This window comes from Lactuca serriola, chromosome 9 (assembly GCF_051521515.1).
Source record: "Lactuca serriola cultivar US96UC23 chromosome 9, Lser_US96UC23_V15, whole genome shotgun sequence".
In the NCBI taxonomy this organism is placed as follows: Eukaryota; Viridiplantae; Streptophyta; class Magnoliopsida; order Asterales; family Asteraceae; genus Lactuca; species Lactuca serriola.
Window position 1 is genome coordinate 44,176,795 of NC_136416.1, and position 60,948 is coordinate 44,237,742.

At 34.8% G+C, this 60,948-nt stretch overlaps 4 protein-coding genes across 6 annotated transcripts in view; 2 read left to right on the forward strand and 2 right to left on the reverse strand.

Annotated features, from left to right (window-relative positions):
• Positions 1-2,832, forward strand: part of LOC145075640 (uncharacterized) — a 3,950-nt gene extending 1,118 nt beyond the window's left edge. Inside the window, exons 3-7 of the mRNA XM_079021805.1 lie at positions 85-418; positions 493-754; positions 1,546-1,747; positions 1,858-1,913; positions 2,218-2,832. Of these exons, the coding sequence (XP_078877931.1) occupies positions 85-418; positions 493-754; positions 1,546-1,747; positions 1,858-1,913; positions 2,218-2,832 (1,469 nt within the window). The remainder of the gene's footprint in view (positions 1-84; positions 419-492; positions 755-1,545; positions 1,748-1,857; positions 1,914-2,217) is intronic.
• A 38,281-nt stretch (positions 2,833-41,113) lies between these two features.
• On the forward strand, positions 41,114-44,648 carry ATSIK (Protein kinase superfamily protein). Its single transcript, XM_079018925.1, has 5 exons — positions 41,114-41,437; positions 41,938-42,665; positions 42,743-43,000; positions 43,100-43,219; positions 43,815-44,648. Exons 2-5 carry the CDS (start codon positions 41,973-41,975, stop codon positions 44,421-44,423), a joined length of 1,680 nt encoding a protein of 559 aa, XP_078875051.1. The 5' UTR covers positions 41,114-41,437; positions 41,938-41,972; the 3' UTR covers positions 44,424-44,648.
• Positions 44,649-45,822: 1,174 nt separating this feature from the next.
• On the reverse strand, positions 45,823-50,454 carry LOC145072515 (HSI2-like 1). 2 transcript variants are annotated; one of them, XM_079018956.1, is made up of 13 exons: positions 50,192-50,454; positions 49,868-49,975; positions 49,244-49,325; positions 49,039-49,140; positions 48,377-48,939; positions 48,182-48,278; positions 47,932-48,106; positions 47,755-47,831; positions 47,245-47,658; positions 47,118-47,167; positions 46,923-47,036; positions 46,756-46,823; positions 45,823-46,677 (listed from the first exon to the last, which is right to left on the reverse strand). In XM_079018956.1, the coding sequence occupies exons 2-13, from the start codon at positions 49,966-49,968 to the stop codon at positions 46,067-46,069; spliced, it is 2,454 nt and encodes an 817-aa protein (XP_078875082.1). In that variant the 5' UTR covers positions 49,969-49,975; positions 50,192-50,454; the 3' UTR covers positions 45,823-46,066. The 2 variants fall into 2 exon arrangements, with proteins under 2 accessions (XP_078875082.1, XP_078875080.1); XM_079018954.1 differs by having other exon boundaries at positions 49,868-50,017.
• Positions 50,455-53,738: 3,284 nt separating this feature from the next.
• LOC145073434 (putative disease resistance protein At4g27220) lies at positions 53,739-58,122 on the reverse strand. Of its 2 annotated transcripts, XM_079019985.1 has the most exons (4): positions 58,027-58,122; positions 55,095-57,921; positions 54,245-55,021; positions 53,739-53,996 (listed from the first exon to the last, which is right to left on the reverse strand). In XM_079019985.1, the coding sequence occupies exons 2-4, from the start codon at positions 57,873-57,875 to the stop codon at positions 53,943-53,945; spliced, it is 3,612 nt and encodes a 1,203-aa protein (XP_078876111.1). In that variant the 5' UTR covers positions 57,876-57,921; positions 58,027-58,122; the 3' UTR covers positions 53,739-53,942. The 2 variants fall into 2 exon arrangements, with proteins under 2 accessions (XP_078876111.1, XP_078876110.1); XM_079019984.1 differs by having other exon boundaries at positions 55,095-58,112.
• Positions 58,123-60,948: the final 2,826 nt, after the last annotated feature.

A 60,948-nucleotide genomic window follows, 5' to 3' on the forward strand; every position in this document is an offset into this window, starting at 1 on the left:
TTGAAATGCACAACCACCCACTTGAAAGTATTGAGGAAAGACCTTATACAAAAAAGGAAAGAAAGATGTAATATTCTGAAAAAGAGTTTGTAGTACGTGCATCAAAAGCTAAAATTGGTCCCACAATGGCTCACAAAATACGAGCAGTTTTGAAAAGAGGATATGAATATGTAAGGGCAAAGGTAACAGACTACAAAAACTTGAGGAGAGGAGTAAATAGAATCTTATGTTACAAGGATGCTCAAATAATGAAAAACAAAATGAATGATCGTAGAGATCATTACCCAAATTATTCATTTGAGTTCCTACGTGATGGAGATCTATTGGTTGCTATGTTTTGGGAAGATGAAAGAGAAAAGGCTTTTTATGCAGAGTTTGGAGAAGTTATATCTTTTGATGCAACTTTTAGAACACACAAGTAAGTTAATGTATATAAATTCAAACATACTATTAATAAAATATGATTGTACTAAACACATTTTCTTTATATAGGTATAAAATGGTATCTGTTCCATTGACAGCAGTTGACCACCACAAGAAATCAATTACTGTTGGTGCTGGGTTGCTGAGTAGAGAGACAATTGAGTCGTATAAATGGATGCTTATAGATTTTCTTAGAGCTCATGAACGGAAAGCACCAAAAAATGTTCTAACTGATCAAGATGCAGAAATAAAACAAGCAATGGAATCTGTCTTACCAAATTCAAGACACAGACTATGCATGTGGCACATAATGAAAAAACTGCAAGCAAAGGTATAATAAAAATACATTATATAATCATATATGATTATATAGTATTATGACAGATGATTCATATATGACTTATCAGATATCATACTATATAACCATATATCATTAATCATATATGATTAACTATTCTAATAATATGAATATCAGATACCATACTTACTGTATAAACATATATGATTACATAGTATGTAATATGATAATACAGTATATGTATATAATCATATATGATTATATAGTCATATTATTAAAATACTTAATCATATATGATTGATATAATGATATATAGTTAAGTATTTTAGTAATATGATTATATATGATTAATCACATATGATTATAATAATATAAGTTATAGTAATCATATATGATTATTCATATATCATATATGATTAATCATATATGATTACAGTACATATATGATATATGATTAATCATACATGATATATTCTACATTACAGTAATCATATATGATTAATCATATATGGTTATAATAATATAAGTTATCATATATCATACTATGATTATGATGATACAGTATATATGATTATATAATCATATATGTATGATTATAATCATACATATATGATATATGATTAATCATATATGATTACATTACATATATGATATATGATTAATCATATATGATTACAGTACATATATGATATATGATTAATCATACATGATATGTCCTACATTACAGTAATCATATATGATCAATCATATATGATTACTCATATATGATATATCCAAATAGGTATATAATTTATACTTATATAAGCAAAGTTGTTCATTCATAGGTTACTGGCGATTTATTTAAAAACAAAGACTTCAAGAAAAGATTTAACAAGCTAGTTTGGAACATGCATATAAAACCTGATGAATTTGAAAAGAAGTGGGATTTGATTATTAATGAATTCAATCTGGAAGACAAAGATGGTTCAACGATATGTTTGAATTACGTGACAAATGGATACCTGCATACTTCAGTGACACAAGAATGTCTGGATTGATGAAAACCACTTCAAGATCAGAAAGCATGAATTCCTTCTTCAACACTTACTCTTAATCTAGAAATTTACTTTTACATTTCATGATGAACTATGACACAGCGATTCAAAAACAAAGAAATACACAACATGAGCTTGATCATCAAACAAAGAAGGCGGTATATAAATTTATTTCACCACGACCAATAAAAAACATGCTGCAAAAGTTTATACAAGTACATTGTTTTATGAAGTACAGAAAGAAATCTTTAAAGGTTCCTGGTATTGCCAATACGAACATCTTGGAACAAAAAATGGATGAGAGTTATACAAAGTGGAATAACTAAACAAAAACAGTGATCTAAAAGCAGAATTTGAGGTAATATATTCTTATTATAAATTTTGTTGAATCAACACATAATATAAAAAAAAATATTCAGTTATGATTATAAAACACTTAATGCTTTAACCGCTTTTGAACAGGTAGAAATAAAACTTCCAACCAATGATGTAAAATGTACTTGTGAACACTTCAACCACTTTCGGACTTTGTGCAGACATGCATTCAACATACTCATGAAACATGGAATTAAGGAGATACATGAACAGTACATTAAGAATCGTTGGAGAAAGGATGTGATATCAAGGCATTATAATTTTGGTAGACATGTATATGATATAGGAGACAATGAAATTAACAAATATGTCAATCAAGCATACTACAACTTTGAAGCATGTTTGGAATACGTAAGAAAAAATAAAGAAAAAATGGATTTGTTTGTTAAGAAAATAGAAAGCATGCTGAAGGAATATGAAAATGATCCAACAAATGAATTGCAGAAGAATAGGACAGATGTTGAAGAGGTAGGAAAGCTTATGGGCATATCTATTCCAAAAGACATTGATATCAATGTTCCAAATGTTCAAAGCAATAAAGGATGCGGAAAGAAAAGTAGAATTCAAAGTGCAGCAGAAATAGCGTATGAAAATTCAAACAAGCAAACAAGAAGATGCTCAGGATGTGGAGAAACGGCTCCTCATAACTTGCGGAGATGCCCAATCAAACTTGCAGCAAAACAATCATCAAAAGCTACATAGATATTTACTGCTTTAATCAGTAATAAATAAGTCATAATTTTTTTTTTCAAAATAATATACTTTTTGTTTAGTACACTTTACTCTTTTTATAAAACAGAATTTACTATGATTTTGTCTACTAGATTTAATCAACTTTGATAATTCTTTCTTTGATTTGATAATATATTCATTCATGATTAAACTTTTATTAAATGTTACTACAAGCATTTAAGATTACATATAACTATTATTCAATACATGTAATCATTACACATAACCATATGCAATATTCATATGTATAATCATAAAATATTATGTTATACTACTTCATATATTTTGTTTAATCATAAGTGATTAAAAATATGATTACACATAAAAAAACATCTAACCATTACATATAACCATATTTAACAACATCGTTCCTAACAAATATACAACACTGCTCATAAAAAATCTAAAGATAACAATATTCATCATCATAGAATAACATCAAACATGATAAAATCTTCAATAACAAACAATTTCACAACTCTCAAATATCACGTTCCCCATTTTCCAAGATTCTTGTTCTTCGTATTCCTAGCTAGATTTTCATACAGATTGTAATTGACTCCAAGAACTCTTCAACCATTACTTAGAAAGATTATCTCCATTGAACATAACAAATCTTTACTACATATCTGATGTAGAGAAATGGTGTTCATTAAAAATAAATATTCTTTAAATAAAAAACATTCCTCTACTTCAAAGACATCTAGTAAAGATCTGATATGTTCAATGAATATAAACTTTTTAAGTAATGGTGGAAAAGGCGTTCTTGGAGTCAGCTACAATCTGTATGAAAATCTAGCTACAAATAAAAGAACAACAATCTTGAAAAAAATGGGGAACATGTTATTAGATACAGCAAAATTAGTTCTTTTAGACTTATAGACTCCATATTTTACCTGAAACAAAATGGAAGTTGTTTAGATCATAAATAAATAATGGTGATATATAAAAAATGAAGAAATTAATAAACAAAACTAACCATTTGGAAGTATAAAGACTCATATTTGAAGAAATATAAGTGGTAGCACGAGGCTACCCCCTTTATACAAACATAGTCACTTATCAAAAATACAATATATGGTTATACAAATCACTTTTCATTTATAAAGAAAAGATTCTTCAATACAAACACTAAAAAACAACTCTAAAATCTTACAAAGATAAGATTCTGCATGGTGATGTATTCCATGCAGTAAAGATAAGCTCAGTTATCAAGAAAAAAATATAAAATATTATAATGTGTTGTACAACAAATATAATCATTTATGATTACAAAAACATAAAAAAATAATCTATACAATCACTAATGATTACATATAAGCAACATATAATCAATACTAAAAACATAAATTACATATAAAAATATAACATAATCACTTATGAGTAACATTCAATAACATAATTCACACAAACAAACTTACATAATAAAATCCACCAAAATACATATTGACTTGTTTTCCATCACCATGTTTTCCATCATCATAAAAACGAACATTCTTCACAATATCTATAACATACACAACATAAACAAACTTGTTCTTATTACATCATCAATAAGAAAATATTCAATCAAAAAAAATTGACAGCCTTTTTTCTATACTCCATTGAGCATCATATGAATGCTTACCACGAATCTTTTGATCAACTTTTTGATACGCATATGCTGCTTTCAACACATCATCACGCTTTGTATTAATCTCAGAAGTTAAAATTGTTGTTGTATATTTCATTCTCAACCTTTCCAAATTTTTTTCTTGAGAACCACCTTTTTTTGGAAGACTACATTTCCATTTAGAACCTTTTTCTCCAAAATAACTCTCTATATGTCTCATAGCAAAATCTCCGCAATCCACTTTGTTATAAACTGTCCTCCATGGCATTGTCAATCTTACTGGAGTAAGATTTTTATCAGCCATTTCATTTGCTTTAATATGATCGATCTCTTTTAGATACTTCAAAAAAGACTTTTTCTGAAAATCATATATGATTTCAAGTCAAAAAAAATATAAGTATAATAATTATAAAACATATCATATATGATTTCAATTCTAAAGAATAAATATAATTTGAAACTTGCAAGAGGTTTAAAACTGCACCATACTTATCATCGAAATCAACATCATCTGCACCATTATCGATAACCTCAAAAGCACGTTTCTTCAAATTCATAACAATAAGATATATGTGCTTATGCCTCAAAACCGGGAAAAATACCTAACATCAACATGTATAATATTATAAATATTATATATATATATATATATATATATATATATATATATATATATATGTATAAAAAAAATATACCATATCAACATCCTTCAAAACCTTCAAGTCTCTATCACCAGAAACACTGCGAGAGAAGCTGTCCTTGAAAACTTTATATTTTGCAGTTTCATTCAAATGAGTATATTCAAATGACAAAGTTTGTAATATAAAAAAATCATAAATGATTATATAATAACATGTAAATATTTCATAAAAAATTATTAATGATTATCAACATATGAAAAGCAAAGAATAAAATAAAAACTTACAGTGTCAAAATTCATGAACAATCTGAGTGGAGAATTAACAACATCTCTGAAGTTCTCTTGATGATTTAGTATACGAGACCATGAATCAAGAACACTAACATGCAAATGGGTTTTTTTTAAAAGACTTTCATAATTATCTCTAAAACCAATAACATCTGTTTCCATAAGCAATACAATATCCTTGTATATATTTAATTAAATGTTATTTAAAATAAAAAATTATAATTATAAAAATAAAAAATTATATTAAAAAAATTACCCTGGATTTCCTTGAAGACTGAAAAGTCATTCACAACCAACATTTTCTACTTGTGTCAAACTAGGTTTAAAATCAATTAACCTTTCCTTGAATGGTGACTTATAATCATAAGAAAACTTCATTTGTCTCTTTCCTTTGATATCCACTACTGATGTTGCTTCTTCATTTATATCTTTAGGTTTGCTAGAAACAGGTTTTGATGGTCCTTCTAATGTACCTAAAGGGGGTGCAAAAGAAACTGGACTAGCATCAACAACATCAACATTTGGTATAACACACTCTGGACCAGCACTTGGTTTTCCTAAAATAACTATATCCTTAATCTTTTTCTTTGTCATCCGTTCAGAAGAAATTTGACTTTGAGATGACTTCTTGGAACCTTCATAATCTTGACTAAATCCAAGACTAAAACTTAGAACAATATCATTTTTCAATAATCGAGTCTCATTTGAATCCTTGTTTTTATTTGAACAATCTTCAACATCTTCTGCCCAATAAAATTATAAAAATCATATATGAATAAACAATAATTATAAACACAATTATATATGAATAAACAATAATTATAAACAATTACCCCCATCTTTATTTTTATGATCATCCTCACCCAAATTTACAGTCCCTAAATTATTAAAATCATAAATGAATCACCTATATAACATATTTATGTATATTTTATGTATTAAAAATATATAAATAAATACTTACCATCATCAATATCAGTCAAATTCAAATTCACATCATCTTCAACGAGTTTCTGATTTAAACAACCATCAGTACTTATAAAATTCAAATATAAAAAATTAAAATCATATATGATTGAATTATATATAATAATAAAATATACCTACCTTGATCCAAAGTTTTAAGAAAACTTTCAACAACTGGATCGCAAATAAATTGACTAAAAGATACACCTTCCTGACTATCAATTAGACCCACACTCTTAGTAATATTTTCGACAACAGAATTTAAATTCATGGCCTCTTCCTTATTACATCCACTTCCATTTCCTTGTTCATCATCTTTACCTTCACCATGATTTTTACTAATATTTCCCTCATGTGGACCAGTTCCATCCCCCTGACCACCAGAACATTTCCCTTGATCATAATCTTCAACGTTTTCATCATCATTAAGAAAATCATTCCCATAATCTTTATCATTAACTTGAACAAAACCACGTGTTAATATCGGTTCTTTATATTTTTGTGAAACATAATGGAAATCAAAACTTTCTGTGCTTAAATCTTCAACAGGAAATAATAATTTCCAATTTTTCAAATTTTGACTTTGAGGAAACTTCAACACTCCCTCATCTATCTTTACAACACGATCCTTTTTCAAATCCTCCATCTTCTAATACATACATGAAATTTTACTTTCATACACCTACATAAGAAAAAAGATACTTACAACTAAAATACTTAAACATAAAAAGTCATAAATGAATAAACTAATTAAATCATAAATGAATAAAACTATAGAATTACCTCCACATCACTAACTTTATTAACATCAAAATCTTCTCCATCCTCATCACATAAATCCTCTTCACCATCAGATTCAACCTCATCACCACCAGATTCCTCCTCATTATACTCAGATTCTTGAAATTCTTCTTCAACATATGCTTCATTAACATGTCCACATCCAAATCCTCCACTCTCTTGTAAAATATCCTCAAGAAACCTTATATTCTCTGACATCCAATAAAAAATAGTTGGACGTTTACGTGTGACTTTCAAATGATCAAACTTGAAAGTATCCACATACAACAACTACAAAAAAAACATATATAACATCATAACATATATAACATCATATATGATTTTGATGTGTAATATATAATTAAACAAAAATTACACTACATAATCATATATGATTATATGTAATAAAATCATATATGATTTATTATAAAAACAAACATATTTTTACAACTAAAAAGAATAATAAATATCAAAAAATAACTCACGTACCATAAGGTATGCTGCTGGTTCATAAAAGAAAGAAGATTCTTTCTCTGGGTTGTAAACCTTCTTCGTCCTTACCAAACAATCCACAATGTAATCGCACCAGTCAATGCTACTTAAATAAGTATCTCTTTTGATTAAATACAATGGATTCAGATTACATTTACCTATGCTTGTAGACTCACAGAAAGTATTAATAAAAAGAACCAAAAAATTGATTCTGAAGTTGTCATCCGCAGCACTAGTTTGAACAAGTTCATTCTTTAGTTGTTTCAATCTCAATTTATAAAAAATTTCATACTGTTTCTTCCACTCAAACATACAGCTCTCTTCATTATTCTCCAAAATGTAATCCATGTTTGAAAGTAATGAGCCATCAGATGGTAATCCTAACATCTTTTGAACAAACTTACTATCAACACTAACTTCATAATTATCAAACTCCACCTTCAAAGATTCAAAACTAAAATGATCAAGAACATAATAAACAATCTTCAACGGTACGTCAATCATCTTCATCCATAACAAACTCCCAAATACCATAGCCCTAATACAATCCTTATGTTCTCTACTTAAAACTTGAATAACACCCAACAATGACCCGAGTGAACATCTATTCTTCAATGAAAGAAATTCTTTTATAACAGCAGCTTTTTTATCTTTCTTCAGAACTTTAGTTTCTCTCTTTGTTTTCTTTGAAGATCGAGGACGACTCTGAAAATCTGAATCATCTTCATCAGATAGTTCACGTTTCTTACTTACAGTTTTGACCTTAACCCTCAGCTTCACTTTTGGTTGTTCGATAACTGTTTTTTTTTTGGATGTCTTTGAACGTGTTTGCGACACATCATTTTCCTTTTCTCTTTTGGAAGATGACTGTGTCTTCCTTGAGCTATCTGCATTCCCTTTTTTAACTACAATTTTCATTACAAACATAGCGTTAGTAAAAAAATAAAAATACATTTATCATTACTATTCACTAATGATTATAAACAGACGTATAAAATCATTTATGATTAGCACAATAAATAAAAATACAACTAATTAAATGTTATACACCATCCACTTAAAAGAACCACAAAATCAGTTATGATTACAAAAATAACTTTATATTCATGTTTGATACATAAAAATACATTTATCATTACTATTTACAAATGATTATAAACAAACGTATAAAATCATCTATGATTAGAAGTATAAATAAACATATAACTAAATGTTATGTTCAATACACTGGAAAAATCAAAAAATCAGTTATGATTACAACAAATAACTTCAAACATTAAGTTATATGTTTATTTATACTTCTAATCATAGATGATTTTTTTAACTATACCTTCGGAAATAACAGCACTTCTACCGCATTCGACATTTTTTTGATTTTTGTATTTTTTTCAAACATAGTTTCTTTTGAAATCCTTATCTCCTGAAGACATTTACTGACTTCTCAATAACAGGTAAGAAACGAAAACAGGGGAAAATACGATAAAGAAAGAAAAAGAGGGTTTCCTGAGAGTTCGAAGTGAGACTTTGATCGAGAAAGAAAAGAAAAAAAATAGGCGGTTACAGTATCGTAGCCTGCAAAATTCATATCAATCTTTGTAAAATTACAACATTAGCCCCACAATCATAAATTAACAGCGTTAGTTTAATAATTTACCAATATAATTACAAATATGCGACCGTATAGTTTCAGAAACAAACATAAGCACATCAAACGGTTATACACATATCTCACAATCTCTTTTTTTTTATCTCAAAGGAACCAACATCTATATATATATATATATATATATATATATATATATATATATATATATCATACATACTTATAAAGCTAGCATTTTTCCTTGAACCTCATGCATTTGAAACCCCCATAAAAATTTGCAAACACCTCATGCATTTGAAACCTCCTATTTTAATGAATACCACTCAAAAGTCTCTTAATAAAGATTAACAATTCAAAGGTTTTATAACTTATATAATATATTTAATAAACAATTCAATCTTCTTGAGTAGACACACAAATACAAATCACATACAAAATTCACAAAGAAAACAAGTTTAAAGTTTTTTGTGTTGGTTTGATGGCTTTAAACAATTATTCGAGCCATGTTATTATGTTGAAGTTTTTAATTTGTAAGTTTGTTATATACTAATTCTTTTTTGTATTTTCTTGATTTAAGTATTCTTTTAAGAATATCATTGTATGTTGTGGTTGAAATTTTAATGTAAATTATATTAGATTCATGTTATCGATCATATGTTATGGAAGGTGATATATATAATATTTAATTAACTATTGTATACATGTTTGTATGTTCATGTTGCTTCAAAACAATAATTAATTAAAAATCACGGATATGTCATATTATCCATGTAAGCCTTTTTTAAAATGCAAATTGTCTATCTTATCACTTTATATTTTAGTATATGTTTAAAATTTTAATTATAATAATAAGTGTTTTTTAAAAGTTTCTTTCACTTATTAATAATAACAAGGGTTTTAAAATTAATAAGAAACAATTATAAATAATAAAATCAAAATACATGGATATGTCATATTATCCATGCAAGTCTCTTTTGAAATGAAAATTGTCTATCTTATCACTTTATTATTTAGTGTATGTTTCACATTTTAATAATAATATTAAATGTTTCTTAAAAGTCTTTTTTAACTTATTATTAATAATAAGTGGTTTAAAATTAATGAATAACAATTTTAAATGATAATAACATCAAATTATAAATTACATTTAGCTATAAATAAATTGTATTTTAAATGAACATCATTATTGAAATTAGAAAATGATCGCATAAGTAAAAATATAATTAATCAATAATAATTATTATTAAAAATAATACTAAATAAATAATTATATTTAGTTCTATTAATGATGAATGTGGGTTGATATCAATGAATATTATTGTTCAAAATAATTGAGAATATATATATATATATATATATATATATATATATATATTAGTGTAAAAATATTATCTCAAAGTTAATGTCAATAACATAACAATTTTAAACATATATTTTTCAATATTTTAAAAATATATTTTTAATCTTCGCTGCGCAACGCGCGGGAATTCGTCTAGTATATATATATATATATATATATATATATATAGAGAGAGAGAGAGAGAGAGAGAGAGAGAGAGAGTTAGGTTCAAATGTTTTTACTATATATTGTGTGCATGTTGGATTGATTCTAGACCAATCATTTTAGTTATTTTAAGAAAGTAATTAATTCATATTAAATGCTGAAGATTTTAATTAATACTCATTATATCTTCAACATGTAACATGCATTAATTACTTTCTTAAAATAACAGAATGATTGGTCCAGAATCAATCATACATGCACACAGTAGATAGTTAGAACAAAATAACCTAACCCTATATATATATATATATATATATATATATATATATATATATATATATATATATATATATATATATAAATGTAGCATTTTTTCTTGAATCTCATGCATTTGAAACCCTTTTTTTTTTAACTTCCTTTCACCATATTCATTTGAAACTCCCATGACTTTTCAATTTCTTTACAATAATATTATAAATAAGTTAAATAATGTTCTATAAACAAGAAAGGGTGTTTTATTACAATGTCTTCATCCCACATCGATGGTGAGAGTAAAAAATATAATGTTTCCTCTTCTATAAGTAGGAAATTTTGTGAAATGTTTCAAAGGGACCAAACCATGAGAACTTCCTCATGCCTAACTTTGTAGGATTTTGAAGGTATTATTTGGTGAGATTGTCTATGTTGGCAATTGTCCAGTTAACTTGTAGAATTCCATGACTTTTCAATTTCTTTACAATAATATTATAAGTAAGTTAAATAATGTTCTATAAACAAGAAAGGGTGTTTTATTACAATGTCTTCATCCCACATCGATGGTGAGAGTAAACAAGAGAATGTTTCCTCTTCTATAAATACAAAATGTTGTGAAATGTTTCAAAGGGACCAAACCATGAGAACTTCCTCATGCCTACCTTTGTAGGATTTTGAAGGTATTATTTGGTGAGATTGTCTATATTGGCAAGTATCCAGTTAACTTTTAGAATTCCAAAAATGGTTTTGAACCGAATTTTTTCAGGTTTAAACAGTGTTTCAGTTAGAAAAAAATTATGTAGTTAGGTATATTGAGTTGAACCGGAGTTGGATCAATTTGGACCGATAAACGAATCATTTTCCTTTCACAACAAACATTTGAAACTCCCATGATTTTTCAAATTATTTCTAATAATATTATAAATAAGTTACATAATTTTATATAAATACAAAAAAGCATCTACCTAAACCTAAAATTATAACTGCTTGAAAATTACTTTGATTTAAAAGCACGAAATATATACAAATCGGGTTTCACTAGAAAAAAAAATATGTAGTTTGGTATATTTAGTTGAATCGGTCCGATTTTGATCTATTTGGACCATAAAAGAAGCATTTTTCTTTCACTACATACATTTGAAACTCCCATGATTTTTCAAATTGTTTCCAATGATATTTTAAAAAAGTTACGTAATGTTTTATAAATATAAAAAAAATCTACCTAAACATAAAATTATAATTGTTTGAAAATTCGATTTGATCAAAAGCATGAAATATATACGCATATTATATTTTATAAATGAATTATTTTTATAATGAAGTTTTGAATCTTGAAAATACATATAAACAAACTTTTTATATTAAGTACCTAATTGAATTTATGATTTTAGAGTTGAACAAAAATTATTCAATAAAAACTTACTTTTTTGGATAGCAACTTACGAGATTATAGAAAAATGGAACTATTGAACAATAAAAAAAAGGGTAAACAAGAGAAAGGATGTTTTACTAAATAAGTTGAATAATGTTTTATAAACAAAAAAGCGTGTTTTATTACAACATCTTCATCCCACATCGATGGTGAGAGTAAACAAGAGAACGTTTCCTCTTCTACAAATAGGAAAGGTTGTGAAATGTTTCAAAGGGACCAAACCATGAGAACTTCCTTATGCCTACCTTTTTAGGATGTTGAGGGTATTCTTTGGTGAGAATGTCTTTATTGACAACTGTCCATTTAAGTTTTAGAATCCCGAAAATGGTTTTGAACAAGATTTTTTTAGGTTCAAACAGAGTTTCAGTTGAAAAACTGATATGTAGTTTGGTATATTGAGTTGAATCGGTGTAAGTTGATCAATTTGGACCGATAAAGGAAACATTTTCCTTTCAGCACATACATTTGAAACTCCCATGAATTTTCAAATTGTTTCTAATAATATTATAAATAAGTTACCTAAATATAAAATTATAATTGTTTGAAAAATAAATTTGATTCAAAAACACAAAATATATACAAACCGGATTTCAATAGAAAAAGTGTTATGTAGTTTGTTATATTAAGTTGAATAGGTCCGAGTTTGATCAATTTGGACCGATAAATGAAGCATTTTCCTTTAACTACATACATTTGAAACTCCCATGATTATTCAAATTGTTTATAATAATATTATAAGTTACATAATGTTATATAAATATAAAAAAATCTACCTAAACATAAAATTATAATTGTTTGAAAAATCACTTTGATTCAAAAACACGAAATATATACTCGATTATATTTTATAAATGAATTCATTTTATAATGACATTTTGAGTCATGAAAATACATATAAACAAACTTTCTATATTAAGTACCTAACTGAATTTATGATTTTAGGATTTAACAAAAAGTTATTCAATAAGAACTTAATTTTTATACCAACTTACGAGATTACTGAAAAATAGAACTATTGAACAATAAATTTTTTAGATAACGTTTTATTTTTATTATTTAATATTTTATTTAACAAAATGAAATTATTGGCAAATAAAGAAATGAGTTCAATTAAAATGTCTTCATCCCACATTGATCGTGAAAGTAAACAAGACAATGTATTATCCTCTATAAATAGGAAAGGTTGTGAAATATTTCAAAGAGACTAAGCCATGAGATCTTCCTTGCATCTAACTTTGTCGGACGTTGAGTGTATTCTTTGGTGAGCTTGTCTTTCTTGATAAGTGACCAATTAAATTTCAGAATTTCGAAAATGATTTTGGACTGTATTTTTTAGATTTGGATCCAGTTTAATCAGGATCCAATTGTCTTCTGGCTGAGTTAGGCAAACTCGCTTCCATTGGAGGCCGAGTTTAAGTAACATGCCGAGTATTTGGTTGTGTTAGCCAAGTTTTACAACCCTGTATGTAATATAATTTAAAGTTTTAACCTTACAAAAGACGTCACTATTATTATATGTTCTACATAATTATGATAATATTTATGATACAAGAGATTTTTTTTACTATTTAAGATAAAAAGTTGTCTCTATTATCATATGTTGTACAAAATGATAAAATTTAAGATATATAAAAAGATGTCACTAGTATCGTATTTTCTACATAATGATAATATTTAATATAAACGTTTTAATTTAATATGAAATTATTATTTAATAGATAACAATAGCGATTTATTTATATTTAAAAATTAATTTTTTTTTCTATTTTAATCATATAACTTTGTATATGCAAAACAACTTCAAATTCCAACCGTATCTCTTATAATATAGTTCAACATAATAACAATAATAAAATTCATTTTATATATTTTTTATGAAATTATTATTTAATTGTTAATAACAATGATTTGGTTATTTTTAATATAAAATATTTTTTTATATCCCATGCAAAGCACGAACATTCGCCTAGTTATATTATATATGAAGCATTTTTCCTTTCACCACATTCATTTGAAACCCCCATGACTTTTCAATCTTTTTAATAATAATTATAAGTTGGTTAATAAGGTTAAATAAATATCAAACCTAAAGTGTAATCATATATAAACTAAATCTCAATATTAAAATAATATTTTTACTTCTACTTATAAAGTTAAGTTTTTTAACTTTTAACATATTATACTTAATTTATTAGTTTTAATATATTGTTGGACGTAAACCATTATCATTTTAAAGAGATAACTTTGGAACAATTTGTATAAAATACTTAAATTATTAATTTAAGTGTCACATTATAGGGTTAACTTAAATATACATTTTAGTTTAACTTAAACACCCAAAAAATATTTTGTAAATAGTTAAAAGTGATAAATTGTAGTGTTTTTCTAATAATGATTGTAAGTTGGTTAATAAGGTTAAATAAATATCAAACCTAAAGTGTAATCATAAATAAACTAAATTTTAATTTTAAAATAATATTTTTACTTCTACTTATAAATTTATGTATTTAACTTTTAACATATTATACTTAATTTATCAGGTTTAAAATGTTGTTGTATGTAAACCATTATCAATCTAAATCTATAACTTTTGAACAGTTTTGAAAATATACTTAAATTTTTAATTTAAGTATAACATTACAGTGTCAACTTAAATATAAATTTCAGTTCCACTTAAAAAACCAAAGAATATATTGTAAATAGTTAAAAGTGATAAATTGTAGTAATAATGCAAAAATTAAATTGTAATCTCAATTTAACGAAAATATTTCCTAAAGATATTTTTATAATTGTTAAAAGTTTACAAATAAGTAGCTTAAAATAACTTACAATAACAATAGTTAAAAATAACTCTATATAAATTATTACAATGTTACCTTTAAAATAATAAAAAAAACAATGTTTGATGTTTTAAATATTTATAATGATATAAATTAAAAAATTAAGCAAATAATTTTAAAAATATTAATTAACAATGAAAACTATAAATAACATTAAACCATATATTATATTTAATTTTATTCATATGTAACTCGTGGGTAGAACTCATTCAAACGATTGAGATTAAGCAGTTATAATAGATGTATATATTATCATATAATTCAAAATAATCAATATATAATATCAATTTAGTATACAAATTATTATATCAAATTTAACAACAACGTTATTGTTATATTTTAAAAAAACATTTGTTTGTAAAGACTTCAACTATATAGGTGTTTCTGCGCAACCCACGGCCATTCGCCTAGTGTGTGTGTGTATGTGTGTGTGTGTGTGTGTGTGTGTGTGTATATATATATATATATATATATATATATATATGATGTATGGTCCATTAACATGACCTGGACTGCTCTAGTGTGCCAGCCTTGCCTAGTACGCTCCCGCCGGCCTGGCCTGGCGCTCCCTTACAACCTTGTCAGTGACTCCCTTGCCAGCCTCGCTGGGGACTCTCCTGTTGGTTTATATGACTTAGTTCAGTTCAATGTCATTGGCCGCATACCAATAACATCGGACTGGGGGGACTTGTTGATATATGGTCCATTAGCATGGCCTAGACAGCTCTGGCATGCTAGCCTCGCCTGACGCTCCCTTGCCAGACCTACTGGGGACTCTCCCGCCAACCTGGCTTGGCGCTCCATGGCCAGCCTTTCCTGGTGTGTGCCCGCCAGCCTTGCCTGGTGCGCGCTCGCTAGTCCCGCCCGACGACTCCGGGCGGCCTCGCTCAGCTCCTTGCTAGCTGGGCCTGAATTGGGCTAGCCCAAGGCCTGACCTAATTCCCCTTGACCTAATTTCTCCCTATATAATGAATAGTATCTCCTCCATGGAGAGGGATCTTCACCTTGGCTCAGCCGCCACACTATATTCCGGCCGGGTGGATCAGCCGCCACCTGCCGCCGTCAGCCATCATACACCACCACCAGCACCAAGATGGTTCTCTCTAGCTAAAGAGAACCATCTCAGATCTACCAGATGATCTAACTTGACATTTGGAGCCCGCTCCCGGGGCACAGTCCCTGGGACGGCTCTAACGGGCTTGTGTGACATCCCCAAAATCTCGGCCAGAAAAGACCGATATCATTTATGCTTTTAAAATAATTTCAGAGTAAATCCTTTTGATTTGAAAGAGTTGCGGAATTTGTTCCCAAAAACAAAACATGATAAAACAATGTTTACCAAAGCATTTCGTAAAAGAAATGTATTTTTCATTATATAATCAAAACTCGGGGTGTCATGTTCCGATACAGACCAATAAGCATAAATGATAACATTACAAGTCATTCAACAAATATATACATATACAGACTTGTAAACAAAACAACTGATGGCTCATCCATCTCATGCCCTCGCACCACTTCCTGTAATACAAATAAAACTGAGTGGGTCAGGCTTGGGAGTCTGGTGAGCATATCGGGTTTTCAACCCACAATAAATAATCATATTTAATTTTTCACCAACCAACAATAACCCAATTACCCATTCCCGTTATTCTCACTTTATGTCCCTAAAACAACTAACACAAGGGACCTAGTCTAAGAATATTTCATCGGGGCGACAACACATGCTTCGGGGGTACCTCAGCAATATAAGTCAAATAAGGCAACCATGAGGGGGATGGAGTACAGCGAATGAACACCTAAGTTCATTAACACCTACAGGTGGCGAACCTGCTAATGTTCCACAAGACTGTCTAGAATAGCCAATGGTCGTCATCTAAACTCCGCTAGATGACTAAATCAAACAACAACGAGGCCTCTCATCTGTTTATTACACACCAACTATCTACCCATGTTCTACCCAACATATTAGTAGATAAAATATACATTTTTATACATAGTTTTGAAAACCTGTATAGCATGCTTTAATCAACACATAATCCACATAACAGATGAGGCACACACACACATAACACATATCTCATAGAGAATAAATCATATCTATGAGATAGAAGAGAGTGAATACACATTCACACATATAAACAACTATATACTATACACATAGCACGTATTTTATAGAAAATACTTAATATTTATGTGTTAGAAGAAGGTAACTACACACTCACACCTATAAACAACAATATACTTAATACACTCGAACCAAACTTGTATTATTATTGTGTTTATGAAAGGTAGTATACACTCACTTGATCAGAAGATGATCGGACAGCACTACGACTTGCAGAAGTAGTAATCCTTAGCAGATCTGGAAGATCTCTTCAAAAATCGAACTTCTCGCGGGCAGAGCTTCGGCTCGGGAACCGCACTTCTCGGGATCTTCGGGATCTCGGGGTTTGAGTATGATACCGGGGCTTCAGGATATTTCTGGCACGCAAAACGATGCAAAACGGAAGAGAGAAGAGAAGAAATTCGCAACTGGGTCGGCTGCCCTCGCATCCTATTTATAGGAAGCTAGAGCCTCGGAGTACGCGGGGCGTACTGGTCCGAGAAACGTCATGGCATGCGTCATCCGAAGCCACTTGCTGCGATGTCGACACCTTCGGAGTACGCGGGGCGTACCTCGGATCAGACCGGTGACTCGCCTTCAGATAATGCTTCCGAATTTCCATTTAAATTTAAATACAAAATGATTAATAAACTTCGGAAATTCATATCTTCTTCATACGAACTCCGTTTTCGACATTCTTTATATCCACGCGAATGTGAGACTACGCTCTACAACTTTCGTTTAGACTCCGTCGGCTAATTTCGACTTGATTTTTATTATTTATTTTTAATAGGCCGTAACAGAAAAACTTCGTTATAAATTCATAACTCCTTCGTTTGACGTCCGTTCTCGCCTAACTTTTTATCGCTTTGACACCAACAATGAGATCTTCGATTCTCATTTAGATTGCTTCGGCTAAAAACCGCTCGATCTCAAATCGAGTATTACAGGCTGCTCACCGCTAAGCCGAAACTTCGATAAATCATAACTTCCTCATACGAAGTCAGATTTGGGCGTTCTATATATATTCGGAAACCTCGTTTCAACTACTACAACATTATTCAAAGATATTAAGTTTATTTTACACTTAAATTTTGACGCTTATTTTTATTCTTAATTAATCAAACCACATAATTAAGCAATTAAGCACAAAACACATAATACTCAAATAATACACTCTTATTATTTCAAAATGGGTTACAAAGGTTAACCTAGACTATTACATTGCTACAAATGGCAAGCCCGGAAACACAGGCGTTACAGCTTGTCTGTTGTGACCTCGCAGATCTGTCTCCGGTGTAGAAGCACTCCCTCAGCTAATGTGGTCGGAGGCAATGTCGCGTCATTTGGCGCCATCCCAGACTCAAACGAGTAGATATCATCTCGTTCTTGTCTAGATCTGCTCAGATCTGTCGTTTCAGCTAAGGTTTTTCTTAGATCTGTTCATTTCTAGCACCATTTGTTCAGATCTCCTTGTTTCTTGATAAGATCTGTCCAAATGAGCCTCACAATCTTTCAGGTCAGTAGATCCACCATGTTTTTTAGTTCAGATCTATGGATATATATGATTTCCTTCACTCAAACACTCCCTAAGTTTGCAAAAACCTTCTTAGAATCGTTTTTTGGTTCATATTCTGGGGGTCTCTTGAGTAGGATGAAGAGAAAAGAAATTTTTATGAGTTTTTCGCTCAGATCTATTGATCTGCTTAGTTTTTCATATAAATCTTTTAATCATCCTATTTTTTCGCTCAGATCTCAAGATCTATTGAGTTTTTGTTCAGATCGTTAGATCTACTTTGTTTGTTGTTCAGATGTCCAAATACGTTTGGTTTTAGTTTATTTGAGCAACTCTCAAGTTTTAAAAGACTTCATTAGATCTGATTTTCGTCCATATTTTGATGGGTTTTTCAGAAAAGGGGGAGAAAAGAGACTCTTATGAGTTCTTAACTCATCTTTGATTATATTTGTGTTTTATCAAACAATTTGAGAAGAAGAGAAATTTTTGTGGTTATTTACCTTGTCTTCAGTTGTTCTTATGAGAGAAAGCACCCTTAGTTTGCAATTTTTTTTACAACTTCTCTCAAGTTGTTTATTTCGTGTTTCCTTCAGAAGTTTAGAGGAGGAAAACAAATTTCTCAGATCTGTGTTTTGGCTTGTTGAACAAGTTGAAAAGAAAAAGAGGGTTTTACAAGAAGAAAGCCTTCTCAAATTCGTTTTTGTTCATCTTCTTGTGTTTGTTCAGCAATTCTGAGAAGAAGAGAAGTTTCTACCTCATTTTTTAGTCCACATATTATCATAAAATCGTTTTCTAATTAAGATTTTATGTAATAACTTCACTACCTGCATCAGCTGCTTATAACAATAGCTGAAATGTTTGTACAATTAAAAAAAACAATTTTTATAAGAAAAACCTCACTAAATCCCGTTTTTTGTTAATATCTTGGGAGTTGTTCAGTGAGGTTGAGAAGAAAAGAAAATTTTTGTTGTCTACTTGGTGTTCCTTATTAGAAGTTTGGAAAAGAGAAGAAAGTTTTTCATGGGTTTCCACCCCACCTTCATATAGTTACAAAAAATTTCATTTAGTTTAGGATTTTTTGTTTACAACTTTACTCAAGTTAATTAGAAGATGTGAGACAAAAATAAATTTTTATAAGCTTTTATTAAAATCAGTTGTAGTTGAGGTTTGCTATATGCAATACCAAATTTTGAAACATTTATGTTGTAAGCAATGCTATATTGCTTGTACATCACTGATACTTGGTGGCATTACACATCGTCATTTTAAAAAAAAAAAGTTTTTTGTGTACATGACGTTTTGTTTAAGAAATTCTTTAAAAAATCGAATATCCGTTTTACTCGTAACCCATCAAAGTGATTTGATTTAAACCTCAAAATTTTACCATAGCCACTTGCAGCTTACTGTTTTAATAATAATAATAATAATAATAATAATAATAATAATAATAATAATAATAATAATGAGAATAAATCTCTAGATCGTTTAGAGCTTTCACAGGTATATTGATAAAGAACAAACAATTCAATCATAAAACGATTAAGAACACAATATGGAATCAATATGAAGCTTATGATTCAAATATAGTCACGCCTCAGCAGAGCTTGATAAAGAACTTCCACTGTAGAGGCGAGCTAGGGTTTACAATACTTTGATAAGAAAGATAATAAAGTGTTACTTATTATGGATGCATGCATGCATCTTAAATACTAAAACCCTAGAATAAAAACAATCACAATTGGACAAGCCCAAACCGGATACCAAAACAGTTGACCAGTAGTAATGGAGTCGGGGTTTACCAGAGTGGGTTCATGAGCAAGACCAATTAGGGCACAAAAGCGATTCTTGGAGATGGAGGTCTTCTCGTTGTGAATATCAAAGAGAATCCTCTCAGCAACCTTTTCATAATAAGCGTTTGAATAGATGTGAGAGAGGCAAGTCATGGGAACCACTTCCACCTTTGTAAGAGCATTAACAAGAGGTGAGTACTTTAGGCATTCGACGATGTACAACATGTAGGGTTCATAGATGAAAGGTGTAAGTTCAATGATGAGGTTTTGCTGAGGCTTAATGGTGAGAAGGTTGAAGTGAGCAGAGGTATCTTGAATAGAAGATGATTCCGCCATTGAAGAAGCTTGAGAAGAAGATGATGAACAGTGAGAGAGATCTCACTTTTCTTTTTGAGGATTTGTGAGTAATAAAAGATTAAAGTGGAGCATGAGAAATCCTTTTATATGTAAGAGTAGTAGAGAGAAATATCCGGCTGAAATCTTGGCTTTATGTGAAACCATTCCTGATGCGATGGAGTGGACAGTTGGAAGCCCCGATGATGACGCAGGAGACGTTTCACTTTTACACACCTTTCCATAGAAAGTACCTTTTTCAAATCGTCAAAACGATTGGATAATTGCTGACTCATCCAAGAACTTTATCCAAAACGTCACCCTAAAATTTACATGAACCGTCATCACCTTTATCTTTATCGATCACTGTAATGCTTTTAGAAACGAAGCTGTAAAAATTAGCTCATCGATAATAGAACCAGATTTTTGGAAAACCAAAGATTTTCGTGCATAGAGTGTGAATGATAAATAAATAAAGAAAACTTTTTATGGGAATTTGTGATGTCTGTTAAGACATAAAGCGACTGATTCCGGGCACAAATCTCTTCCTTCAAAGTCAAGAGAGACTTCAAAGTGCTTGTGTGGCTTCCCGTTAAATAACGATCAAGTACTTGTTAAGAAGTATTGAAAGGCATCTTTTTAAGTAAAGCTATAAAGGGTGGCTTTCGCTTCAATTCATGATTTCGGTTCTTGATATAAGACCGAAACTGAATGAAGTACTTGTGAGACCAATGTGGTCTGTTGAACAAGTAGGTGGGAAACATATTCAGTGACTTGTTGACATTTGAGAAATCTCAAAAAAAGATAATTGGATCCTTGGGGAAGAAAAGTCTTGGTGATAGACATTTTCAGAAGGATCGCTCAAAATAAAAAAGAGATTTCATTCATGAGAGCTAGACCATGGTAATGGTTCACCGTCAATTCATTAAATGTTTTGAATTGTGGGTTTCACTTAGTACGTAGTGACACGAGACTAAGATCATTAATATAGATTTTTGTATAACCGTAAACCTCAGTGGTAATTGCTGAGAGTCTCAAGGGTTACATTAGTGAGATGAAGTGTAATGAAGAAAAATGATATATGTGGTGTAAGAAGTGAATGTACCTCTGCTATAAAAGAATGACCAAGCAGAAAACTCTAAACTCAATATGAGAAGAGTAAGGTAGCTCACGATTAGAGTGAATGTAACAGCCTAGATTGGGAAAACATGATTTGTATATATCATGTTATTAAGGCTTCACTCAAAATCAATAAAGGCTTTGGTCAACATGCAGCAGCATACATCTAGGGACACTTAACTAATTCAAAGAAACGAATTTATACCTGCTTGAGGTTGACCATTGAGAGTAGCATTTATACAAAGAAAAGCATGAAAAAAATATAAAATAAAATAAAATAAAAGGAAAGATATTTTTGTGTTTTGCGAAAAAAATTTAAGAAAACAAAAAGAAAAATATTTTTGGATTTTATGAAAAATTTTAATAAAACAAAAAGAAAAATATTTTTTTGGATTTTATGAAAAGAAAAACATAAAAATGAGTACTTAAAAGAGTGTACAAAAGATTAGAATCAAAATCCCTTTTAATGAAAAAGAAGCGAACGAGTTCAGAAGGACCGAACCCGAAATAGACCAAGCGTTCGGTTCATTTCGGTTCCCAGGTGAACCGAACCCGAAATAGACCGAGTGTTCGCTCTATTTCGCTTCTTACCTTTAATGAAGCGAAGGCAATTTTGGTACTGATTCTGCTTCCATCATTCCTAGGCCTTGTAAGATCTTGTTGAAACTTGCTTCAGGTAAAGCCTTAGTGAATATGTCTGCTAGTTGATCAGTGGTCCTAACGAAGTGAATCTCCACGTTACCATCTTCCACATGATCTTTGATGAAGTGATATCGCAGTGCTATGTCCTTTGTCTTCGAGTGTTGCATTGGGTTATGACAAATCCTAATTGCACTTTCAGAGTCGCAGTATAGTGGGATTTTCTTCATGTTCAGCCCATAGTCTCTCAGCTGACTTTGTATCCAAACAACCTGAGATGTGCATGAGGCGGCGGCTATGTATTCAGCTTCATCTGTGGAGAGAGAAACACAAGTTTTTTTCTTTGATTGCTAGCTAACCAATTTTCCATCAAGAAATTGGCAACCTACAGTAGTGCTTTTACGATCCAATCCACAACCCCCTAAGTCAACATCTAAGAACGCTTGGACAAACAAACCTGAGTTGGCTGGATACCATAAACCGAGAGAGGAAGTTCACTTCAGATAGCGAAAGATGTTTTTCATGGCTAGCATGTGAGTTTCACGTGGGTTTGCTTGGAATCGTGCATAATAGCAGACTGAGAACATGATGTCTGGCCTGCTGGCTGTGAGATATATCAGTGACCCAATCATCTGACGATTCATGTAAGCGGCTGGCTTTTCCAAAGATGGTGTAAGCTTAGTCCCAAAAGCCATAGGAAATTTCACTTTGGAGTCTCCCATCATGCCAAACTTCGCAAGCAATGTCTTTAGATATGCCTCCTGATTGATAAAAATGTCTTCGGGTCCCTATCTAACATTTAAGCCAAGGAAAAAGTTAATTGGACCCATTGAGCTCATCTCAAATTTAGTTTCCATCAACTTCCTGAATTCAGCTGTTAAGCTAGGATTCGTGGAGCCGAAGATGATGTCATCAACGTAAATTTGGACTATCATAAGGTGGTTACCCTCTCTCTTACGAAAGAATGTTGGGTCAACCGAACCTTGTTTAAATTTTGACATTTTTAAGAATTGAGTGAGAGTTTCATACCATGCTCTAGGAGCCTGCTTCAGGCCATATACTGCTTTGTTTAGAATGTAGCAGTGATCTGGATGCTTCTCATTCACGAAGCCTGGCGGTTGCTCAACGTACACAGTTTCTTCAAGTTCTCCGTTGAGAAAGGCACACTTTATGTCCAATTGATAGACTTCCAAGTTTTTGTGTGCAACATAAGCAAGAAAGATTCGAACCGACTCTAATCTTGCAACTGGAGCGAAGGTCTCTTCATAATCTATACATTCCTCTTGGCAGTATCCTTTTACAACCAACCGGGCCTTCTTAAGAATCACATTCCCCTCCTTATCCATCTTATTTCTGAATACCCATTTGAGACCGACAACCGAAGCATCCTTTGGAGTTGGAATTAGACACCATAAATTGTTTCTTTCGAACTCGTTCAGCTCTTCTTGCATGGCTTGAACCCAATCAGAATGGTCAAGAGCCGAATTCACAGTCTTTGGTTCAACTTTGGTGACCAAAGAGTTGAACATGCAAAATTCTACTTGAGAGAATAGTGCAACTTGTTTTGCTTTGATCTGTGATCGAGTTAATATCTTTTCTGAAGATTCCCCAATGATTTGACTTTAAGGATGGTCTTTGGTCCATTTGATGAGAGGAGGGTAATTTGGATCACAAGAAGGATCCAGTTCTGCATTGACTTCTTCTTCCCATTCTGATTGTGTATCATCATAATCATTACAATTTGTATTCTCCCCCTCGAATGATGACACGAGTTCAATTTCTAGATCAGAATGTTCCCCTTCGTTTGGACTTTCGGTTGAGCTAGATGATTGTGACGATGAATTCTCCCCCTGAAATGAAGAACCTTGATCATTTGGTAGAGACGAACCCTCCCCTGGAAAGAAGAACGGTCACCAGAAGGTTCGTTTGAGTCAGGCCTTTCGGTTGCCTTTGGTTGATCAGCGGCCATCTTCAGTGCAACATCATCAATAATTTGTTTCAAACTGTCGACTTTGTTATCTTCCGCCTTGGATTCAGAATCGATAGCTTTTTCAGGTTCATCAAAGAGAAGCATATATTGCTCAAAAATATTTGAGATAGGTACTGTAACTTGACTGTACTTTGGAAAGATTTCCTGCATTTCACCTTCAGTTGTCTTCAACTTCTTGACATAACCATCATCAAAAGTGACATAGTATGTGTCTTCAATCTTCTTTGAGCGTTTATTCAGAACTCTATACGCTTTCGAGTGCAAGGAGTAGCCCAAAAATATTCCTTCATCAGCCTTAGCATCAAACTTGTTTCGATTCTCCTTTGAGTTGAAGACGAAGCATCTTGAACCGAACACTTGAAAGAACTTCACATTAGGCTTACGGTTGTTCAAGATCTCGTAGGGAGTGATAGAGAATCGCTTGTTTAGATATGATCTATTCTGAGTGTAACATGCGGCAGCAATAACATCAGCCCATAAATATAAAGGCAAAGAAGTGAAGCTTAGCATAGTTCGAGCCGCTTCGCACAGAGATCGGTTTCACCTTTCGACGATTCCATTCTACTGTGCAGTATATGGAGCAGAGAAATTGTGAGTCGTTCCCTTCTCAACCAGAAAATCTTCGAAATCCTTGTTCTTGAATTCCAAGCCATTGTCACTTCTTACGTTATGAACCACTTTTCACAGTTGAACCTCTACTTGCTTTATGAAGAGTTTGAGCTTAGGAGTTGCCTCTGATTTTTGCTTCAAGAAGAATACCCATGTGAAGCGAGAGAAGTCGTCAATTATGAAAAGAATGTACTTGTTTCCACCAATGATTTCAATAGAGGAGGGACCGCATAGATCAATATGTAACAGCTCCAATGGTTCTATCATCTTTGTGTTGATAATAGAAGGATGACTTTGTCTACTTTGCTTTCGCATTTCACAAGTTGCACATAGATTTTCTTTGTCGAATTTGAGAATTTGAAGACCTCAAACATGATCTCCCAATACGAGCTTGTTGATATCCTTGAAATTGAGATGAGAGAGCCTTCGATGCCATAACCAGCTTTCTTTTGAGTGAGCTTTTGTTAGCAAGCAGACTGCAGGTTTCCCTCAAATTGGATTGAGATTCAAAGGGTACATTTCCCCCTTTCGCTTCGACTTCATCAGTATGTTATTTGACTTCTTTTCAACTATCTCTGAGCCTTCATCATCAAACGAGACCTTCAATCCGGTCCCAACTACTAGCTGTGATACACTTATGAGGTTGTGCTGCAATCCTTCAACGTATGCGACCTTTCTTATTGAGAAATCACCATTCGTAATCATTCCGTAGCCTTTGATGGTTCCAAATGAATTGTTGTCATACTTCACCGTTTCACCATCCTTGAGAGACCAAACTCCCTCAGTTCTTCCCTTCGACCTATCATGTGATGCGAGCAGCCACTGTCAATGTACCATTCTTCATCAAACTGCTCGTCACGCATAACCTGCAAAATATCAAGCAGATTTAGGAACCCAAAGTTTCTTGGGTCCTTGTGAGCCTTTTACAGGGCAGTGAATAGTAAGTGAAACATCAACCATATAAGTTCTTTTTATTAGAGTTGTTTCATCTTTTCTCTTTATTGTAAAAACTTTGATTTTGTTTGACTTAGATTCATTTGAATTAGACGTAGGATTTGAAATTTTGACGTCTGCATGCTTTTGGATCTCTTTCGGGCATTTGTTATCTTCTGGAAAGAGCTTTCCTTTTCCCTTTGAATCTTTTGAAGAATAAGACTTAGAATGGGAGTGAGAAGAATAAGTTTTAAAAGCATTATTAGAGTGTTGATTATTGCTCTTCCTTGGTTGAGAACGAGGACATTCTTCCTTTCGGTTCTACTGATGGAACTTGGCACTGAACCTATCCTTTCGGCTGCTATTGTATTGAGGATCGAAACCTTTCTTTCGGTTGCTTACCTGTTGTGGACCGAAACCCTCCTTTTGGTTGCCTTCATGCTAAGGACCGAAACCTTCCTTTCGGTTGCATTCATGCCGAGGACCGAAACCTTCCTTTTGGTTGCTTCTTGGTTCTCCTCGTGACTTATGTGTCTTTTCATACCTTACGTAATGAGGATTCTGAGATCTCCAAAACTATTTTCTTTCTGAGAGATTCTTCTTGTATCTCAGATTACGTTGGTGTTTTCGTTCTACCACCTGTTTTGGATTTTTATGAATATTGGCCTTTTTATTCGGTACTTGAGCATGGCTTTCGCTCTTTGACGAACACATCTCACTGGACGTTATCACTAGTTCGCCCGAAGATGTCTTGGTGCCACTTGTGCTTGGCACATCATATCTTGTAGGCTCATTAAGTGGTTCCGGCACGTACCTACCCTTTACTCTCCATGAGGTTTTCTGAGATAGGCCTTTTGTTTCATCGGCGTTATCTATGGGTGCTGACCAAAAGAACTCCTCACATCCATTTGCATTATCTTCTTCTACCATTGCTGTCAGTTCTGCTGTTTGTTGAGGAGCGACTCCCTGAACTATGTAGACTTGATTTAGAGTGGTTTGAACCTTTTGATATACAACAGCTTTTGCCTTGAGGATTTTGGTCTTGTCTGTTGATGAGCGAGCGAACTCCACGAAGTTTTCAGAGATTAGATTTTTGTTACTTTCGGGTTCACTTTTGATAAATTTAGAACAGTCCACCACGTCCTCTATAGAGATTTCACTCATGTCATCATCCTCATTAAGTTTAGATGCATTTTCAACATCAATTTTATTTTCTGAACTTAATTTGGCATTCAACGAGTCAAATTTCTGTACAGTTTCGGTTCTTAGTTTCAATTTATCATTTTCATCTAACAAATTTTTGAGCATGTCCTTATGGTCTTTTGACTCTATGTAGGACTCTATTTTTTCAAGACTAATTTTGTAGGCAGGAGCTATGCTATCAATAGCGCGCTATAGCAGTGCTATAGCAACGCTATAGCGTTTTGCGGTAATACTGAACCGCTATTTTGAAATACCGTTTACAAATAGCGGTGACGCTATTATCGGCGCAATTGACCGCTATTTACCGCGAATCCCATCAGCGCTATAGCGACGCTTCACCCGCTTTTACAATTTCACACACATTGGGCTACTTTTACAAAGAAAAAACCGATTGTGTACTATTTCAATATTAAATCAGTATTTTTTAATTTGTCCACTACACTTTGGTTTTAATAAGTCCAAATAATAAATCTAATTAATTACAAACTACAAAGCAACAAATGACAACTTCTCTTTCTCGTCTCTTTCTGTATTTAGAAACCACAAACAACTTGAGTTGCAATGACACTTTGACACTTTTTAGTTTCCATATTACCATATTAGAATATTATATATATGGTTTATGTGATGTTCTTATATGAATTTTTATAATATGAATTATATATAGTATTAATACTCTAATATATATAAACTTTGTATAAATATATAATATAAATTACACATAATATTAAAAACCGCTATACCACCGTGATAACCGCGATTTCAAATAGCGACATGTGACCGCTATTGAAATTCCGACCGCGATAACTGCTTAGGGAAGGAGAGATTTCGTCAGAAGATAAAACATTTTCACAGTTGTAAGCTTCGGCATCGACTTCATCCTCCTTTAACTCAAGGAAGGGTAAAATCATGCGATGTATCTTCTTTCCTATTTCACAATCGAGATGCAATTGAGTGATATTAAAATAAAATCTTTTCGCAATCAAACAAAAAACGTTTCGCTGTTTTAAAAGCTTAAGAATGTTTCGTTGCAAATAGATTGACTCATCCCTAGACCTAATTAACTCGTTCTCCTTCTGCTCAATCCACATCCTCCTCTCCTCACTCTTTGACGATATCCTGCTAATTTGATCAGTCAAGTTAGAGTTTGTGACACGAATTTGGGTAAGACTACTACTTATACTAGAAAATTTAGATTTTAAGCTATTCAATACCTTTTCATAGTTAGTAATAGGTATTTTCAGAGAAGCAAGAATATTTTGTACCTTGTTGATCAACTCATCACATTCGTTGATCTATGCACTAACAGGTTTCGCAGCGAAACACCTATCCTCTCGCTCCTTCTCATCTTCCAGTCCACCATCTATTGTGTATCCTCGCATCTGTGATACACCTTCTGTCACCATCAAACACCTTCCCGCAACATATTCTTCATTCACCAGCATAGCCTTGCCATGAGTCGGCTTTCTCACTTCTTCGTCCTCCGAATCCGTGGACCACACTTGCACTCCACCAAACTCATCATTGTCACCTGTATCCTATACAATCAAAGCATTCATGGTGTTATTGTTAGCTGCTAATTTTCTTTTCTTGATCTCCTTCAATCGTCTCAGGAGGTTTGCTTCCTCATTATCCTCATCAACCTTTTCTGCCTTTTTCTTCAGCATGTAGTCTTTGGCAAAGTGATTCTTGCCTCCACAATAGTGGCAATCAAAGCCTGAGTCACCACCAATCTTCATTTCCTTCTTGGATTCTTCTGACTTTGAACCCATCTTCGGTTCCTCCTTCACTTTCTCGAAACTATAACTTCCCTGTTTCGGTTCTTGTTGGCTGGGAACTTTCTTTTAATAAACTTTATTGGATTGGAAACCATCAGGGCATACTCTTCACCAATTAGATCATAGTCGGCAAGATCGAATTCTTCTTCTTCTTCAACAGTACTCTTTCCTTTTGAAATAAGAGCTAATAACCCCAAACTAGAAACCACGTTCGTTTCCTTTGACACCACACTTTCATGGGACTTTAGAATTCCCACCAGATTCGCCAGAGAGTATGATTTGAACTGTTCGTGTGCCTTCACTATGGACACAACTTCCATCCATTCGGGTCTAAGACCTTTCATGAAGGTAACCTTCTGTTCAATAACCTTCCTTTCGATACCGTGCTTTATCATCTTACTGAGAAGATGATTAAACCGATCAAAGGCCTGAATGAGTTTCTATTTAGGCTTCTATTTGAAATCACCAAATTCAGAAAGCAGCAAGGTTTGAATCGAATGTTCCAGATCTTCATCAGTAGAATATAATTCTTTCAACCTATCCCATATCTCTTTTGCTGTAGCACATGAACTCACCAATCGAAACGTATTCGACTGCAAAGCAAACCTAATCATTCTTAAGGCTTTGATGTTGCACTAAAACTTCTCTTTCTCATCTTGAGGAATGTCTTTCACATCATTCACGAGCTAATTGTACTCCTTTTGAGTTTTGAGAATCCTCAAAGTGCTTGAGTGAGCAAACGGACCAACTGTGATTGCTTCCCAGATCAAGTACCCATTATCCTCTGAGCCGATCACATAATCTTCAAAGTGGTACGTCCAAACTTCATAATCCTGAGTGTATAAGATTGGAATCCTTGTCGTTGATCCAATACTATTGGAGATGTTGATTGGATTGGTTTGCGAATCATCCATAGACATTGTGATGATGTTTGATCGATAACCTGTTTAAGATCAGACTTGTAATTTATCGTTAGAGTGAGATCGATAATTAATGAGACACGCCAATTTGGAATGAGGGCTCAATTAATATCAATCAATGCGGAAAAACCCTAATAGTTTCTTCAACAGAAGAGATGTGTATGAATTACACAGCCTCCTACTCTGATACCAATTGATGAGAATAAATCTCTAGATCGTTAAGATCTTTCACAGGTATATTGATAAAGAACAAACAATTCAATCACAAAACGATTAAGAACACAATATGGAATCAATATGAAGCTTATGATTCAAATATAGTCACGCCTCAGCAGAGCTCGATAAAGAACTTCCACTATAGAGGCGAGCTAGGGTTTACAATACTTTGATAAGAAAGATAATAAAGCGTTACTTATTATGGATGCATGCATGCATCTTAAATACTACAACCCTAGAACAAAAATAATCACGGTTGGACAAGCCCAAACCGGATACCAAAACTGGGCTAAGGACCGAGTCCATGATGCAACACTATAAGCCCAACAAATAATAATAATAATAATAATAATAATAATAATAATAATAATAATAATAATAATAATAATAATAATACAAAGCTGGTGATTGTATATCTTTTGAGCCGACAAAACAATAAAAAAAGGGGGGAGGAACAGCTCAGCACCACTATCTGTACACTATTAAAGCAACATCAATGTCAGAAGGGTCCCATCAATATAAGGAGGTCCCATGCATTTTGAAAGATTCTAGATGGCAGAAAAAACAAAAGAGTCGGACCCACCGGTCATCACATCTTCTCGGGCAGCCAAAGACCTCCCGAAACTCCAGCTTCCCTCACCGGAGCTTGAGCACCACCAACTAAAAACCTCCATCCACAACCTCCGCTTCACAGTGGCGCTGGAACTAGAATATCACCATCGCAAACCGGAGCCCAAACACTATCCGTCACTACCAATTTTGATGACGCGCATCCGACAGCTGCGCCCGATGAGGCACCACTGGCCCTCCAGTTTCTTAATCTGCTGCAGGCGGCTGGGACCAAGTACCACCGGTCCTCAGCATATCTGACCTCTGTTCTCCAACCTGAAGTTGTCGTCTGGAGCTTGAAAACACCCAACCACCATGTAAATCTCTTCCAGCCAGCGACGATTTTCTTTCAAACCTCACCAACCTGCAACTATCGTCGGCCATCTTCAAGCGAGGGTACAACAGACCTGTAAAGCCACGCCACAGCCCTAATCTCCTTCTACAAGCCACGATCTCAAAAAAAAATGAAGATTAATCTCTGGTAGCTGAACGACCGCCACCAGCCAAAGTTACAATACCAGCGAACCACCAAAGCCTTCGTAGATCTTCAACCACCGCATCCAGTAGGTAACGCAAGAGATAAAATCCGCTGACGAGCCAGATTTCGATCTGTGCAGATGGCAACCTCACTCCTCCACAGATGCCGCCACATCTGATTTCCGCTGGCGAACAACCACTGTGACTCCTCCTCCGAGAACCGAAGGATCTCCCATCGTCGGCCACAACTGTTCTTCCTCACCTTTTGGGCATCTCCTTCGCCAATTGTGACGATTAGATTCATCAATCGCGAAGATTAGAGGAGGGCGGTTGCTAGACTTCCATCTAAAAGTCAAACCTAATTAAAGCAAGTAGGACCATGCGCACTTGATATACGAATGTAGTTCACACACAAAAAAAGGGATAGCATGCAACTTGGGTTGTGTATGGGCTAAATGGGATCTCAAATTTCAAATGGGCTAATAAACTACAAAGTGGCCTCCAAACACATTTATCTTTGGATTTTATATCAAATTCATATTTTATTGGCCATCTCAACAATAAATGGGCTAATATTACAAGACAAACAACACCCATTTAACGAAGGCGTATCACAAGCCCCGCTCAACAAATACGTCTCGAATACGCAAGGAGTTTTCAAAAAAAGGAAGCAGAATAGTAGTACGCTATTATGCGTGACGTATTTCAAAATAACCCTCAGCAACTGTGTTGCCTGGCAATCAGCATCCGTATTGACCAACTTCAAGCAGTCTTGCTACTCAGCTCTCACCATTCATGTTGACCGGCCCCTGCTAGTCTCGCTGCTCAGCTCTCAGCAGCCATACTTTCCTGGACCTCAACAGTCGCACAATCCGACCCTCAGCAGCCATGTGACCTAGCTCAACAACCGTAAAGCCCAGTCATCAGCACTTATGTTGTCCAACATCCCACAGTTGCGCTGCTCAGCCCTCAGCAACCAAGCTACCCAGCTCTTGTCAGCGCTTGCATCGCTTAACTCTCTCCAGTAGCTGCGTATCTCAGCTTTCAACAGCTATACGTCCATCTTTCCATTTTCCTCGCCTCCTCTAAGGAAAAGAGGGGGGGAGAGAGTTGGTACAACACTATGCAGGAGTGATTTTCATTCCAAAAGGGCATAGTTGAAGTACACAAAGAGCTAATACTTTGTGATAGTGCATCCCCGAGATGGCGTTAATATCCTGGATCGAAAGAGAAACCCTGTGGTTCAACCCTTGGTAGTCTCGTTGCCCAACTCTCAATAGTCAAGCTGCTCATCTATCGCTAGTATCCCGATGCTCGGTTCTTAACGACCCTGTTGATCAGCTCTTGATAGCAGCTCTATAGTCCAACTCTCAATAGCGTCGTTGCATAGCCCTCGGTAGTCAGCCAAGACAGCGAGGTACTAATCATCACTACAGCTAACGATGTAGTAGAGCATCAGGTGTCATTACACTTTAACCCGGACTGGTCATCCGGTCTAGACACAAAAGATTGCATATTGTTGCGCCCAACCAGGCGAGGTTCAGTACCATCGCCTTGATTCGTCTGGCTTCTCAGCCCGACTCCATTATAGTGGCAAGCTCCGCATGCGAGGTTCAGTACCCTCTCCTTGGGTCACCTGGCTTCTCAGCCCGACTCCATTATAGCGGCAAGCTCCGCATGACAGGTTCAGTACCTTCTCCTTGAGTCGTCTGGCTTCTCAGTCTGACTCCATTATAGTGGCAAGCTCCGCATGCGAGCTTCAGTACTCTCTCCTTGGGTCGTCTGGCTTCTCAGCCTGACTCCATTATAGTGGCAAGCTCTGCATGAGAGGTTCAGTACCCTTGCCTTGAGTCGCCTAGCTTCTCGATCCAACTCTGTTATAGCGGCAAGCTTCGCATGCGAGGTTCAACACCCTCGCAAGGAGTCACTTGGCTTCTCAGCCTGATTCCATTATAGCAGCAAGCTCCGCATACGAGGTTCAACACCATTGCGAGGAGTCGCATGGCTTCCCAGCCTGATTCCATTATAGCAGCAAGCTCCACATGCGAGGTTCAGCACCCTTGCGAGGAGTCGCCTGGCTTCTCAACTCGACTCCAGCGACATGCTCCGCCAACAAGGCTCAAAGGCTCGCAACCTTTGCATATATGATCCCATGCGATGCTCTCCTACATGAGGTATCTATGATCGTTGGCAGCTAAGTCCGATCCATCCCACACGATGCTCTCCTGCGTGATGTATCTATGATCATTAGCAGCTAAGCCCGATCAATCCCACGCGATGCTCTCCCGCATGAGGTACCTACGATCGTTGGTAGCTAAGCCTGATCCATTCCACGCGATGCTCTCCCGTGTGATGTATCTATGATCGTTGGCAGCTAAGCCCGATCCATCCCATACGATGCTCTCCCGCGTGAGGTATCTATGAACGTTGGTAGCTAAGCCCGATCCATTCCACGAGATGCTCTCTCGCGTGATGTATCTACGATCATTGGTAGCTAAGTATGATCTATTCCACACGATGCTCTCCCGCATGACATCTCCATGGTCGCTAACCGCTAAGCCCAAGCTATTCCCCTAAGTCGCACAACATAAGTCATACATCATCGCACACCACAAATTTATTTTGTGCCTAACACCGCGCCCTTGGTGTTTCTTCTCTCACAGTCATCATGGTTCTCCACATTACAACCTGCTATAGTAAGGTGACTCTCTAGCAAGAAGGTCATCCCGACAGCGGCCCTGCTACCTACTACCTTTCAGCATCTCTATTTTCTGGCTCTCTGAAACGGTCTTACTATGCAACCTTACATGTAGCTTCGTCACGTATCCCACAACATCTCTGTTTCCTGGCTCTCGGAAACAGTCTTGCTATGCAACCTTACCTGTAGCCTCGTTGTGCATCCCTCAGCATCACTGTTGCATGGCCCTCGGAAACGGTCTTGCTGCGCAACCCATACCTCTGGCCTCACCGCTTATCCCTTAGCACCTCTACTACCTGGCTCTCAGCAACAGTCTCACTACATATTTCCTACCTATAGCCTCGCTACCTGTTCCTCAAGAATTATGTTGTCTGACTATCGAATATAGTCTCACTATATGACCCTAGCTAGCAACCTAATCGCCCAGCTCTCAGAATCTCTGCTACCTATGTTACGGTTAACAACCTTACGAATCCTCGGTTTAAAAACATCCATCTTTAACTAAGAGTTTTATACTTTTTATGCCAACAACTTCGTCGTCTATTGGTATAACAACCTTGCCTTATTCGTCATAGTCTGATCTGGATACCTACGCTAACCACACCAGACTGGGGGGAGTCTAGTTGGGTATAGTGTAGTTTGAAGATACCTTTAGGATAGTTACTAATTCTCGGGTAAGGCAGACTATCTAGATGGCTATTGGTGAAATTCCATCTGCGTCGAATAATAGTCTTAGAGATTGTATGGCTACCTTGACCCGATGTCGTACCGACTCCATTGTCACATAGCAGCCTCGCTCCGCATAACATTGTCAACAACCTCGCTCTACATGATCGCAACAATAGCTACGTTGCATCATATGAGCTGAATCGTATTCCTAACAAGGAAAGTTCATTCAGCCAGCACTGCCTGGCTCATTACGCATCCCCATAGCTCTCGTGGTTGAGGTTCGGTCGTTTTCTCTATTATTTAATGTACTGGTTCTTTATTTAGTCCGATCCGATTGTCAGCAACCCAATCACATCAGACTAGGGGGACTTGACGACGCACAGTTTATATGACTAAGTCCAGTCCGATGTCATTGGCCGCGTACCAATAACGTCAGACTGGGTGGGGGGGACTTTCCATTAGCATGACCTGGACCGCTCTAGTGTACCAGCCTTGTCTGGTGCGCTCCCGTCGGCCTGGCCTGGCGCTCCCTTACCAACCTTGCCGGGGACTCCCTTGCCAGCCTCGCTGGGGACTCTCCTGTTGGTTTATATGACTTAGTCCAGTCTAATGTCATTGGCCGCATACCAATAACATCGGACTGGGGGGGACTTGTTAATATATGGTCCATTAGCATGGCCTAGACAACTCTGGTGCGCCAGCCTCGCCTGACGCTCCCTTGCCAGCCCTGCTAGGGACTCTCCTGTCGGTCTGGCATGGCGCTCCCTGGCTTGGTGCTCCCTGGCCAGCCTTTCCTGGTGCGCGCCCGCCAGCCTTGCCTGGTGCGCGCTCACCAGCCCTGCCCGATGCCTACGGGCGGCCGTGCCCAACTCCTTGCTAGCTGGGCCTGAATTGGGCTGGCCCAAGGGCTGACCTAATTCCCCTTGACCTAATTGTCCTCTATATAATGAATAGTATCTCATCCATGGAGAGGGATCTTCCCATTGACTCAGCCACCACACTATATTTCGGCCGGGTGGCTCAGCCGCCACCCACCGCCGTCAGTCACCATACACCACCACCAACACCAAGATGGTTCTCTCTAGCTAAAGAGAACCATCTCAGATCTACCAGATGATCTAACTTGGCCGTCGGAGCCCGCTCCCAGGGCACAGTCCCTGGGGCAGCTCTAACGGGCTTGTCTTTTGTGACCTCGCAGATCCGTCTCTGGTGTAGAAGCACTCCCTCAGCTAAGGTGGTCGGAGCCGATGTCGCATCAATTGCATATGCTATAATATTATATGGAAATATTATAGCAAAAGACTGGTCAAGTATCATATCTTTATGTAAGACATTATGAATCATATCCCATATGCTTCGGGTATAGGATCAATTGCATATGCTATAATATTTATGTGTTCTAATTTTCCAAATGCCTAGGGAATTAAGAGGGAAAAAGGACTAGAACTGGATATGACTAAAGTTATTAAACAACTTCTATGAACAATCCAAGGTTCGCCAATGATTGGTTGCTTATGGATAGTTGGAAGTATAGTAATGGATGGACCATATTGACATTATTATGAATAGACCCCGTAACCGGTTGAGATAAACCGGAGAGTAGGTCAGGCACCCATATATGTTTGACAGTATGTTATGATATGTTATTATGTGGTAGTGGTAGGGGTGAAATAGTCCCCGTAACCGGTTGAAATAAACCGAAGGGTAGGTCGGGCATCAAGATATGCCTGGCAGGGTAGGTCGAGCACCCTAATATGCTTGACAGGGGTAGGCCGGGCACCCCAGTATGCCTAACAAGGGTAAGTTGAGCACCCATATATGATCATCAGGGTAGGTCGGGCACCCAGATATGCCTGACAATATGTCTATTGTATGGTATGTAGTATGATAGGGGAACTCACTAAGCTTCGTGCTTACGGTTTTCAGTTTTGGTTTCAGGTACTTCGTTTTCAAAGGAAAGGATTCGGTGATCGCATCTCATCACACCATGCTTTCCCGCACATGAGATCTTTAGGATTACACTATGATATTGTTTTATAATAACATGTTTTGATTATTGACACTTGGGTTTTGACATGAGATGTTATTATGGATGTTTGCTCATACTATTGGTTTTATGATAACTTAATTAAAAATGAAATTTTTGGTCTTGAATTTTGGGATGTTACAGCCTGTCATAAAAGCTCATATATGACAAAGAAATTTCTAGAACATTTTTTGGAAACAACAAATAACATTAAAAGGCACCCGTAAGCAAGAAGTTAAACATGGCAAGGCAATGATACAAAGTCCAAAATAAGATATGCAAACAAGAAAAAGAAGAAAACAAAACATTAAATGAGAATATCTATCTAAGAGAAAAGATGATTAAATGGCGAGATACTCCAATCTGACGAAGTGTCTCATCCAATGTTGCTTCTGTATTTGAACCATGCAATTGACAAGGAAATGATGTTGTCAGTCGTTTTAGTTGGGGGTGTGCCAGTCCTCTTGAATCTTTTTTCATTTCGGGCCAACCACATGTTCCAAATGAGACGGTAAAACACCATACTCAAAGTAGATTTCTTTTTTGGGCAATTCCCTTAGGCATCTGCGAGGTCGATGAAATTCCTTACGGATATGAATCTTCTACTTGTAATCCCATACCACTTAAGTATCTAATCCCACACCACCAGGGAATAGTCACAAGTAATGAGTGTGTGGTCAACCAATTCAATCAATTTGTTGCATAATGAGCATGTGCTATCTGGTATGTTGACTCCCCTTGTTGACAGAGTGGCCGCCACCAGGATCCTACCCATTACAACTCTCCAAACGAAGCATCTAACTTTTAGAGGAATAATATTGGATCAGCAGATGTATTTCCCTTTGAAAAAAATCATTTTTGATTTTAATAGCATCCTCATGGCATTAACTATGTAATCCCATTCGGAATTCAATGTGAAATTGAAGTCGTACATAGACGTGTACTCTGTCTTCAACTTACTGATCTTGATATAAATTTGATGAAGCTCCTTTAATTCTACCACTCCTATTGGTTTATATCTCCACATCCAAGAGAAACCGTTCCTTGAAATATGATCTTCCAACAGGCAACATTTTATCGATTCTAATGAATACAAATGAGAGAATTTTGTTTGAAATGGCACTTTGCCACACCAAGCATCTTTCCAAAACACAATCTTAACTCCATAACCAGGAATAAAATTGAAAATCTCCATGCTATCGATGTTTAACTTATAAATGGATTTTACTGCCTTGGATGTATTGCACCTAACTCCATTCGAAGTCTTCTTTTCCATATATGGTGTCGATGTGTTATACAAATTATGAATACTCTCGATTACTACCTTCCATAAACTTCTCTTCTCATTCATCAATCTCCACCACCACTTTATTAAGAGAGTTGTGTTGTGAGCTAATAAGGTGCCAACCACTAAATCACCATCTTGTATTGGTGCAATAATTTTAGACCATCCCACCTAATGAATCTTCTTTTTAACCTCAACATTTTCGCCCCATAAGAAATTTTGTCTGATCTTCTTAAGTTCATCAACGATTTAATGAGGGTAAGTAGACCGCCAAATGATAATGATTTTGCTTTCCACATTGATAATTTGGAACTAACTTTATCTAGGATTGGTTTCCCGTTATTTTTGAGAGCCATGTTTGTACCGATAGGGACCCCAAGATATTTGAATGGGAAATTACCTTCTAAGCATCCAAAAATACGTACAATTTCATGTAATTCTACGTTTGAGACATCGACTCCAAGGATTTGAGATTTTAGAAAGTTTACTTTTAAGTCAGGATACATTTGAAAGCACTTAAGAATGTGGGATAGATTTCTAATGCTTTCATAATCCTATTCCCCAGCAAAGATTGTGTCGACGACATAGAATAAATGTGAGATAAAAGGTCCGTTTCTTGTTAATTTGACCCCACGCATAAGGATTTGTCGCAAGCACTCTTAATTGTAGTATTTAGGCCCTCTATAGCAAGTATAAAAAGAAACAGGGATAGTGGGTCTCCTTGTCTCACCCTTTTCGCTATAGCAAATTCCATCGTCGGTGAACCATTTACAAGTATCGATGATCTCAAAGAGGACATACAACACATGATCCATTTTCTCCATTTACACCCAAATTGCATTTCTTCCATTACAAAGTTCAAGTAACCCTAATTGACCGAGTCAAAGGCCTTTTCAAAGTCTATTTTGAATATAAATATATTTTTCTTGCATTACAAAGTTTAAGTAACCCTAATGGACCATCGAGGATGTTTCTGTTCTGACTATAGGTTGATTGGACTTCATATACAACCGATTTGATCACGTGATTTAATCTGCTTGCTAGCAATTTGGCCACCACTTTGTACATACATCCGATGAGGCAGATGAGACGATAGTCACTAAGCGATAGCGAATCAGATACTTTGCGAATGAAAGTGATGAACGAGACAGATGGTTGGTTCTCCATGGTACATATTTGATAGCCCTAGTTTTAACCACATATGTTTACGTCATTATCAATTTTGGTCCCTAAGTGGTATACACTTTGTGGTTCATACATAAATGGTCCCTGGATTTTTTTGAGCTTGACTTTTTTTTGTCCTTATATGGGTTTTGTTATTATGTTCCCCTATTTATTTAGTTTGTTATCTTGTACCTTTGCTATAAGTTAGATAAATGATCTGTGCTATTAAGAAATCATGAAATTTGATTTTGATTTTTTTTTTATTTTATTTTAGTTTTTGTTGTTTTAAATGCATCGATTTTTTGGTGAATTAAAAAAAAAGACTTGGACAAAACCCGAAATCATCTACTACTTATTATAGTTTTATTGTATCCAATATTTTAACATATTGTATTATTTTTTTATAACCATGATATATTGTCCTTGACTAACAAAATGTATTATTTTATTATGATTTTAATATATTATCTTTTAAGATAAAGTTTATTATCTTATTATAAGATTAAAGTAAAAATCTATTACAAAAATTACAAAAGAGTTAATTTAGGAAAAAAAAAAAACTTATATTTTCAGCAAATCCTACTTATCGAATTATTGGTTACAATCCCAAAATTGAATATACTAGGCAATATCTTGCCACTTTCGGTTTAAGAAAAAAATATATAGGGATTTTTGACAATAACTCCATATAATTTCCAGTGATAAATCACAAAAACAATTTAGAAAATACTCGGATAAAATATTGTTGAGGATCAGTCATAAGCTTAGAAATATGATACGATTAAAGATCGATTTCCGGTGGCCTTGTCTTACTGTGCATCCATGTATTTGGGGCTACCCCAATTGGTTAACATGAAAGTTCTTTCTTTTTTTTAAAAAAAAAATATGAAGGTTCTAATCTAACTATTAATTAGAAGACTCTGGGTGAGTTTAGTCCCAAAGAGATGAGATATATAGTTATTTGCTATTGAAAAAAAAAGTATTTATATACCTCAAGTTCCTAATCTATTAAGTTCCTAGCTTATTAAGTCATAAACAAAAAACACCCAAATCTAGAGTAGAGCGAGGGGTATTATTAAGTCAAATTATTTGGGGATGGATCTGATAATAAGATATCGATAAAAGGAAAATCTCATATCCTTCAAGTTCACATGTATTTTAATTTCTGTTATATATTATTTAATAGTAAAATATAAAAAAGGAAATTATAAAAATGGTATGGCCCACATGTTATTATATGGTCCAAAGTTTGACTGAGACGTCACCTCAATCGAGGCCCCCTTCGTTGAATATCGAGATACTACTTGTTCCCTTGTTCTAATTACGAAATTGCCCATCCCCTTTTTTATTTTTCTTTATTTTCTTTGCTTTCTCTAATGACCAAACGACCCTCTAACTAACTACCACCCTCTCTCATAAATCCATATTTCAATTTTCATATCACATCTTTTATTTTTCTTATTGTTTGTCTATCCCTATCTATTTATTCTATAAAAAGTTAGAAAAATGATCATCGGTTTTTATAAAATATAGAAAAGTCATATTCACTATTCAGTATAATATAACTGAAATTCTATCCAATGTAAGATTATTTAAACTTATATTCAAGGACAAAATAGTAAAATTAGATAAAGACAGAAGATTTTCGTTCTTTGTGGGCATTGAAATGGCATGGGTAAAATGGTCAATGAAAAGTGAGTAAATCCATTTTTGTTGTATACAAAGTGATAACAATAATGACATCTTCCCTTTGATTGGTTTGACTACTGAAACTCTCTTCCCTTTCTCTCTTTCTCTCTCTTTAAAAACACAAAAACAAATACACATCTGCTTCCTAAATGCACAGTACTCCTACTCTTAAATATTTTCCCCAAACTTTTTTCTCTCTTCAAAAATCTCTTAGTTGTTTTAGTTTGACTCCTTTAAAAACGTTTCTAGGGTTTGTTCTTCACAAATCTCACAAGTTGTCAACAGATTTAAACAAATCTTGCAAACAAGATTTGTGGGTTTTCTTATTTCTGTTTATTAAGGCCATCAAGATCAACAAATTGGAACAATCAACGGCGAAAGGTCAATTTTCCTCAGGTCAGTTCATGTTCTTCCCTCTTTAGATCTTGATTTATGAAGCCTTTTCAGACATCTCTTGAATTCCATCTTTTGTTTATTTTCTTTGATTTTTTTCGTTGAAATGGGTCTTTTGAATCTGGGAATATGATAAAGATTACATCTTTTACACCTCGTCGATTGAATTTATCCGTTATTTTTAGTTTCAGGTATATTATTATCTGATTAGCTGCTTGATTTCTGATAAAAACACATTCAGTTTTTAGGTTACGCTTAATTTGATCTGTTCTAAAGCTCTTCAAGAATGACAGTAGTCAACTCTTTTTTTGAAATCGGATCAGTGAATATATGACAATCTGTTCTTAAATCAGTGATTATTTGTAACAATTTAGGTTTTTTTTTTCAGCTTTACCAATTCAAGAATATAATCACAATTTCTGTATATACATCGTTATTATCTTTTAAGATGTTTATAGTTTCATTTTGTTTTACGCAAACTGTTTCTGATATTCAATCTGCAGTGAATAAAACGCAAAGCTCTTGAATTTCAAAGACGATGGGGTGTTTAACGGTGTTAAAAGGCAAGAAAAAGAAATCAAACCCAAACATTCACGTAAAACGAATCAACCCACAAGACCCGACTCCAACTACATTACCCGAACCACTAACCCAAACCCAAACCCGGTCCCTACAATCCGCACCACCAAGCTTCCGAACCAGGGTCAAACCGGTCCAACCCAACAACCCACCAAACACCAGCAGAACACGAGCCCTATCAGCACCTTCAACCCTGGATGCAGCCGAAGAAGACGCACTTTCATCAGCCGAATTTGAAGAACACGAAGAATCCAAAACCCGTGGCAGCGGCGGAGGCGGAGGCGGGTTGCCGCCTGTCCCGCAGCCGCTGCCGCTTCCTGCACCGCATTCAGCCAACTTGAAAACCATGGGAAGCTTTAAAGTTGGTGGCGGGAGTGGGCTGCTGCCGCCTCTTAATACTTCCGGCCCTCTGCCACTTCCGCCATCGGGAACCACCCATCTTCCGCCAATGATTCCGGCATCTTTACCGACATCTGGAACACTTAAGAACTTCACATTTGAAGAAATCGCAGCTGCTTGCCACAACTTTTCACCTGAGAGATGCGTGTCTGAAGGTCTTTCTTCTGTTATGTATAGAGCTTCTTTTGGAGAAGATACTTCTAATTTAAAGAATCTTCAAGCCACTGTTACCAGTCTCCATCCTTCGTCTCAGGTAAAGATAGGACCCACAATATCAGTAACATCAGTAACAGGATCAGTAAATAACATCGATTTTTTGCATTTTTTTAGGGTTTGAAGGAATTTGTGAGTGAAGTGAACACGCTAGCATCATTGCAACACCCTTATCTCTGTAAATTGATTGGTTTCCATGCGCGTGAGGGATCTGATAGAAGAATGTTGGTTTACGAGAGGCTTTTTCATGGAAGTTTAGATCGGCTTTTATATGGTAGAACAGATGGCCCACCTATTGATTGGAATGCAAGAATGAAAGTCGCACTTTGTGCTGCTCAAGGGCTTACTTTTTTGCATGAGGAAGGACCATTTCAGGTAGTCAAAGAGTTGACTTTTTTTTAAATGAAATTTGAATCTTGAAATATGGTCAAGTTTGTGGTGTTCATTGTTGTTATGTATTTTATCAATGTGCAGGCGATGTTTCATGAATTTTCAACTGCTAATATACAAATTGATAAAGATTTTAGTGCAAAGCTTTCGGGGTATGGTTGCATAAGTCACATTCCTGAAACTGACATCTCAAATAATTCAGTTGTAAGTTATTTCTTCTTAAAACTTTCTTTTTATGATTATATTTTAAATAATCGGATAAATGATTTGTAAATAATATTTGAGAAACCGACGGCATATTTGGGGAAATGAAAGGAAAAAAAATAATTAAATGAGGGACAATTTGGTAAAAACTTAGGACTTAATGAAAGCTACACTTCCTTGACTTTCTTTGTTAAGTCGTTTTGTCCATGTTAAGTAAAAAATAAACGCTTGTATATAGCTTATCAAGTTAAGTTATATCCTCGTTTAGTTTGGAAAACCGGTCAAAATAGTCATTTTGTCAAAGATTAACGAATGGGATGTAATTTTTGACAACTCAAGGACCAAAAATTTGAAAAAAACATACCACATGGATAAAAAAGGTAAAAAGATTCCTTTTTTGACCAGATCCAAAAAACCACTATATCATATGGAAGAAAAATGTGATTCACTTTTGTGGAAACGTAGATGCTAAAAGGACCATTCTACACTTCCCCTTTTTTTCATTTTCGCAATTGTTACGGTTTGAAAAGTCATCCATTTAGCAAAATTACATATATACCCTCCTTGATGTATGTATGTTTAAAATGTGATTCAGGCAATGGGGAATCTTTCAGTAGAGACATTAGAGAGAGGACTTTTAACCCCAAAAAGCAACGTATGGAGTTTTGGGATCATCCTCCTTGAATTGCTTACAGGGAGAAAGAATCTAGACAGCCGCCACCCAAAAGAAGAAAGAAACCTAATCAAATGGAGCAGACCCTTTTTAGCGGACGATAGCCGCCTCTCCCTGATCATGGATCCTCAGCTAAAAGGGCGGTTTCCGGCGAAAGCCGCCAGGACAATGGCGGACATAGCCCAAAGATGCCTTCAAAAAGAGCCATCAGAAAGACCAACAATGAGAACAATTGTTGAACACCTTAAAATCATACAAGAGATGAAGTTTTCATGTCGATTCCCGCTTCAAGAGCCAGGTGGCCCAATCAGCCGGAAACACATGGCGAAATCTTTGAGTTTGAATGGGATTATTTATCCAGCACCAAGGCTGAGCTACTCGCCATCGCCACCACCGCCGCCACGGCTGCCGCCGTCTCTGCCGCCACGAAACTGTGCTGCGAATCTTGCGATGGAGGGGATGATTGTGGACCGTCAAGAAAGTCGGAGGTCATCGGCTTCGGGTAGACGGTCTAGTGTAGAAGGGTTTTGAATGTTAATAGAAAGTTTTTTTTTTTTTTTCTTTCTTATAAATTTTTTGATTTTGCTTCCTCTTTTCTTGAGGTGAATGTTACTAGATATAGAAAGTGGAGGATGGATTTATATTTTTGGATGTTAGGTTTTTGTTTTTAGTTTGTAGATAAAGTGTTTTGGTTTGGCTTTGGGCATATATGATGCCAAAGGTTTTATTGATAATATTAGAATTAGTTTTCTTGTATCTTATAAATGTTCTTATTTCAAAATAATTGTGGGTTTAGTTGTTTAAAGTTGTAATGATAAGTATTGAAGGTGGTGTTGAATAATTACTTATTATTGAAGAGAGTTTTAGATGAAATGATTATAAAGAAGAAGAAATAAGTCACTTTATTTTCTCATCATCACTTTTGTGTGGCTCGAGTCAAACTGTTGCCAAAGTTGTTTATTTGGTTCCGGAGTAGTCAAATGTTCATAATGGAAATCTCTTTATTCAAATGATTCGCTTAATAACTTTTTTCTTTTTAGCACAAATTGTTTACAAATCCATTAATTTTAACAAATTCTAATACTTCAACGTCACTAGAAATTAACAAAGTTTTTAACCCAAATCGAGATCTTTCGTCTCATCTATATATACAAAAGACATGAATACCCTTTCAATCCTTATTTGTTTTGTATAACGTAGTCTCATCTATATATACAAAAGACATGAATACCCTTTCAATCCTTATTTGTACGCAACTATATGTATGTGAATGCTTGTCATGTAAAGATTAGAGATTAACTTACGCTTTTTACACGCTTAATAGCGTATAGAGTACCAAATGGATTAAAAAAAAAAAGAAAAAAAGAAGATAAACTTCTGAGCTAGACTGTCAACATATACCTCATCTTAGTGAGATTATGAGATGTGTTGTTGCCTGGTGGTGTACTAGTTTGTGTTGTACCAACGTTCAATAAATTAATAAGTTGCCTTTTTCTAATGATTTCCTCTTAAACATGTAAAATATGATTTTTTATTAGACATGTAAAAAAAACATGAGAAAATGTACACCATGGTAATGAAAAAAGGAAAAACAAAAGTTTTTCTAATGTTTAACAATTTCTAAAAAAAAAGAAAAGAAAGAAAGAAAAACATATAAAAGGGTAAACGGTATGTGCATCATTGGTAATGAAAAAAGAAAAAGAAAACAAGACCATCATACATCGTTTTTTAGGGTTAAAACAGTGATAATAATGTAAATTGGTTTCCACACATATAAGCGCTTTTATAAAAATAAAAGTTATAAACAACTTCAAATAAGTTATAGAAGAAACCAACCTACTTATTTAAGCCGATAAAGTCTAAACAGTTTTTCATTTTATTCCATACAAACACTCAAAAATACTTATTAACATCACCAACCAACCCACAATAAGCTAACAAACACCTTAAATAACCAATCTCAAACACCCTTTACACTCTTTTGTACAAGACATGTAATGTGTGTTCATGTGTTGTACAACATATATCAAATCCCGTTTCTAAACAACTCCTCACCCAAATTGTACTACAAAATACAACATATCAACTTCCCAAAAAAAAAAACAATAAAAAGTTTTTCCTTTTTCATTTTTCTTTTTCCACCTCTGTAAAACCCAGAAAAACAAATTCCAAATTTACGAACTGTTTTGGTTATTCTGCTCATCTTGAGCTGTTGAGCTTGCTTGTTGTTGTGGTAATGGCTGTGAACCAGAGCTAGTACCTTGTGGCTCAGGGATTAATGTGGTAAGACCATTCTGCTTCATGTAAGTCTCTAATGGCTGATTTGCAGCTTGAAGAAGACTCATCATGCTTACATGAGGATGAGGTCGTATGTTCAAATCCAACTGACTTTTCCCGCCTCCTCCTGATGATTGTTGTGACTTCATAACACCTTCAATTTCTTCTTTGGGATTCGAAGTGGGTCCCAATTTGAGTTGATTATTTTTTTCTGCAATTTCAGCTTCACGTTCTGATTGGCGTTGCTGTTTGCGTAACATTAGGGTTTTGAATCTTCGTTTAACTGTCATACACACATTACAAGTGCAGTTTGGCTTGTGTTTGCCTTTGCCACTTGGCGGTTGACTGCAGACTATGCAGGAGCACCCCGGGCGGTGCCTTGGGTGTTTCGTGGTGGTTGCAACCGATGGGTCCGGTGGTGGTTCCGCCTGGTTCTGGTTCTGGTTCTCCCCCTGGTCTTGGTCTGGTGGTGGCTTTTGGTTCATGGAGTTTCTCCATTTGTGAAACTCTGAAAATGAAAATGAAAATCAGGAAGGGCATTTACGTCATTTTACATGAAAGTTGAAAGTAGTTGTAACAACTATACCTTTAGCTAGTCTAAGAAGGTGGTCGAGTTCCCTAGGGCCTAGTTCATCTGGTGCAACACAGGCAGACCTATAAATATAAATAATCCCAATATTGTCACATCATGTGAATATTTATTAAAGTTTTTGTTTATTATAATAAGAATAATAATTAGGAGTAAGGACTCACCTCATGTGATCCCAGACATTTTCTTGGCATGTCCATTTAGCAGGGAGAAGAAAATCAACAGGTAACCTTCGCCATTTTGAACAGTTATCACATTGGGCCCACTGTTCTTGTTCCCTGAAACATAATTTTTTCATGTTACGTTTAATTTATATATAATATATAATTAAATATAAAACGTGAAACAATAATTGTTACCCAGAAGAGCGAGCAATGAATATACTCCCCTTTCCAAAAACAGGAGGTTCCTTAAAAAAGAAAAAGAAAAATCAATTATTTTTTAGTTGATGCATATGATATGGGAAAAAAAATTAAGATGACTGACTTCATATTCTTCAAAATCTTGGTCTTCAATGGTGACACTAGTTGGATTCAAAGTGTTAGGTGGAGTCAACATATCTTGTAATTCTTCCCATGTATATTTCAGCTCAAGAGCATCTTGACTTTCAATCAACAATCTTTTACTTTTTGAACTAATATTTCGACTTCTTTTTTTGTCTGGTTGAAATGAGTCAGCCCTTGACTTGCTTCCTTGCTTTTCATTTGCATGCCAGCTGGCATCTCCAATAGTCAAGCTCATACTTCTTGACAATGGATTTAAATGGGAATCTGTGTTTCTCTTTAGTGACTGAAGAAGACCAGAATAATCACTCATATTTGAAAGATTCTCGACACCAGATAAAGAAGGTGAAGATCCACTTGGAAATACTCCATTATGCATTGCACCCATTCGAGAATCCTGTTCATTTAATTTCTGTATATCAGTATTAAAATAACAATTGACAAATTATACATACATTATATATAATTATTTATATATATAGTATATAGTTACCTGTACAGAAGCACTAACTGAGGCTTTTCGGAAGCCCATAAGAAGCTTTCCTTCAGGTTCCATGCGGCTGAATGTCACTGGTGAAAAGTAAGATAATATGAGCAAAAGCTTCTAGAAGATTTAAATTTTTAAGAATTGTTAGCAGAAATTAAGGTTTTGGATGAATGAATTGAATACCAGTATCTCCAGCCTTCAACTGCATAGACTGTATGCATGGAGTGACACCTTCTAGAACATACATACGGCTGTTGTTATTTGGCCAAAATCTGAACTGAAAAAGCCATTCTTTGCCTTTCACATCCTGTATTCTGATTGGAAGCCCCTCGGGTTGAGAAATAGGTGGAAAATATGCCTGTAGAGTATGTGAACTTGAGTATTACTCAAAGGACATAATTGTCTTTTTATCATAAATATACAATATACTTACTTCAGCACATGCTTTTGGGAGAACCAAACGACCAATTCTACCAGCATCACTGGCACTAAGAACCTTCTCAAATAGTGGAACAACTGTAGCATTTGAACTTAAAGAAGCAGAATCAAGGAAAATATTACATTGTTTAATATATTTATTTTAGATTAATGTAATATAAATAATCAAAACATGGTTAAACATGGATACTCTCCAGATATCTGCTGCAACTCTTGTTCTGTAATTCTAGGCCAATAACGAGGAAGAAGCTGATTTTTAATACGCCCTTCAACAGGAGGCCTAGCAATTCGTATCTGTGAATTCATTCCAATATTTGCATCAAATCCTTGTGAAAAGACGGATTTGGGCACTTTGGGTAAAATATGGCGAGACCAAGGTCCTTGTTGAAAGGGTTTATTCAATTCCCTTCCATCAAGAGGAAGAAGAAAAGGTGATTTTTGTGAAGAGGAAGAAGAAGAAGCTAAGCCCATAGTTAAGTCTGTTTGAACAAGTGATCCAATTACATCTTTACCCCCTGTAGTTTCTCTATACTTAAATGATTTGGTTCCATGAGCAGGTTCGAAAGTTGAAATGGGAAAGATTTCCTCTTGTTTCATTTGAGATGTTGATGTGTCATCGTTATCAGATGGAAGAGGGTATTTTTGTCCATCATCGTTTGATTGTTTCAACATTTTATTAGAGGATGATGGTATTTCTCCAATGCTATTTTCTACTGAAATGCCACATTCTCCAAGCTTATCCTCACTCGTGCTCTGCATTTAATACAATAAACATGAATAATTAAAACTCTTTAAGTGCTTAACCAATTAAGTCTTAAGTCAAAAAGAAAAAATAATGTAACTTGATCTTACAGGGTCACGTCTCAAACTATTTGAACAGCTGGCACAACTTACACCACCATTTTCAAGTAGTTCAATGGCAGCAGTAGAAGCAATACATCCACAATGGAGACGCTGTAATTAACAGAACATATTAGAAAATTCAAATTACAAAATTCCACACAAAAAAAGGAAATTTAGGGATGTAGTTTAGATAATTGTGTATATGTTTGCTTACCTTGCCACATGAAGTGCACTCCCTCCAACCAGTGTCTTCTAGGTGGAATAGTTCACAAAATGCTAGTTGTTCATATGCAGTACTGGAACAATCCGGAACTTCAAATATTAAGAAAGTTATTCAAAATCTTTAACAAAAAGTATATGCAAGATAAGATTGTGACTAGAAAGTTTGTTATATCTCCACTCTAGTCTTCTCTTAGTAAAACTGTGTAGCAAGCAAATTAAGTTTATTCAGAGGAATTGATGACAGAAGTGAAAGGTCTCTGTAAACAATGGCTAAAGATGAGATCTGTAGCAAGAAGAATATGGGGATTCACTCTCTTTTGGGTGGATTAATAGAAGATTATACGTTAAGTTTATTCACTTTTCTGAAAAAGAAACTTCACCTAATACTCCAATAACATATCCCAGAAAGAAGTCACTGTTTTGTAAATTCAAAAGGGAGAAGAATCTACACTACAAACAAAAAGGTAAAAAGGAAAAGGGAATAGGGAAATGATAGCTAATGAAACCTAGTAATGAACAGTATTGTGTTGAACTAAGTGATAATTCGTTAATTCCACCTTCAGATCAAAGTACAGAAACTTAAAATTGGAAACCGAAGAGATCTGGGATTAATTACCCGCATTTATTACAAAGTCTGGCAAAATCACCAGACCGCAAAGCCCAACCTTTCCTATAATCACCAGCTGCTGCTAATGAAGCTCCGCATAAGTCATTCATGCATATTCTAGACTCCATCCGCAGACATCAGTTCGGAAAAAGAAAAACCCTAATCCCAATTAATTAAAATCCAATTCAACAGGGGAGACTAAATACTAGCAAAAATCCCCCAATTAACCTACTCAAAATGCTTGAATTGAAAAATAACACTAATTTTCAGAAGTAATTTGCCCGAAACACGGTATTCATAATAGCAAGATGTATCGAGTCAACAAAAACTTACTTTATCCGAGTGGTGTTTGTGTAATTGTGTCGTGAAGTCAAAAGAAACGGTGGGATTGTTGGTTCCTGTATGAAATTTGATCTTGCTGATCTTGGTTCGCCGGAGATGGAGGTTGCTGCCGGCGTTTGGAAGAGTCATGGAAAATGAAGAAAGTGCATGCTTAAGAGAGAGGGAGTGAGTTGCATGCACGACGCTTTACGGCACAGCAAACCAACTCTGTTACTCGGCGTCGAACTCTTGTGGGTCCTTTACCCACCACTCATGATTCATGACTCAACCAATTTAAGTGGTGTTTAGATACCAATTATGATAATAAAAAATAATTGAAGATATATATATATATATATGCAATGTTAGATAATGGGTAAAGATTCTCATATCATCTTGATGGAAAATAACCAAATCAATGTGTCATTATATTGTGTAAAAAATAAAGTATTGGTAGATTGGTATTTCATGGTTGGTTAATTTTGTGTTGAAAGCTATTTGAGGTTATGATGTTTATATTACCTAAATACATTATGCGAGACCATGGGTTAGCTGGTCAACATCACACGCGTGATGTAGACAATTGGGGGTGGATCAATAATAGCGTTTAAGAAGAAATGGTATAAGTTATTATTTACAAAGAGACTACAATATATATATTTTTTTAACAAAATAAGCTATAGCTGATTAGTTGGTTACTGGTTAGTGATTTGCATTCATTTGCCAATTGAGGTGGGGAGATCCTGACCCAAGACAACTTTCTTACATGTGATCCCAGGTTTGGATCAACCCGCCCAAGGCCCAACTTTCAACTTTTATAGTTTTGGCCACTATTTTTTATTTTATTTTTCTTTTTTTATGAGCTTACCCATTTACCTTTCCATCTTTGTTTATATAACTTATTTATTTATTTATTTTATATATTTGGCCAAACTTTCTTTTTATTTTTTTTATAAATTTATTCAGAAACATTGTATACATATTTTTTCGAACTCTTTTTTTACAACTATACTTTTATGTCTTTTAAATTTAACTTTTTTTTTTTTTAACTTAGTTAACATTTTTTAAAATAAATTACTGAAATTGTCCCTATATTTTGGGGTGTGTTTGGTTCTTTAATTTTTGTTTTGCACTTAGGCTTTATTTGTTTACCTCTTAATTGCAAAATTAAGAGGTAATATCTTAAAAATTCAGATTCAGATTGTTTGTTTGCATCTTATTTTTTTACCTCTTAAAGTTGTAAATACCTCTTAATTTTTCAGATATTAAACAACGTCTGAATTTAAAATAAAATAAAAAAAAAACACACACACACACGCGTTCCTATTGTGCCTTAAACGATTGACCCTTCACCAAAACAACGCCTCATTTTCTCCTCCCTCTATGCGTTCTTCTTCCCTTCCCCACCAGATTCACTGACGACACTGCCTCGCCGACGATGTCGCCTGCAACACCGCCGCCTCTGTCGTTTGGAACGGCGCTTCCGCCTCCATCATCGACAAACCAGGTTCGTTTCTTCCTTCTTTCCCTCAAAATCGATATTTTTTTGTTTTTATGAATGATTTGGTCTGAAATAAACGAAATCAGCTTTCTCTTTTTCATCTGAAAATCGTATTCTCTTCAAACTCAAGTTCAAATCAATAATGTTTCTCTTTTTATGTTCAAATCAGATTTTTTTCTTCTAATTTTGTCGATTTTTTAAAGTTCAAATCTATTTTTTGTTTTTTATGCTCGGTTATCATGTGTTCAATGGATATGATATTTATAAATAATTGATATGATTTGCTGAAATCAAATTTATGTTATGCTGAAATGTTGAAATCAAATTTGTTGTTGATGTTATGCTGAAATCATATTTGTGCTTGATGTTATGCTGAAATCATATAAGTTCTTGTTGTTATCATTAAATATGCATTACTTTTGCTAAAATGTGCATTTGTTTTGTTGAAATTGTTGCTAAAAATGTGCCTTTGTATTGCTTAAATTGTTGTTGAAAATGTGCATTTGCAATGCTTAAATTGTTGCTAAAACATGTATTTGTTTGTTGAATTGATCAAAGAAATGAGAGAAAAGAAGGATAATATTAGTTGGAAGGTTGAAGGTGCAGGAAAGACGTTATCCGATTTTCGACGACGACCTGTGTTAACTAAGGAAGAAAAATTCAATCATGCACATGCGCAACTCATAAATGTTATTGAACGTGCTTACGGTGTTTTGAAGGTGAGAGTCCCAATCTTAAAGCAAATGACTCTTTTTTCTTTTTTAGTGCAAAGAGACGTAGTCGTTGCTTGTTTTGCAGTCCGTAATTTCATAAGGAAAAACAATATTCATGATGAGTTATTTATGGCGTTCGGGGAGAACAATGGTCAAACACAAGGGGGGGGGGGGGGGGAGAATGATGGCAAAAACATTTACACATATATTTATATTTTATTGTATCTTTATAACTATTAGATAGAGAAAACATTATGTTCTTCGACTGCTCTCATTTTATTGTTGCATAATATTGTATGTTTATATTTATATACTTTATTTGAAAGTTCGTAACTTGCTAAAATTGTTTAAAACGGCAATAATTAGCATCTATCCACCTCACGTGCATGTATCTCACGCATTGAAAGGTCTAGAAATCTTCATCGTCATATATTCATCTTCATATTCCAATAAATGAATCAAATTTGCCACATGACATCTTTTCCACCTAATTTTCTATCAATGTTAAATTACTATTTTATCATTCATCTTTATTAATATAAATCATATCAATTAACTATCAATGTTAAATTACTATTTTATCATTCATCTTTATTAATATAAATTATATCAATAAAATTCTGCTAAATTTCAACATCTTAGTTTTGGAAACCTATTAATTTCTAAAATGCACAAAGCTACATGGCAAGTCTTCAAACATATAATTCCAACATAACATATTTATCCATAACTGGCATATCTATCCATAAAAACCACATCAATTACGATGAAAATTCAATTTTATGCCCTCCAGAAAAACAGAATTTTCAAATTCAATTACAAAATATCTATCCACAAAAAGTTAAATTACGTTATTACCCTCAACGTATATATTAATTTTAATTAGTCATTATAATCTTACTAGGTTAAAAACTTGTGTATTACACAGATGATATTTAAAAATAAATTATAAGAAAAAGTCTTATATAAAATTATAAATATGAAAATAATTCTTTATATATAGGGTTTTATATATTAAATTGTTTGATTTTGAGCATTAATTAATTTGAATATGTTTAAATCGTTATATGAAAAATAACGGGAATAAATTGTTAAATTTTGAACTTCTTAAATTTAGGTATTTATATCAAGTAAATTAAAAAAATATGGAAAGAATCAAAATGCCATTAAATTTTAAACTCCTTAGAATTTGAGATTTATATCAAATGAAAAAAAGAAAATAAAAAAATATGGAAAAAATGACATGTGACATCATTTTATCTTTTATATATAGAACTATGTCATGTGTCAATCAAAATGTATGTTTTATTATAATAGGGATAGACAAAATTTCTTAATTTAATAAATTTTTATAAATCTTTGATCTATCATTACTTATTACCATTTTAAATTATCAATAATGTTTTTCTTGTAGGGATATTAACCTAATACAATATATAATATATTCCATAATTATGAACCTTGTTGAACCAATAGCGATACAACAGGAAGGAGATTTGTCTTCCATGGCTACATTGATTTTGATATTTGACTCCGCCTGTTGAGGTAGTCATTCCACGAGTGAGCTTGTGAAGGTAGAATCACTTGTGTTACCATCATTCAACTACAAAACAGAAAAAAGATGGATAATATACGGGAAGAGAGGAATGAAAATTTAAGCATTTTTCTAGCTTATTTACATGGCTAAATATATAATTTTCTTCATTTCTCTGTTATAGTCCAATCTTTGTTTATCTGGAATAAAGTAAAAGAACCACAAAATAAAGAACACCCACAATCTAAATATGATAGTAAAGTAAAATAAAACGTAGTACTTTATATAAAACAATTCCTAGAAATTGTGGAACAAACCTGTTGTTGCAGCCACCTTAGATCAGTGTTTATGTCTCCTTCCATATTATGATTTTGTCCATTAATTGAAATTTCCCTAAGCTTCGGTGTGTTGGAGGTTCCAGCAGTGAAAACCATCATCTCCTTGCAACAATCAATCCACACTGATTCAAGTAGTGGCCATATAAAGCTATGCAACCCCGACGAGTAGAAACACCTTAGGCATGGAAGATCAATGAGTTCTAGAGATTTTAATCGAGGGAACACTAGTTCATGACTCTCACTTGTTAATTGGGTGGCCTCATGTTCATCTTCTTCCTTGAGAATTACTGTCAGATTCCGGCATTCAGTTATGGATAATTCTTGAAGATGTGAAAGAATAGTGGCTATTGAAGGCAAGAGTATGTAAGTTAACTTATGACAACTAGATACTGAGAGTTTAGTCAGATTCTGAAACCCTACGAAAGTTTCAGGGCCATGATTCCAGATATGTGTCATTGCAGGCAGATGTTCGAGCTCCAAGTCGCTCAAATTTTTAAGCACCTCATGATCTTCTCTTATCAGCCTATCTATGTCAAAGACCACTTCTACCATATGACAACGTTCAATACGTAGTACTTTGAGATCCTTTGGCTTTTGTAAGAGCCCAGAAAGAACGACACTTGATAGATCATCACAGTAGCACAATGACATTACCCTTAAGTTGACAAAAGATGAGACTGGAAGAAGATGGTTCTGTATCTCGTTGATCTTCATCTTGGAAACTGATAAAACCTTCAGTTGCATAGTTGAAAGAATCTGCAATGACTAAATATCAGTTAGAAACACATCGCGTCAATAAATGTTACATTAATAATACTAAGAGGTGGACCTTTTGATTTAATGACTGAAGCTTAGGAAGGTTGCGCAACCGGAATTCCAACAGTTGAGGAATCGCAAATGAAAAAACGTCTTTGCAAAAACCAGTTAAACGTGGGAGATCTTCAAGAATCAAGGATTTCAGATTTAAAAGCTGAATCTCAACAACAGATTTTTCATCTTTCTTCCTCAAGAAAATTTCTTCTATCATTTCACACCCAATAATCTTGAGACTTTCAAGCTTACGAAAATCTGTTGGGGCAGATAGAGAGAAAACACGTCTTAAATTAACACAGCCTACAATTTCAAGATCATGTAGATTCTCAAACAAAGTAAGCTGATGATCAGGTTCGTCGACTGTAATTTCACCCACAACATGGTTTTGGCCCTGACATATTTCTGTCAAATAGGACAAATCACAACGTTCTAGCTTTAAGTTTCTCAACATTAGGAAGTTGGATCTTGAAGGATTCTTGAGGCTTGAATTTGTTAACAAACGCCAACCATGTAAATGCAAGATTTCAGTTCTGTTGAATAGAACTTCTATTCCACCATCTCTCCAGTGAGCTGGAAAGCGTACTTGCAGCATGTTTTGAAACATCTTGCTCTCGATGGAAAACCCAATACATATCCTGAATCTTTTTAGCCTCATGAAGATGAAGTCATGTGGAAGAAGATCATAAATGGAAAGCTCAATCTCTAACGCAGTCAACATAGATAACGAGTTGAGTTCTGTAATACATGTTGTGATTTGTTCATCAGGCCAACTTACAAGGGTTCCACTCATGTATAATTCTTCTAATTGGATCAAACTTTTCAAAACTCCAGGAGCTATATTAAAGAGATCTCCACACCCTGTTAGATCAAGTACTTTTAATTGGCTTAACTTTCCAATTTCTTCGGGTAATTCTTTAACATCGGAGTGTAGAAAGCTTAGAGTTTCCAGTTTTACTAGATTTCCTATCATTGATATATCACTAGTTTTGTCAAAAGTGCAGTATTCTAACGACAAGTTTCGGAGTTTGCTCGAGACTTCAAATGATACAGGATAGGATTGAAGTTGAACTAACATTCCCCTAAGAACTATCACTTTGAGTTCAGTCATACCTTCATAAAAACCAGTCGGGAACTCCAACGGGTGATTTCCACCAATCAAAAGCAAAAGCTCGAGTTTCGGGCAGTTAAGCCTGCCCGGAAGTTCAGACATTTCATCGCATCTTAGAGAGATGGAAGTGCAACATTCGTCAGTGAGCTCATATGGCCAAAACGTTAATCCATCACCATGTTTGACAACAAAAACATGTTTGTTCTTGGAAGCAATCTTAAGAGCAGAATCACGTACTAGATCATGCAATTTTACAGATTGTTCATGATCACTTCCATCTAACAACAAGTTCAAATTCTTTAGTTTCTGAACAAAAGCATTTATTCGGATCCTAGCTTCACTAACCCCAGTTGTCTTCTTAAACAAACTTAACCCTAACCCAAGCCTTAGCAAATCCGCGATGGAAATATCATGACCTTCAGGAAACAAGCAGCATAGAAGAAACACGTGTTTCATCTCATCACTTTCTAGAAAATTGTAAGTCACTTCAAGACTCGAGTACACAGAAGCATACTCTCCTTCAAGGTCGTAGCTTCTTAGTCTCTGAAGCGCATCATCCCACATAGACTTGTCCTTCTCGCTCTCAAGAGCTCTTGCAATTGTCACGATGGCAAGTGGCAACCCACCACACTCCTCCACGATATCTCTTGCTACTTGATGCAGATTCGGATCTGGGTGAAAAGCTTTTTTAGCTGTTCTTTCGAAAAGAAGCCATGCTTCATTCAGTGGCATTTCTCGTATTTTAAAGATTCTATCAGCTCTCATCTGGTTACAAGCACTAATACTTCTTGAAGTCAACAAGATTTTGCAGCCGTGGTGTTGTCTATCTGATCCAAAGGGAATCCCAAGTTCCTCCATGTCAAGCCTTGACCATATATCGTCTAATATCACCAGCACCCTTGTAAGCATTTTTAACCTCGCACTTACCCTAGCTGCTCTTACCAACAAGCTCTCTTCTTGCAGTTTTAATCCCAACTGTTCTGAAATACTACTTTGAATTGTGTTCTTGTTGGGTGCTTGAGTGACATCTACCATGATAATGACGTCAAATAGATGCTCTAACTTAGCTCTTGCTCCGACTTCTTTTGCCATTGTTGTCTTCCCCACGCCACCCATTCCACATACCCCAATCACACAAACGGCGTCATCTTTCAAAGATTCCATGATTTCAGTTCTAATCGAGACCCTTGATCCAAACCCTTCAGAATAACTCAAATGATTGAAATCTGTGATTTCTACAGGCAATGGAGGATTTGAAACGTTAGTGAATTTGTACTTCTCCTGGAGTTGTTTCACATCTTCCATCATCTTCACAGCCTTCTTACTCCGTGAATACCGTGATTTGATATTTAGAAATCGACCACAAAAACACCAGAACCATTTCTGAACCGAATCCGTTGTAGTAGCTTGTAAGACTTTATCTGCCTCTTTCTTCAACTCATCAACTCCATTCATCCATGCCAAAACGTCTGGTTTGATAACCTCTAAATTTCTCATGGCAGCATCAACTGAATGCTGAACACTAGCTCTACGATTTTCAAGATCTTCGACACCATCTCTAAGTTTCCCAATGTTAGATATGTAGTTAAAAAGATACCCATGTTGGTTTTTAACTGGACCACACAACCATTGTCCAATCTTTAAACTAACCTCCACTAGAGGGACTAAAAATGCCAGTAAGGCAACCATCTGTTCTTCTTTTCTTGAAAAAAGGACTTATCTTTGAATACGTGACCTTGTAAATCGGAAGAATACAATCAAACCCGAAATAAGAACTGACAGCAGAAATGAAGGAAACTGAAAGGCAACAAGAATGTTTACACGAACGGAAAGTAATTACCGTGATATGGTCTCTGTAGATTGCAGACGACTAGCTGGAAGACTTCATCAGCCAATAGCGGAATGTAGTACAGAGTGAGTAAACATTGACTTAAACATCTGATTGTGAATAGATGACAAAACAATGATTGGAGTTTGTGTTTAATTGGTTTCTTACAAAAATAGTCCCTAAAGTGTTTGTGAAGGACTTATGTACCCATATTTGTTTGGTTTCTTGCAGAAATAGTCCATAAAATATTTGCAATCACAGGACGACATGCATGCCAGACAAAGTAAACATTTCCTGCATGAAGAATTGTTGTAGCTACATTGCATAATTAAATTGTAGAATAACCTCCACGGGTCATACTTAAGGAGGGAAATAAAGAGAAATGGAGAAAATTGAAAAGTAAAGAGGAAAATATGTGTATTCACCATAATTTTTTTTTGAAAGGATTTGGATGGAAGAGAAAATGATTGTTCTTCTCTCGAGGATGTCAATACTATATTTATACATCCATAAAAAAATCATAATTAATAAGCTAGAGATGATTTCTACCATCATAAAACCCTTGTTATAAGCAAATTCAATGATTCAATACTAAATCAATAAAATAAACCAACAATTGCTCATTCAAATATCAAACTCATGATCAAAGTATTAAATAAGCATAAGAATTATGAACTAGAATCATAAACATAAGATAAATGACAATCAAGCATGAATCCTTCAAAACCCACAGATATCCAAGGGTTTCAGCCAAAGTTAAAATAAAGAGATTAGTCACTCATGACAGCAAGATAACAATCACAAACGTGTTTTTGCATCAAGAAACTAACAATTACTAGAAAGATGAGAAGACTGTAGATCAAGCTTTCAAAAATCGCCTCTAAGGTGCTCCAATGGTGGAAAATCGAAGTGTGGTTGTCAAACCTAACCCCCAAGGTAAACGAGGAGCAAAATGACCAGAATGCCCCAAAGTGTGCAGCTGGGCGGGTACCCTCACAAAGTTGTGCGACTGAGACTCCACCATCGTAAATGATGTTAAAATGCTATTGGCTCTTTTTCTCCACTGCATGTAACACTTGGAAAATTTGTAAGTTTCATATGTAATCCCTCCTTATTAAAAATATTGCATTTTGGTCTTTGAGCTAGTACGTAGGGCGTACAGGGTGGTACGTTTAACGTATTAGCCCATATTTGGATCACGACCTTGGACCACGTACGTTGGACGTACATGGACTACGCATGACATACACATGGATCAATGAAACCCTAATTTTAGGGTGTTGCAACCTATTTAAACCTTGTGATAGCCTCACTGGGTTATGTTTAGATAGCTTCCATCCCCTATTGTCCAGAAAGTTGAACCCTAAGTGAGATCTTGAGAGTTTGAGCCTTAAAGTGTGATTTTTGCGTGCTTGTGAAGGAGAAGAAGAAGTGAACCACTTGGATTTGTGATTGGAGCTTGAAGATCTGAGATTTGTTCTTCATTTTCTTTCCTTGTGAGATAAAAAGCTTTCATCTTGCTAATTCATGTTGCTAGATCTAGTTTGGTGCCATTTTTGTACTTTTTGAGTCCATGGTTGGGTTGTTGAGCCTCTTGATTCACTCCAGAAGTGATTGATGGTCTGGGGTCCTTTAGGTCCATTTGTCCATAAAAGTGCAAGCTTTATAGCATTTGTGGTCTCATGCATGTGTTAAGTCTTTTGTTAAGCTCTTTTGAGCTCTAAAAGCCTCATTAAGCCATGCATGCACGTAAAGTTGACAACTTTACGTGATAAACCACCTTAAGGAAGTTAGATCTAGGTGTTGGGGTGAAGTCTTAACTGTTTAAGAGCTGAATAAGAAAGTTGGTTAAAAGGGTGGAGTACGCAGGGCGTACAAGGACTTAAGCGAGTATGCCATGCGTACTCAACATTGGGCTTCAAATATGTGGGCTTCTCGGTATTGGGCTATGTTGGGCTTTTGATGTCTTGAGCCTTGTTGACCATCATAATTCTCTTGTTGGTGTGTTAATGTTTTATTGGACTCTTTGGTTGAAGGCCCATGAAATGGGTTTGGGTCCAATTTGGAAAATCGGGCCATAATTGGGCTTTGGGTGATTATTTTGGAATTTGAGCTTTTGGACAAGTGGATTAGGCCTTGGTCTTGGGCCAAGTTAGGAGAAGGGTAAAAAGGACTTTTACCCTAGTTTGGACTCTTAGTGTGAGTCGGGATTTAAATATTAATTGGATGTTATTTTGTAATAGCGCGGGAATTTTAGTGGGCCAACAACGAAAGATTTTTCTATGAGATTTAACAATACGAGGTGAGTTTCCTCACTATGTTTAGCGGGTCTAAGGCACCAATGTCGGCCCATGATCAGTTATGCTAGGATACTAGATGTTTGTGTGACTCTTGTATGTGTATATGCTTATATGATTTGTATGTTGAGCGGGGCCCGTTATACTCAGTGACTGGGGCCCGATATGCGAGTTTGGGCGGGGTCCGTTATGCGAGTGTGGGCGGGGCCCAATACACTCATTAGGCAGGGGCCATTATGTGTTTGTTTATGTATGGTATGTTGTATTTTGGGAACTCACTAAGCTTTGTGCTTACTATTTTCAGTTTATGTTTCAGGTACTTTAGAATCAAAAGGGAAGAACTTGGGATGATTGCAGAGCACACACCACGTTTTTCCACATTTTGAGATTTACTATGATATGTTTTAATTTAGTGACATACTTTGATCGTTTGGGGTTATATGACAATGTTTGGGTTAATGTTTTATTGAATCAAAATCGATTTTTTTTGGGTCTTATTTTTGGGAACGTTACACTGCACCACCTCACTACTAAAGATTCCCTTGGTCCCCTCCATACCTCATATGATTCAAATTTGGCCAATCATCTTCAAGATTCAAATGGACAATCCAAGTCCATCTTCTTTAGTCCATGAGCC

Bases quoted from the DNA above. Each gene is read 5' to 3' on its own strand.
- ATSIK (XM_079018925.1), top strand. From the start codon at position 41,973: ATGGGGTGTTTAACGGTGTTAAAAGGCAAGAAAAAGAAATCAAACCCA. The intron at 43,001-43,099 runs GTAGTCAAAGAG...ATCAATGTGCAG, and splicing joins ATGAGGAAGGACCATTTCAG to GCGATGTTTCATGAATTTTC. The intron at 43,220-43,814 runs GTAAGTTATTTC...AATGTGATTCAG, and splicing joins ACATCTCAAATAATTCAGTT to GCAATGGGGAATCTTTCAGT.
- LOC145072515 (XM_079018954.1), bottom strand. From the start codon at position 49,986: ATGGAGTCTAGAATATGCATGAATGACTTATGCGGAGCTTCATTAGCA. The intron at 49,141-49,243 runs GTAAGCAAACAT...TGTTAATTACAG, and splicing joins AGTGCACTTCATGTGGCAAG to CGTCTCCATTGTGGATGTAT. The intron at 47,832-47,931 runs GTATTCAATTCA...ACTTTTCACCAG, and splicing joins GTTGAAGGCTGGAGATACTG to TGACATTCAGCCGCATGGAA.
- LOC145073434 (XM_079019985.1), bottom strand. From the start codon at position 57,875: ATGGTTGCCTTACTGGCATTTTTAGTCCCTCTAGTGGAGGTTAGTTTA. The intron at 55,022-55,094 runs GTCCACCTCTTA...TAGTCATTGCAG, and splicing joins TTCAGTCATTAAATCAAAAG to ATTCTTTCAACTATGCAACT. The intron at 53,997-54,244 runs GTTTGTTCCACA...TCTGTTTTGTAG, and splicing joins TAAGGTGGCTGCAACAACAG to TTGAATGATGGTAACACAAG.